Below are 72,089 nucleotides of genomic sequence, written 5' to 3' on the forward strand. Positions count from 1 at the left end.
TACTTGACACTTTTAGCCCCATGAAAACCACCATTAAACATACCTCACTAGTCTCAAAATAATTCATTAATGTTTTAAAAGAACTCATCACTCATAAACTATTAATCACAAGATTCCATAAAACTTTTCATTCCTACTATAACAAGAAAGTGATTCTCCTTATAGATCCCTATTTAAGACTTCCATGACCCTGTTAAACTCTAAGAATCATTCTTTTTCCGTAACAACTTTCCATTATTTAATACAGTTTCTACTCCTAGAAATCGTAAGCCTCCAAAAGCCACTTATGATTACCAAAATTTTATACTAGATTGCTCCACCTTACCCTATACTTCTATTTTCCGTAAAATTTCTAATTACTCTGATGATTACACGGAGTCCAAAACACTATTACTAAACAATTCATCCTTATGTTTTCTTTTCTATACCCATTTAACAAGGACTTGTCCAAAAATAATACTTATATTGAGTATGCTTTATAACATCCATAGAAACTCTTCCACACTTAAGATTATGCATCATTTCCTTCACTCGTCCTTGATGAACTTATCTGATTCTCGGTAATATTGCATTCACCCTTAACTACACTTAATGTTCAACAATCAACTCACAATTCTTGAAGACCATAAACTTCTAAAAACATATTGTAACATGACCAAACTATCCTTTCGATCATACCCTAGACTGCAATATCTATCCTTCACTTGCATTGGTCAGACATCCCTAAAATACTCATCCTCATCCTTTACATCACCATTGAGGTTTGAATACTACCACATAACTATACCTGATGAAATTTCTCCAATCACAACCTACAACTTCTTAATTATTCCAAATTCCCTAATCACATTGCAACCCTCCTTTTTATCTATTTCCAAACTCTTCTTCTTCCTTATCTTGTCATGTTCATAATAATATCAATTCAACCTACACTACCTCAACTAACTTTAATATTCCAAAATCAATAAAATTTACAACCATAGATCATGACATTTTAATCCTATCATAAAAATACCAAATATTTGCATAAGCCGAAAGCCAAAATTTTCGTACCTGGATTTTCTCCACTACTCCTCATACCAAATTCACATATTCTCAAATCTTATCTCTAATGCATTTACTGAAAAAAAATCTAACCATCTCCTTTTAATCATCCATTTAGCTTAGAATCCTTCCAATACTTCATTCTTCTCTAAAGACCTCGTGTTCTCTTAACTTATAAATTTCTCCTCCTATTAAACTTTCTCTCAATCCTCTTTATGCCTTATACAACTTCTTATTTACTCTTCTTCGTCTAATATTTGATTTATTCTTAATCTACTTCAGTATTCCTATCCCTTTTTATTTTAAACTTTATCTTCAAATCTTCCACCATTTTCTTTCTTCAGATTCCAATCATCGCTGATACATCAATCCATGTTACCAATCTCACACAATGCCACTCTGTTTCTCATCAATACTTCCTTCTCTTCTGACTTCTAACGTTACTGATATACTAAACCAAACTGATTTCTCAAACCTTGCTACATTCATGCTTATCCAAAGCTTCTCTTAATCTAGCCTTTGAACTCAACTCCTTTTTGTGAAACTTAAGATATCTCATCTATTAATTTGTTCTAGAAACTTCTAAAAAATTTACTTCTAAACACCAACATCTTCACTCATCCTTTGAAACTTAAACTCTAATATTATATCTCCTATCAAGGCTTTAACTAATTCTAATATCTTTCCTTAAACCCTCAGAATTAAGAAAGGAAAATCATCTATGGTAAAAGTCATGAGTAGTTAGACATAATACTCTACTATCTAGATTTGGAGGAAATGGTAAATTATACCATTTAGACTCAATTCTTCACAGAGAAGACACGGAAGACCCACAACACAGAGGTCATCCTAAGGACGAACTGCTCTGATACCATTAATGTAACATCCCAATAACTTACGCTGGATAATTCATAATTTATATATTGTAACCTTACATTTACGGTAATATCCCGTAATCTCACACTTATAAATTCATAGTTAATATATGTCTACACATGTTTTAAACTCAAATTTCAACTATAAACTCATAAATATAATTCGAATTCTTCCAACTTATTCTTCTGTCTCTCTCTTCATTGGCACTGGATCAGACGACATTCCTTCATCTGCTCCCGTATAACGAATTATACGATCATCGCACATACCCAAACAAAACAAACACAAACAAGTAGGGTGAGCTAACATGCAACCAATCATTTATAAAACATGTATAATTACCTTGATATAAACATCATATAATAATTATGTTCGACACCCTCATACCACAATTCCTATTAGACACTCGTCTCACAATACCCAATAGACACCACAATACCCAATAGACACTCATCCGGATGATACGTTGATGAGCGGTCACGGGAGGTTATGCACTTGTAATGACTTCTACTTCTTTTTACAAATACACTTTCAAAATACTTCATACCATTCACAAGGTTAATCCCCTCACTATGTCCAAAACCGGCACATAGACCAGGACCTCCTGCTCCTCTCACCACATAATTCATCCCTCTCTACTTGAGACTAGATGATTATTAGAGTATCAGGATAACCTCCAACTACGGGACCCTCAACATCAACATATACACAAATACCATAATATTACTGAATCTCTCCACGAGACTCATGCCATACTCATTTTCCTCAACTCACATTATACCCCTACAAAATCTCCCCATAATACTCATAACATGTTCAGATGCATAAATTCAAATGCAATATAATAAAATACAATCATCGCATAAATCACACAAACTCAATATATTGCATAATAATTTAACAGTACTCAATCTGTTCAATAGGATTTAAGTTAAAAACTTGTCGAGTAGACTTCCAGGAAAGAGAGGTGCGTCACAATGGACAACTTAAGTACCAAGTCTTTCCTTAGCCAAAGTGTTCCTCAACTAGTTTTTAACAAATTTCTTATTTACAGATTCAAAACAACAGCATATAATATTAACACTGAATTTCAATATAGATTAACATACAGTAAGCATTAACAGTATTCACACAGCAGAATTTCAATATATGAATAGTAATAAAACAATACTAAATCATAATATAAAAGCATAGAACTATTAAATCATAATATAAAAACATATAAAGGTTAGCTCCCCTACCTCTATTCCATACGTCTCTTGCTCTGAATTTATTTCTCCGAAACCTTTCAGAACCTCTACCCTTCTTGCAACTAAAAATTTCTCTCTATCTTTCTCTCACTTGATTTCTCTTCTCTTGGTGCAAAATACCCTTCCCTCCCATGGCTATTTATAGTAAAAAAATTTTACTATTCATTAATATTTTAATATTATTTATTATTTTAATATTATTTAAAAATAATATTTCAATCCTTTTCTCACCAAATCTGATCCTAATTTCTACCTACTACTTTCTTCCATGCTAAGGAATCCAAATGCTGAAAATTTATTTTTACGATTCACTTTTTACTATTTACTATTTACTTTTTACTATTCAATTAAAAAAAATTTACTAAATAAGTTTACCAAAAATTTGAACCTTTCCTTCTAAAATTACTATAATTTTATATCCAAAATTTACATTTTTCCATCCATTAAAATTATTATTACTAATAAAATACTAAAATTTACTACTATAAATATATATATATATATATATATATATATATATATATATTTTTTTTTATGGGTCTTACATTATATATATATATATATATATATATATATATATATATATATATATATATATATATATATATATGCATGAAGATATTTTTTTTCATTTATTTTCTAATTTTATCTTTTAATTTTTTTTAAATTAAAATAATTTTTTTATTAATATTACGTTTTAAGTGACCTTTGTTTTACTTTTAATCATATTTTAAATTTAATAATTTTTAATTAAAAAATTACCTACAAATAAATAAAACTACTTACAATAAAATTATAAAGTTATTTATATTTAATTTTATAATTATAATAATAACAATAATAATAATTTTATTATTATAATTTTTTTAATACTTTTTTACTAGTAATAATAATGATAATAATTGTATATATTCTTAAGATACTTAAAGATAATATTTTATGATATAATAATTTATTATTACTATAATATATTATAATACAATAATTTATTATATAATATTTTTAAAATATAATATTTAATTACCTTTACTTATTTAATATATTTATATTTATTTATGGCGTAAAATATCTATAAATATAACATTCCACTATGATACACCAACTCTCCTACATATATCTATCATTTAATATTATTGTAATAGAGATCCTTAAACTCTTACACTGCGTTCGTTTTGATGGAATTTACTGTTATCATTGATCAACGAAGACGGATTTGAATATATATACATGTTTGTTTTAAAGGATTTGCAAGCGATTTGTAATATATATACATGTTCGCTGATTTGCAGGATGAACAAGTTTTCCAATCTTCTTTCATATGCGAAGATTTGCACAGATTTACTCCCATTGTTAGTTTTACCCTTATATAAAATTGTTGGAATGTAATATTTAGAAGGGATGAATTAATAATAATAACAATAATAATAATAATATATTATTATTATTATTTTATTAAAATAATTTTTTTATAATATTAAAATTAATTTTAAAAATTAATGTTAATTTTTTACTTTTTATAAATGTTTTTATAATTAAATATATTATTAACAATTATCATTTTATATTACATTAAAAACTATGGACATTTTGAAAATCTTCAATTTCTATCAATTAAACAAAATTTTTTATCTGTCACATTAATCAAATCCTACACTAATTTTCACAAACTTTACTTTAAATCCACCCTCAATTACCTACAAATTCACTCAAAAAAAACAACAAAAAAATTACCCTCAAATCCACTCAAATCATCTCCCCCAAATCACTATAAAAGACAAACCTTAAAGGACTTGAATGTTATCCATTCTTTTATTTGACTTTTTAAGTTGTTTATATTATTTAATAAAAAAATAAGTTGTTGAATTAAAATAATTATATATATTATTTTTTAAAAATTTGGAATAAAAATATATTAAATATTAAAATTAAAATATATTAAAATTAAACGAATTTCAATTTAGAAATTCCAAATAGATTTAAAGCGAAATAAATGTAAATAAACAAGGATGATTCATTTGTTAACGGAACATCCATCATACACGATACACGTGACTAACTAGCGGACAAATATATAAAGAGAAAAGGATGAAGTTTTAACACGTGCCAAACTTTTAGGGTCCTGAAAATTATGTCGGTAACTTTGATAAGGAGTATAAGAAAAATAGTTAGAAAAAATGGTAAAATAAAAACTTAGGTGAGGGTTGAAGAAAGAGTTAATAAGTTAATAAATTAACAAAGATGTGTGAATGGTGTGATTTTTAATTAAATTTTGTTGGGAGCATTTTAGACCTTTTTACCCTTGTGTGGTGCTGGACACATATGTCTTCGTGCTAATTAATAGTCATCATGTGATATTTATTTTATATTTGTTATAGAATCGAATTCCAAAGTCTTTGCTATAAGAAAAGAGATTCAGAGAATTTCGGTTCAATTCCTTTCTTGCAATATTTTTTAACTCCATAAAAGTGCACATGTTGGTCTACTATATTCATTTTTATCTAAATCTCAAGTCTCAATAAAACTCAACTTAGAGGGAACAATATTCAGAAGCCAATTTAATTTCAAATTTTGCTATGATGATATGTGAATAGTATTTTCCAATTTTAAGATTTTTTTTTTACTTTTGTGGGTTTGAAAATCTAAATTTTTTTCTTTAACAAAAAATTATATCAGATGAAAGGAGTGAGAGATATCGTGATTTTTTTATACATATTTTATATAAGTATTTTATAGATGTCACTTTAAATATAAAATGAATTATTTTTTATAAAAAAATACCTTTTATATACGTCCTACTTCTTTCTATTAACTATTGCTTTTAATGATAATTAATTAGTATAATATCACAACTAAGATTTTCTTTTTCATTTTACCTATTTATGATAAAAAGACAAAGTTAGAGTTTTTGCAGATATGCACATCGACTAGAGATAAAACTAATTCATAATATATAAATGGAAGCAAATCTCATATTATAAGTCGATTTTATGGAGTTGATTTAGGTTTAAAATTCACTTCTAACCTAATATTAAAGTAATGATTAGAGCTTATCATAAAATGTATTTGAATTTTTAACATAATAAACTTCATCAATGTATTTGAATTTCTGTAATACCTAAAATAAACTACAAAACATCTATACACATAAGAATGCTTCCTACCTTAACTTTATTAATGATGATCAATTATACATTTGTTTTTTTGTTGATGTGTTTCAATTAGGTATTTTATAGCTATGTATAAAGTTGAGGAAAACTTACTCCAAGATCTTCGTTTCTATTAATCTATTGTTATTAAAAGTAAGGTCACCATATTAAACGAAAACAACATATGAAATAATGATTTAGAAAAACTAGGATCAACCTGTAATAAGAAACTAGCGGAATATACATGTTTAATTTATTATTAAGTTTAAAATGTAAATATCTGTCAACAAAAATAATGTATATATATATATATATATATATATATATATATATATATATATATATATATAAAAGTCAATAAAATAGTTAAAGTTGTGTATGATTACAAAGAAAATTGTATGATTACAAAGAAAATTACATAACTCTTTAAAAATTTAGTTGGCATGCCTTTTGTTTTAATTAATGGATTCACGAATTCAATGTTAATATTTTCAATAATGGTTTAATTTACTTGAAAATGTGTATTTATAATTACAAACATGTTATTTTAATAAAATTATTATAATATCTTTTTTGTAGTCAATAATGAATCGAAACAGTTGCATGTAAATCATTAAACAAATTTTTTTAACTAAATAATTTGACAATGTCTCAAGACAAACTCAACCTTTCTTTAAAATAGAAGTGATATCTAAGTGTTTTTACAATTTTTCTTTAAGACTTATATTTTTTCATAACTATCTTAAACATGTGTATAAGATTGATTCACATGAGTTACAAGTAGTAAAATTTGAATTTAAGTAATTGATAACTTAATTATTTTTTACAATAATAGATTGACGCACTTACATTTATTTAATATATTTTTTATAATAGAAAAATAAAAAATAACGTAATAACAGTAAAAATGTATTAAAGTAATTTTTTTGTATAATTTTAATTTACAAGCTTGTGATTTTTGGTTCTCTCTTAAACATCATTTTACAACTTTTTAATGCATCACTTTAATTTTTTCAAAGCATCCTAGCCACAAAGACAATATTAAGTCACGTATAAACTTTAACATACACAAGGTACAATACTAAAAAAATATACGAAATGTTTTTCATTTGTTCCTTTTCAAGCTCATTTCTAACTCAAATTTGTCAATTCGCACTCTTGAAAAACAACCTTTCATCCAAAAAATTATTGATATGAGACTTTCAAGATAAATCAAGAGCTTCTGTTGAAATTAATGTTAATGACATAACATTTTACCAATATCTTTCATGTCAAGTAATATATTCACTTAAATCTCTTTATGATGAAACTAAAGACATTATATCACACGAGTCAAACTTAAAATATAAGTTCATAAGAACTTTCCATTAAATCTTTATATTTAAACTCTTTACTGATAATAAAGTGTTGTGTTAATTTGTTTTGCTTCTTAATATATTTAGACTGTAACATCCCGATTACATAAAAAAACATATATAATGAAGACGTCATCATGTATAATATAGGAAAACAGTCGAGATCAAATAGGATTACAATTTTCTTAAAATGAGTTCGAAAATTTAAAACTTAAGCGTACTAAAGTATTTCAAAAGGATAGGATTTACCGGGAGATCCATAAATAACATAACAGTAATTCAAAATACAAGAAATGCTAAGAGAACACTAAGGAGACTAAGCGGCAACATCGTCTTCCTCCAAAGCATGCTCCAGAGGCACCTCTTCCGCCTTTGCTCACATCCAAGTGGATGATCATTGCAAAAGAAAGCATACCCAAGCAAACACAAACACACAAGCAAGGGTGAGCTAGATATACAAAAATCATGTTATACCAATCACACACAATATGCAATTAAAGGCAGATATAATAGACCACGCAACATAACTTCTTACACTTTACACTTGACTCGTCCGGACTAGAATGATTGTCGAGCTATGGCGGGTTATGCACTCGTGGATGCCTCTACTGCTTTGCAAAGCCATTGCCAATGAGTTTCACCCTACCACACTCACGAGGTTAGTCCGTTATCACTCACCTTGGGCCATACTGGAAGCACCCAAGACTAGGATCTCCTGCTACTCCTCACCACATGGATCAATCCTCTCTACTTGAGAATGAAAGACAATTGGAGCGTCAGGAAAACCCCCAAAACTGAGCTACCATGCATTCATTCCAAACAGTGAGGGCACCACCATGAATCCTCACCTTGAGGCCATGGAATTACGTCCATTACACATAGGGCACCACTATGTGACCTCCCTTGAGATCCATGGAATTACGTTCATTACACATACTCATTACATTCAACCACCAAACATGTCTCATACATTCACATACTTTCAGTATAATAACATTACCACGACCATACTATGCATTTCAATCATTCCGCACACTTAATTCAAACCAAAACAAGAGCAAATGAGCTTGAACCGAACGCTATGAGCTTTGGCCGAGCACTAAGAGCTTTGGCCGAACGCCTAGAGCCCTGGCTGAACACCTAGAGCCTTGGTCGAACACCTAGAACCTTGGTCGAACGCTTAGAGCCTTGGCTGAACACCTAGAGCCTTGGCCGAACACCTAGAGCCTTGGCCAAAGGCTATCAAGACCACCACTAAGACCGAACGTTACCAAGACCACCCACTAAGACCGAACGTTACCAAGATCGAGCGCTATCTGAGACCGAGCACCATCAAGACCGAACGCTACCTATGACCGAGCACTATCAAGACCGAACACTACCTAAGAGACCGAACGCTCAACAGCGCATGGCCGAACGATTATCAGTTCACTTTCGGCGAAACTGCATAATTCTGCAGAATTATGAATAGCACCTAACATAACCATTCCTAACCATTTTTACTAACTTCTAACACCCTTAATTCTTGTTTTATACTTAATTAAACTTATCTAAATGATTCTAAACATTCCTACTACCATTCTAAAGTGATTAAGACGCAAATTAAACTCTAAAACACCAATTTTCCCAACTTAGGAATTCAAAATCCAATCCCATGGCTTTGCACCTAGTTTGATCAATTTAGTGACTCAAACAAGTCACATTACAGTGGCTAAGACTGCCCCAACAACCCAGTTGCGCTTAAGACCCCAAATGCCCAAAATCACCACCTCACTTCCAATTGGTCAATTATAGCAATTCAAACCCATCCAAATCAATTCCAAACAGCTCAACACAGTTTCATGGATTTCACATATCAACATATACAATACAACATGCTAAAAAAAAATACAACTTGAAACAGTGCACCAATTCAGAATCCAATATACATACACTTCATGCAAGCACTTTAAAGAAATACTCTAGCTGCCCTTACCTTAGGGTTTCACAACTAAGCTCACAGCTTGATTCAAGAGTGCCCAACTCAAAGAGAACCCAATCAAACCCTACAAACCACCCAATGGGTGATGGAACAACTCTTTAGAACTAAGTTTGACAAAAATATGAAGGAAAAGGCTTCTAGGCACATGCCCTAAGTTCCCAAAAGAGGAGGAAAAAGGGGAATCGACTTACCCGTTGAAGAACGAGAATCTAATCGGATGGTTGCGAAGCTCTCAACTCTGTGAACGAAAGAACACCACCTATTTATCAATGCAACGGTTGAAATTTGTGTAAGAATAGAGAGAAGGTAGAGCAAGGTTAGGGAAAATAAGAGTTCTAGAGAGAGAATGAAAAGTTGAGAAATAAAGAACTCAGATTTTGAAAGGTCCCTTACTAAGGTCATTGTGCCCTTAGCCTTATAGGTCTGACTGTACCAACATAAGGCCCAACTGCCATAAAATTTCAGGCCCTTACACAAACGGTATAATCTACCATTTTATAAAGTTCACTTTCACATCATATAAAGTTGACTTTGAATAATCAATATAAATAACGGTTTCATTTTCATTAACGTGACTATTATTAAAAGTAAGGTACTTAAATTCATAATCAATTATATATCTTATAACAAATGAAATAATGACCGTGAAAAAAAATTAAAATAAGTTGAGATTTAAGAAATTAAAAATAAAGTCAAACAAAGGTAAAAGTTTGTTTGGGTTAAAATTGTGACAAATGAAAATGTAATCCAAAGTTGCAAAAACGGACAAAGGGAACATTTACTGATGGAGAAGAGAAGAACTGAAAGATATATGTCTAGACTTCACTTTGTCTGAGTGGATAACTTTATTATAAATACTAAAAAGACAGAATGTTTAGTAAATTGAAATTTAAGTTAAAGTAGTTAACTTTTAGAAATCCTTTTTTATCTAACTTTTAAAAAATTATAAAAATGTATGAATAGTTTTAATTTTCGACAAAAACTCAATTATTTTGTTATTGTATTCTCTTATATTATTGTCCCCCCAAAAATGATTTCAACGGGACTTTCACCGACCTATCCCACAACGGTCTACTTAAGGGTCAATTAATTTTGATAAATTTCAACACCTTTTTCAAGCTTGTCATTACACTATCTTTTTTCTACGTGGTATCTAAAAAAATCTATAAATATAATATTAAGTCAATTATTAATGCTTTAAAATAATTTACCAGAGAAACTTATATTTTGCCCTCTTAAGTTTCAAAATGACAATAGAATGTATAAAATGATTATAGATTTTGGATTATTGTTTCACCAGTACATTATTTTATATTATTATTTTGAATGCTAAATTTCTATTAGTTTTAATTATTTAATAACTTTTTAATGTTTAATAAATATTTTTCATTAAAATTATAACGATGAACGAACGTTTACATGAGTAATTTTAAAAAAGTTATATAAAAGAATATATTTTAAGCAAAAAAAAAAAGTTATATATTATGATTATAAAAAATATGTAATTATTATATTAAGACGTGATTCAATAGTTAATCACATTCTTGTTTACTGGTTTATAATTTTTATCTATTTAGTATCATGATTCGTGAGAGCTTTACTATAGTGTTTTAGTTGCTTTTTTAACTGATTTTATCGATTATAACTTATCTTTCTCACAAAATAAATCACGAATAAAACATAATAATTACATCTCCATAAGATAGTGTCAATCGCTAAACCTAACCTAAAAATGAAAAATTTACTTACAATCCGACCTGTTATGCGTGCGAATATTCTTTTAAAAAGAATTGTGAATATTTTAAAATAGTATCAATATTAAAAAGTAACATTTTATATATTTTTAAAATAAAATTTAAATGAAATAAAATATAAACTAAAATTTAATTTTAATTAAATTTTGATCTAAAAAATATAAATTAAGTTTATTTTAAATAAAATAAAATAAAATATAAATTATTTTTTTATATTTTTTTTGGTAGTAATATGTATAGGTCGAGTAATATAATATTCACATCCAATCAATATATATTAAAATATTCACTATCCACAATTCACGAGTAATATAAACATATGTGAATATCAATTATTCATAGTAAATTTTATCCATATTTTTCCATCTACCAAAAAGTTATATTTATATATTATTTGCTTTAACATGTTGAAGCGTAATATTCAAGTTTATCAACTTTTTTAGATTTTTGTAGGATACACTTTTACAATTGTAATTCTTATCATGGCTAGAGAGTTATCCAATTAAACAAGGATAATGATATGCAAGAAACACATTGTATCACTAAGATATGTAACCTTACATATTTCGACGACATAAAATCTTGTTTGACACGTTATCATTGACATCGAGACACTGTTAAAGAAAATTAAAATAGTAAAATCTTATATTATACGAAGCAAAAAGATGTTTTTTACTCAGAACCAAAACAATAAAACAAGCCTACTGAAAGAACCACAATCATATTAAAACCAATATTATTTTATCATGTTGCTTAACATGATAATATTATGTTAAAAATATTTGCATAGTATAATTTAATCAGTATAGAATTTTAGTTTTAAAAAGAAAAGAAAACATATATAATATTCCCGGTCGATTGGTTTTGTCTCCGTCTGAGAGAATCCGAGGAGTGAGAGAACGATAATCCCAACCCAATTTACTTCTCTTTTTCTCTTTCTTTCTTTTCCTAAAATCTCGCCCTTTTTTTTTTTTGCTTCCGGCGGCAAACACCCTCGCGGTTGACCAAATTGCCCTCCATTTCCTCTTCAAATCACACCAAACCCTTCCCTACCTTTTCCACTCAGATTCTCCTCACACCACAGTCAACTCAACCGTCCTCTCTCTCATTCTCTTCACGCCATGCGCCCTTGAGTAACCATCTTCCGCGGTGAATGGATTTCGTAGAAGGCGTTGGAGAGAGCTCCTCGCCGCCGCGTGCCTTCAGCGGTTTCGGAAACTACGACGTCCGCAACGACGTTTTCAACCGCCTTCTTGAAACAGGCCACGACCAAGCGGTTTCCAATCCCGAGTTTCGAGAACAGTTGGAGGCTCACTTCAATCGTTTGCCTCCGAGGTTCCTCGATTTCACTCTTTACTCACTAGTTTTCGATTAGCGTATTTTGGGTCACTTTCTATTTCTGACTAAGTCAAGTTTGATTAATCCGTTGGTGTGGTTTCAGTTATGGACTTGATGTGAATATCGATAAAGCAGAAGATGTTTTGTTGCATCAAACGCTTCTTGCTCTGGCAAGGGATCCTGATAAGCGTCCTGTTTACCACATACGCTTCCTCGAGGTATTGTTTTGCTTAATCTTGAAGAATTACTCACTTGCCGGTGGCTAACTCCGTTTATCTCTCTATATTTGGAATTTTGAATTTGAGCTGGCTTTGGATCATCGCTGATCGATTTAATTGTTCAACCAGTTTCCATCATTTATATTTAATATTTAGATTCTAACTTAGAGTTTAATTTTCGTGCACGGTTGGTGTAAAGATTTTTACACTGGTAAAATAAATTTAGCTTCTACAAGAAATTAAAATTAGCTTAGGTATAAGTTAAAATAAACTTTTCAAAAAGTTAAATGAAAATAATTTTAGTAAATTATTATACGGGCTAGTTAATTTTAACTTTTGAGAGAAATTTAATTCATTCCAACTTCTTTAGTGCCTTTTGCAATTCATTTCCAAAATGTCTTTTAAGGTAGTTATTATAAAAACAATAGACTTACCATATATGGTGTGATCTGCGGTTGGATGATTGTAAACATCATTTACCTTGGCAGGTGTATTTCAATTTTTTTAAGATAATATTTATCTGATTCTTTTATTGGTAACTGTGTCAGCACGTGTATTTCAGTTCATTCTTCATCTTTTCCAAGCATGGATTTAACTAGAAGCCATATTGGTTATGTTAATAAAGACAAAAAAAAAGAGGATTAGGAAATATTATATGCCATAGATATGTACTGGGGGCCATGACTTGGTTTTACTAGTAAAAGCCTAAATCTATGTTGGTGTTTGTGTTACATCAGTGAATATGATATACTCTGAAAACGTAACCACGAATGAAATCCGGAAAAATAGGAGTGTATATCCTGGATATATGTACACCTTGACCTGAGCATGAACTAACAGTATAGTTAAAGTACAGAAATATATAACTAACATAATCTGAAAGGACAACACTGAGATGTTGTTCTTTAGGTGCTCCAGTATGGTCTGAATTCCTATTTTACCTAGGTAACCGAGTACTAAAGGTAGGTGCCGTTACCAAGCTGAAAGTCAATTTAATTGGAGAACACACCAACACCCACAAATTAACTCCTAAGTTTTTCCATGAATTCTAAAAGTAAAGACGCTTGCAGCATCTTAATTTGCATATACAGTCAATAAACGTGATTTTTTTGGGTGGTTTAGGTGTATACTTATAGTTTGCCTGTTTGTTGCTTATAGTTGCACTGAAGAAGCAACATATATGTTGTTGATTTCGAAATTTTAGATTTTAGAATGTCAGATACCTATCCAAAAGATAAACTAAGTTAGACTACTTTGTTTCCTTGATTCTTTGCTAGAAGAATTCCTGAAAGAGTTTTACTTCGTAGTCTCTATTAACTTGTACATCTTATATTTAGTTGAGCACTCAGTACTTATGTTCGTACATGGTAGTTAGTTCTTTGTATGATCCATCTGATGAGTTTCCCTTTCTTGGTCTTCCTCTATATCTGTTTAGTAGGCTATCTCCATTTAACAAATTCTTCATCTGAGACCTCTATTGGTTTTCTCTTCAATACTTCCATTCTTCTTCTTTATCCTTAAACAAATTTTTTTCAATTCTTAAAACAATTGCCTTTTGTCTTCCCTGATTTTTTTATTCATGCAATGAGTCTTTCATATTTCTTTCACTTTTTCATCTCCAAAAAATTTACTTCTATCTCAATTTGCTTGGCAGAATATTTCAACTAGAACAAACGGTGAAGATCAACAAATTTTAAGTACTCATTATAGGACGGGGTCATCTCATGCAATAAATGGGGTAGCTGTACCATCTGAGAAAAGGTATTGTATCCTGTGAACAGTGAACTATTCAATATATTTGCACAAGCATTTTTCAGGAAGATGAGGGATATTGCATATGATTTATATTATCAATTCTGTCTTCGTAATGTATGACTTAAAATAGCAATGTATTGTTTAGATCAATTCTGTATCTTTATATGTACTGCTTGTATTATTTTCATCAGTACGGTGAGGGAGATTGCAAATGAGTTTGAACCCTGCTCAAAGCTCGAGGACTTAAATTTGGATGTTAGAAAGAACTCCAAGGAGACACAGGAAATATTTCTCGCTGACAACTTTTTTCAGAGGTACAACACTGGTCCTTACTTTTTTTAGTTTTTGAAATAGCAGTATGGAAACTTTTGTTAAAATTGGTAGACAAGGCTTCAAATTCTTTTCCTGCTTGGAGAGAGCAGGAAAACTGACTTCTACCTGCTGCAAAATTTTATGTGAAACATCGAATGTATTGGAACGGAGAAATACCAGTTGAAGTAGAAAGGATTGTTGGATATTGTTTACCACATTTGTGGCAAAAAGCTTATTTTTTAGATTATGTGGCTAGAACATTTCCTCATTTTAATGCATGTATAACTCTTAAGGAAGGATTTGTTTGGGTTTGGGATTTGTGGAGGAGATCAAATCAGAGAAGAAAGGTGTTATTTCTCTTCTAACAATCCATATAGAGATTCATATAAAGTAAAGTAGATGAGGCCCCAATATAAGCATCAAGTGAGAAGAATTTGTTTGGTACTTTAGAACATGTTTATTTTAAAAATATTGTTAACTTTTTCATTTTGAGGATATTTCATTGTATCTGTTTGTGTTATTTATATGTTATATACAAGTTTCAGGATTATATTCATTATGACTGATAGATTTTTAACCTTGTTTCACGATGATGGAGGAATTGGACCTTTATATCTCAAGTCTATCAATATATGTAACTCAACATATTTGAAATTGAGGTAGTACCTGAATATTGCAATTTAAATACAGGCATGAACATTCAAGTATCCGAGTTCATGAAATAATATTTTCTACTGTTGACAAGCCAAAGCTGTTAAGCCAGGTATGTTTGTAGAGTTTATCTTATGTGTTGTTGTTAACTTATATTTTCTAAATTAATTGGAAGTTTGAAACTCCAAACTATAGTGAGCTGAAAATTTTCAATCCACTTGGAAAAAAATATAAAGGTTTATTTTCCATAGTTCTATCAACATAATAAAACAGAAATTTCTTAAAAATTAAAAGGTAGTTGATAATTGGGGATTTTTTAAGAAGTTTTGGTCTGTGTGTTTACTCGTCATTTCAAGCACAAAAAAAATGAAGCACAAAAAAAATGAAGCACATGTTTTTAACGGGTATTATTTTCTTTTAGCTGTCAGCTTTGCTGTCTGATATTGGACTTAACATCCGTGAAGCACATGTTTTCTCCACAACTGATGGCTATTCCCTTGATGTGTTTGTGGTGGATGGGTGGCCAGTAGAGGTACACAACTACTTCTGATGAATGTGTATGTGGTTTCCCCTAAAGATCTCTGCAGAGTTATAACTTGTATCTATGAAACTTGTCATTTTTTATTAATGTTAATTGAACTGTTGCATTTGTGTTGTTGCAAACACTAAATAATTTCTAATTAACGACACAATTTTATTCTTGGTGGTTGAGCCTTACTAGAATAATATGAGCTCTGATTTGGTTGCAAATTAGGTAAGATGACAATTATTTATACCCACAAATGTTGCATCTGTGTCAGTAATTACTTTTAAAAGAAAAACCTTACTAGATTCTGTTAAGACAAAAAAATGGTCTTATATTGGGAGTCAAGTTTGTAGGATTTAAGGGGGACTGTTATTATATTTCTCTTATGACAGGGATGTGTGCTGAGTCCAAATATCGCTGACTTTGCAATGTTGTGCTCAGGAAACAGATGAATTGTATGATGCTATGGAAAAAGCTGTTGCAAGAAGTGAGGTGCATTGTGTCTCCTTGACTTTGTATTTATAATTTCATATGCTGGTTGTGTAAGATGCTAGAATTTTATCTCGGAAGAATGAATAAATGAAGAATGATTCTTGATTTTCATTGGCTTGTATTTCCTGGAATGAGGAAGTGTAATTACTCTACAATTTTCTTGAAAATGGCTAATGAATATGGGTATAGCATATAGGGGAAGACGGCTTAACAAGCTTAACATACGTCCTGGAAAACACTTAGTAATTTTGAATTTACCTTGGTCAGTAACCTTTTATTCAGGTAAAAAATTATTGAAAGTGACGGACCATCTGCACTTCTAGTAGAGGGATCCTAGTCTCCAAACTGCTCCTTGAAATAATGTCAAAGGGCTGTTATCTACAGGAACACCAAAAATTAGTACTCTATTTAAATAATGTCAAAGGGCAATTATCTGATTAAAACCCAGCTTATTGCTATAACCCCATACAACATCAGCCTGCATCATCATTTCCAGAAGATCTTTCAATTTTTCATGCCTCCAAACCCCTAAGGTGGATATTTTAAAAAATTATCAAAAGCTGGACAAACTCACCAATCATACAAAATTCTGATAGGTCAATTCCAAATCTGCCACTCAGCATCTGTGAAAATGATGACTATTTGTCCTATCTCCATAAATACTCAAGCACAAACATTAGGAGTAGCAAACCTGATCAGGAAACCAATATTTTGTAACACACTTAAATTTTTCTATATTGATTACCAGTGTCAAAAAATAGCATTATTTAAAATTCATTTAGTAGTGTCCCAACCTATGCTTTACTTGAAATTCGTTATCCATAACTCGTGATGTGATTTATTTCAAGAGTAAAATGTCATTCCCCTCTTGAACTCATTATTTCAAGAGTAAAATAGCATTATTTAAAATTTCTATTCCTTGCCTTGCCTCACAACAGAACACGATTGTTGTGAGGCAAGGAACAGAAGTTTTATGCATTAGAGTTTGATTCCAAAGAATATATGCAATAACAGCTCCAAGATTGCAGTATTCAGCCTTAGTGTTGGACCTGGCGACAACAGTCTGCTTTGGTACCCTTTTAGAGAGAAAACTGTTGCTCCTGTAGGTTGATTTCAGTGATATAAGAAAGAATGAATACAAGCCACATTGCTGAACCCTGTTACAACCTATATATAGGTGCAGGTGCTGAGTTGGATTGGTTACTGTCACTGACTGAGCTATTAGATGACTGCTGTTACACTTACTAAAAGAACTGCTGCTTTAGAGTTTTTGTGTTCTCAAGTGATCACATGAAGTTCCTTTGAATTTTTAAGTGATAAAGTGTATATTTATTGGGTTGACTGGAGTTTTATAAACATTTTTGTGCTGGATGTTTTCTGCATGCATTTTTGGGACTTTAGATTGAAACAAAATATATTTCTAGAGGACTTAGTTGATTCCTCTCACAATTTTCTATTTTTAAATAAAGAACTAATACAAGAGTACATGGAAGATTAAAGGACTGCACTAGATACCTAGGTGCAGAACTAGGTACTACTATAGATACAACTCATAAAAGCTAGCACACTACACCCTAGGTAGGCTTAATGATGATTATTCTAACAGGGTTAAATGACGTATTAGCTGAAGTTAAGGAGGTATTTGCATTTTATTCCAATTTTTTGTGATTTAGTAATTATTGAACTTCGTAGCTCCTTTTGCATAGTATACAATCATGGCATATGAGATTATAATCAATATTCTTCCTTTCTCTAGGGGTCATGGTCACGTCCTTCAAATTCTCATTCAGCCGTTGAGAAAGCCTTAGCAACAGAGGGAAAATTGGGAGATTGGGAAATAGACAGGAGGTTGCTGAAGTTAGGAGAAAAAATAGCGTCTGGATCCTCTGGAGATTTGTGAGTTGTGTTGTATATTTAACTTCTATTTCTTTCTCTTCTCCATATCATAATATTTATCTTTGTTTCTAATTTGCTTTATGAGTCATACCCAGGTATCGAGGAGTTTATCTTGGGGAGGATGTTGCTGTTAAGGTTCTGAGAACTGAGCAATTGAATGATGCCTTAGAGGATGAGTTTGCTCAAGAAGTGGCAATTCTGAGGTCAGTATTTTGCTGTTCAGAGTTTAAGGCCATATTGCATTTCATAACTTGTTTTTCTAATTAATTTTATAAATTCTCTTTCTCAAGGGTTATCAAATATTTGTTATTCTGTGTTGTGCAATAGAGTTTATTTGGAACAATTATGTTATCTTCTTCTCGAGGAATACAAATTTGAATTGGTAAAGGATAAATTGAAATATCTACTCAAGTACCAACCACCAAGTTTTAAGAAGTCGTTTTTCATGAGAAAACTATCAGTTTAGGTAACTGCTTACTTGTTGACAATCTTTTGACAATTTGACTTTTGTATTTCTGAATGCAGGCAGGTACAACATAAAAATGTTGTTCGTTTCATTGGTGCATGTACTAAGTGTCCGAATTTCTGCATAGTAACAGGTATTGACCAATCCATTTGGTTCTGCAGATATATTCTTCTATATTTCATGTTGAGATGATTGCTGTCCTTATTCATTGATATCGTATGGATGTAAAAACTATTAGAATCTCATCCCTGAAGTTTGAGATTCAAAATAAAAAATAAAAAAAAATTACTCACATCAATGCCCCTTTGACCCTTTCAATACAACAATGATTAGTGAGGAAGAACTTATGGGATGGTTCCTTATTTACGATTTAGTGTCACAACTGTGTATAGCAGAATGTTTTAGTGAATTTGAGAAGACTGAGTAAACTGACATAAAAATTCATAAGTTTTAAGAAATTCAAGAAATCACTGTGTATGAAGTTCTATGAAACAGTGGACACGATATATATGTGTGTGTGTGTGTGTGAATTGCTAAGTGCTAATCTCTCCAGTCATTTGTAGATCCTCCAAATGAAAAACACGTTTTGTTGGCCAAATTTTAAGAAGTGAATAATGATACCGTTTTATTTTTTAAATTTAATTAACATTTTCTTTTTTGTTACTACAAATTTTCTCTAACCTGTATTCTCTGAATAGTTATTATTTGTTTATATCATCTCTTCTTTTTGAGTATTGCTAAATCACTTTTACCAGAAAGATGCTAGAGTTAATCTAAATAGGAAATGTAGAGGATGTTGATATATATGTGTGTGTGTGTATATATATATATATATATTTGTTGGTGTGTATGAATGTATTGAATTTCACATACAAAAATTAATTTTGTTTTGATATAAGTTATAAGTGCATAATGTTAATTCAGATATTTTCACAAATTAAGCAATAAAAAAAGGAGTTATTTTCTCATTTCCAATTTAATGTTTTTCTTCATTGCTATTCATTTTTAATTGGTTAAATAAAAATGTGTTGTAATTGTAAGTTTTTCAAAAATAGTAGTCATTTGAACTGTTATGGATGAGTTTTACATAATAAAATTTAACTTGAACCAGAAGATAGAAGTTCTTTAAGCAATTTCATTTATTAAAAATGTTATTTTTGTTAAATCTTTCAAGTAACACTGCTATATATAATCGGATATAACCCATAAAGTAAAATCTAATATATAATCGGAAATTAATTAGTGTGAAATTTTGTAGGTAAATTAGCATCTAAGTAATTTGTAATGACTTTGATAATTTTATATTCATAATAATTATTTTTTGTAAAAAAAAATCTGTTTAGTTATTTTAAGCATTCTTTATAAAATATTGATTTCTATATCTATTTATGTTGACATTAACAATAAAACATAAGATACTTGAATCAGTCGGTAAAAGTCCTCTGCAGTTGGTTAGAAAATTCTTTGTAGTTGAGCTATTACATGGTATAGGACAAAAAACAAAGCTAAGAGAAAATTAGAGAAATGTTCGTTTTCGATTTTCCTTTTTTTGCTTGATGATTACATGTAGATTAGTATTTTGCACTTTTTTTGTTAATTTTAATTGTTACTATAAATTAATATTTAGATTTAAATATGTAAATTGCAAGCTAAAGTTATAGTGCAGTTACTCAAATATTAAGTGATTTTTTAAAGTAGTGTAGTCACTCAAATTTTAACTGATTTTTCTATCCTGAAAATAGTGTAGCTACTCAAATATTAAATAATGGCGTGAAGTATAGTTGTATATTTTATATTAATTTTGAACTTTGCTATCATTTTGTTAAACCTTATGTGTGGTTGGATGAGCTTTTCTAAGAGACTAATTCGTTTATTTGATGAATTTAAATTTCCTTGGAGTAAAATGAGTTGTTTGGATGAGAAAATTAAAAGAAAATTGAAATTTACAATTTTTTAGAAGATATTTCAAATAACTAAAATAATAGAATTTGAAATTCACTTAAAAAAAGAGGAAATTGAAATTTCCCAACTAATCACTTTCTCTTTACATGTAACATCCCAATTTAGTAATATAAAACTACTAAAATGAACATTACATGGATAATGATATAACGAGAACTACAAATTTACTATGAACAAAAGTTCTTCACCTGAAGAATAAAAGTTCAACCTGAACTGCAAGCTTCACTCCTAAACTCCCGCTACCTACACAACGGAAAGATTGCATCCCTAAGCTCACACCATTTAAGTGATCATTGCAAAAGAGAAAGCAACATACAAAAACATACCATAGAAAAACAAGGGTAAGCTAGTGTAATTTAATATTCATGTGAGAAATACAATTCAAACAAGCAACTAGGATACTCATACAACATGTGTAAAACATATAAACATATATTGACTGACCACTTGAATAGACCGTCCGGACCAATATGAATATGTAGCTTGAGACCGTTCATGCGCCTGGGTGTAGTAACTGGAACACCCTCAACTGCCACCCAGGGTTAATTCGTTATAACTCACCTAAATACCTTTAGGCTAGGACCTCCTGCTATTCTCACGACATGACTTATCCATCTCTACTTGAGAATTGATAATCATTAGAATCTCAGGATGAACGCCGTGGATTTCGCTGTCCATATTCATACTTTACCATCTTGATAACCAATCACTGAGACATTCCTCCTTGGAATTCTCTTTCATATCCACATTACAAATTTCATATCCACATTACAAATCTCATACCATACTTTAATATCAACATTATTTCTCATACATAATACATTTAAACAACTGAAATAAACACTCAAAGTAAAACATAGCAACAATCTTTTAAAGATTGAATACATCATAGTAGAGTAGAGCCGAACGGTAAAAACAACCACACCCCATGAATACGACCGAACGGAAAACACTCACAATATGTGAACATGACCGAACGGTCATTTAACGAGCAAGGCTCAAACAGGAGCCTAATGCAGTTGAAGGGCCGAACGCTAGAACAAGCGAACACTTTTAGCTTAGACTGGACACTAAGAACTTATACTAAGAACAAGATCGAACGCTTTGACTAAACCGAATACTAGTACAAGAACGAACGCTATGACTAAACCGAATACTAGTACAAGAACGAACGCTATTAAGAGACCGAGTGCTAGTACAAGACCGAGCACCACTAAGAGATCGAGTGCTAGTACAAGACCGAGCACTACAACATCACCGAACAGTCATTAATAGGAAAGGCCCATAAGAGGTCGAACGCAGTTAAGACCGAACACCAGTACAAGACCGAGCGGTCAGAGACTCCATGTACTTGGCAAAACTGCATAATTCTGCAGTACGAACTGCAGAACTGCATAATTCTGCCGGACTATCTGCAGAATTATGAAATTACACCTAACTTTATCAATTCATAACATTTTCCAAACTTCTAATCCTCCAGACTTGTATTATATATCAAATTACATTATTCTAAGGGTGTTAAAACCTTTGTATACATTTTCTAAAGGGTCTGCTACCAGATTCCCGATCCAAAACAACATCATCATCAACTTAAGGACTCAAATTCAATTCTACTAGTTTTTGGCACATTTTGCGTGACTTGGGGTCTTTAACAAGTCCTAAATATCTTACCTAAATTCTCTCCACTGACCAATTTATCGTCTAACCCCAAATTCCCATTTTCACTACCCCACTTCCTAAAAATTCACTGCAAGACAGTACCAGTAACTCAACATAAAACCAATTCAACATGATCACAAATATTAACAGTTCATACAAGCAATACCAATCACCAAAATCACTCAATTACATACACAGTAAATTCATCAATTAAATTAACTAGCTTCCCTTACCTCTAACCGAACTGAACAGTTTCAACAACCTTTAGAAATTTGCTTGTACCTCAAGAAAATTCTAAGAACACCTATGAACCACCGATTGATGAAAGAAGATCAACCGTAGAACCAAAATGAAATTAGAAGGAGAAGGAGACCACGAAACATATGCAAAGAGAAACATTTCTTACATGCATCAAAAACCAGAAATCACCAAGAACGATAGAGTGAAACTTACCAGCTCTTTTCCCCAAACTGATCGGTGAAACAGAAAGCCCTTGACACCAGGATCACCTAGGTACCTCCTGATCGTCGAGCAGATGAGTCACCGGTGAGAACTTCTAGAGAGAAGGGAGAGGAAGAGTAGAGAATAGTGTTTTTGAGAGATGGAAAGTATTTAGATAATGAACCGAGTGTTTGAAATTTCTATTTATACTGTTGGCTTATTTTGACATAAAGTGTTCGGTCTCATTATTTTAATACATCTATCTATTCTTACTGGGTTCTTACATTACGCACATATATACCGAAAAAATATTATGGTAAATATTATTTGAATATTTAATTTGACTAATAACTTTTTGTTAAGTTTAATTTAAAATTTTTATTTTAGAATAAATATTTTTAATATGAAGTTGTTTCTTAAAAGTGAAATTCAATTACTTTAACCAAACAATAAAATTGAAATGTAAGACATTTTAATTACTCTAATTGAACAAAACATTTAGAAAATGAAATGGATTCAATTACAAGCAATTCAAATATTATGCATTTCAATTTCTTGGAATTATAGAAATCCCTAACCCAAACACAGCGTATAAAGGTATTGAATACAGTGTAATTTATTCTTATAAAATTAAAATCCTTTTTGTCACCTTTTTGTGAGCTTGGGATCAAAGGATTTGTCAAATGGTCAGTGAAACTGGGCACTATTGCTATACGTTAATTTGTGAACCAAGATTCTTTGAATATGCACATTAAGAGTTTAATGCATTAGTTTTTTAACATAACAAGAAACACAGATATCGTGTACAGCTCTGATAAAGATGTGGTACCGTACAAGAGTTATAGATGCTTGTTTTTTCATATTACTTTTCTATTATAATTCTTGATTACAAATCATTTCTATGTTTGTACAATTTTTAATAATGGGTATAACACATTGTAGTCTAAGGTTTTCTTTAGTTTTAAACATTTTTCTTTCTCTTATTAATTAAATAAATTGTGCTTTTTAGAATATAGTCATATTATCAGTATCAATTCATTATTTATTAAATAAATGAAGTTTTTTGCAAGTTTAGACCTTTATATTTCACTTCATTTATACTTTCTTATGCATCCATAGCTTGTGGTCTAGGGCTTATGTAGTTTGAAGTGTAGTTGTATGCACAAGACTGTCAATGTTAGACTTCTTTCCTTTTATACACATGAATTGTTTGATCATGATATATGAGTAGTCCTATACTAGTTTGTATTGATTATATATCTTTCAGGATTTACAAATAGCATCTGTACAAGTTTAAGTTTTTATGTCTTAAATGTCAAGTGCCTTTTGGTTCTGAGTAGTGTGGTTTTTCTTCTGATCACTTGACCTTGTGCTAATATGTTCATCATTTAGTACTTTTCAGGGGATTTATTAGCTCAAAACACTGGTCATCGCAACATTTACAATGTGACTTGTTCATGATGCAAATCAATGTTACGGGACTTAGAAGGTTTCTAAATGTCATGCAAATTGATCTCCATTGTTGTAATTATGGGATTGTGGATCCCATGTCTAAGGCAATCTTCCTCTGTATGTTTTATAATATCAAGAAAAAATGATCTGAAAATCAAGTAAAAAAAGTATCTTCACAGATTCATGTCATTGGATATTAATTTGTTGTGGATAATATGTTCCCTAAAGTTTGGGTGTCAAGCTTAGGATTATTTCTTCCGTGTCACTGCAAGTGTATATTGTTTGTTGATACTGAACTAGTTGACTTCATGGATATTGTTCGTCTACTCTAGTGAACTCGACATGCTAAATGATTTTGGATTTAAGTTCCTCCTAATGATGTTAGATGCAAAACAATATTAGTTAAATTAACTTTGGGTTTCAACATCAATTTCTGTTTCCTTCCTTTTGAGAGATTGCCTAGCAGAATCTACTAGTATTATACACCACCATTGTACTGATGGTGTTATATGTTATTATTCATTTATTAAACCTGTGATGTTTCTTCTATTCTCCTTGTGCGTTCAAGTATTTAGAATAATGTTTTAAGGCATGTGCCTAATTTTGGCTTTGATTAATTAAATTCATTTAAGCTTTGGAATACTTATATTGATTAATTAAGAACTGCTCTCTTCTCTTATTTATTATTCAATGTCTTTCTTTTCAATTTAATATATCAAAATTTACTTTATCGTTTCTTTTGTTTTTGTGCAGAGTATATGCCAGGAGGAAGTCTGTATGATTACATGCACAAAAATCATAATGTCTTGGAACTGTCTCAATTACTAAAGTTTGCAATTGATGTCTGCAAGGGCATGGAGTATTTGCACGCAAACAACATAATTCACAGAGATCTGAAGACGGCTAATTTGCTGATGGATACACACAATGTAAGAACTTTTTGGAAGTTTGACACTACTAATTCTCTATCTATACAGCAGTACCCTTACTAAAATGAGTGCTACCTTGTATGCAAGTGACATTACTGAGGCAGATAATTGCTATTACCTTTCTGTGTATTTTTAATCCAAGAAATTTATTTCGGTAGTTTTGTGTAATTTTATGAAAAATAATGCACAAGTTCTCTGAATAAATTGTAAGTATGGTAAATAATAAAACTTCCTGTAATAATTGTAATACAATGGTTTAATTGACAATACAAATAGCATTAGTTGAAAATGTGATATGAAATTTATGCACACATTTAAATTTTTGGAAATATGCACCCTATTTTATATCAATTTAATCAGGGAATGTGATTTTGTTTGGCATTTTGAGGACTGCTGCTGCTGGATCTTTTAAGTATTTTTAATGTGGCTGACAACAACGTGTAATTTATTTTTGAGTTGCATATATATATACATGTGTGTGTGTGTGTGTGTGTAATTTTATTAGATTATGTTCATTAAGTTTTTAATTTTCTTTCTTTTTCAATTAGGTTGTTAAAGTTGCAGATTTTGGAGTCGCTCGGTTCCTAAATGAGGGGGGAGTGATGACAGCAGAAACTGGAACATATAGATGGATGGCACCCGAGGTTCGTGATTTGAACAGAAAAATGAAATAAAAAAGAAAAAAACTGCTGTACCTTTTAATATGATTTTGTATCAATGTTACATAAACTGTAAAGCTAAGGGTGCTGGGCCATTAATAATTAAAACTAAATGTTTCCTTTATTGACTACTTGGAAGTTTTATTAATTCTATGGAATTGTTATAGACTCTTCAAACCTAATTTGCATTTTCTTGTTCAACATAAAACCATGACAGATTCTCTTAGGAATTACAACAATTTTTCTTCATATTTCCTTCAAATTTGTACCTCTGATGAGAACACACGAGCTTTATGCCGTGATGTGTCTAAATGGTACAAATCTCAGAAAAATACAAGATTTATGATTTTATTTCTATTAGTTATTTTCTGCTTGTATCGAGTTCTTGCTTATTGATATGTTTGATCTATCAGTTGCCTTTTCATTATGACTTTTTTTTATTGTGTATAAGAAATCATTTTATTAGTGTGGAAGAGATGTCCAAAGAAAGAGGGATTTTGTTTTAAAAATATCATTTATTAACATAGAAGAGCTCTATAGTTTTTCTGAAAACACGGCAATCAAATTCTGTGAACCGGATGGTAACCTTGCCATGTTGCCAACGCAAACTCAGAACATAATAAATGCATTTCTATCTGATAATAAATGCACACACACATCTCTGTTCTGCCTCAATCTAAGCTGGAACACAAGGGAACGGGCAAAAGAAATGAACACTGATAATCTCTTTCTATATATTCTAAATATGAACTTGCTTTACTTTTTTTTTGTTCTGGTTTACTTGTAAGTTTCTTACTGTTAATAAATTTTCTCATAAGGTTATAAATCATCAGCCCTATGATCAGAAAGCAGATGTATTCAGTTTTTCCATTGTACTGTGGGAATTAGTGACCGCAAAGGTATGAACCTAAATTGAATGCATAATATTGTGTTCTTTTCATATTCCTTTCACACTTGAACTGTATGTTTGTGTGTCTTTGTATTTGTCAAGAAATTCCTTGTAATTTTTTTTTTCATCTGATATTTCAGGTACCATATGACAACATGACTCCACTACAAGCTGCTTTGGGTGTGAGACAGGTTTGCTCTTCACTTATCAATTAGACTTGAATGTTCTAGCAAAATGTTTCGTAACAACATTGTATGTATTCCTCTTTACAAATTTGTTTGTAAATTTTAAACTGAGTTCTCTGAATCAAATTTGTTTTCCTTTTTCCTATCGACTAAAACAAAATGTGAACCAATAACTATTGGTGTATTTATGCATACCTGTTGTGCCATAGTCTAGTATTTTATTTTTGAAAATAACTATACTGTGTGCGACTGTTATGGAGGATGTCGTGGAATGAGTTAGTTCTGTCATCAGAAGTTGTTACTTGACTTACTTAAGGATGTGCTTTTTCTCATTTAAATAGTTTTCGGTAATTGCTTATATCTTATCTCACATTCAATTGGAAGAGATGAATCCTGAATTAATTTGAAGTCATAAAGCTAACAGAATAGAAATCATACGTTTTGGCCAGTACAAAGATGTCAAAGATGTGTTAATGGCGAGCATGAAATTTTAAACTTGAATCGGCAAGCATTTCAACTTTTATTTATTTTCTCCCTGTCATTAGTGTCAACAAATAAAAGCTAGGCGAAAGATTTAGTCAACAGAAATAAGTATTCTGCATGAGTGAATGCATGTTTATGAGAACATATTTGCAGTAAAAGTTTTCAATTAGGATAATCCATTTTGTGTCTGACCCAGCTGTAATACTGTACATCCTTCAGGGTCTGCGGCCAGAGCTTCCGAACCATGGGCACCCTAAACTATTAGAGTTGATGCAGAGATGTTGGGAAGCCATTCCAATCGACCGTCCATCCTTTAATGAGATAACGGTTAAACTTGAAAATATTTTGCAAGAAATGGAGGTAAATTATATTAACGTTTTTTCTTAAAAATTAGGGCAAATTACATTTATACTCCCTTAACAGACGTGAGACATTGCACCCAATATCCCTCCCTCTTCCATACCCAGATATTTGGTGCAATTTCACTATAGTTATAATTTGCCCTGATAATTATTTTTATTCTTTTGGTGAACATTTATTTGGTGCAAATTGCAGAAAGATTCAGAAGCAAATGGGGCTTGACATTTTGTACACAAACTAATATTCCAGATCTTTGAGACGGTTGGATGAATCTGACCTTTTTGCTTCCACTGGCTATTCATATAGCTGTGAAGTTTTTCACGTTCCTCTGTTGCTCCGAGCGAAAAAGGCGATCACAGAAGCTGTGACCTATACAAATTGAGAAAATGTAAAGAGGCATACTAATATTATAGCTGACTATACATATATATTCCAGGCAAAATCACGTCAAACTCTCTGAAACTAAATTAATTAGAGGAATGCGTTCCACGTGGCTACAAAGAAAAATAGTTGACGTAAAATCAATGAAGTGTATAGTGAGGGTAAAGCTGTTGAGCGTTTATGGGTCGTTTCTTTTTTCCTTTTTTGAGTCAAGGACTATGCATTTACGTTTCGAGCTGTAAATTAGTTACTGGTATGAACCTGAGTCCTCGTATTTAAGCTAGTTTAATGTAAAGTGTTACCTACCTTTCCCTTCCTTGTTATGTTTATATTCATGCTATTGTTTTTATTGTTTAGAGGAGGTCAATTTAAGGAGATTAATTAAAACGTCTAGTTAATTAATGTTTCGTTGGAAATCACACTGGTTTATTAAGCTATAAATACTATGTGCTAACGTTGTCGGCTGAATGATGCAGTACAATAGTTTTGTGAAACTGTAATTTTTGATTTGCTATTCCAAACATGTCTCCTCCGGTTACCTCCCATTCCAAACTTGTCTTCTTCGATTATCTCCTATTCTAAACACAAGTGCGCCCACACAAATATAGTTTAAATATATAATTTTATAATTTTAATATTTTTCTATAATTTTAGTATTAAAACTATATAGTTTGATTTGATAAATTTATTACATAAATTATATAATTTACATTTGTACACGCCATATTAATAAAATCACTTTACTAATTAAAGCATTTCATGATTTATATAAAACATAATAATTACATAAATATAATTCATGTATTATTCTATTCATTTTTAATTTATATAACTGTTTCTCAAAACACATTAATTAACAAAACGAAAGAGGAAATTTGACCATACAAAAAGAAATATAATAGGTAATTTCCATTATTTACTCTACTCTTGAGCTAGAGTCCTTACATGTATTATCCCCTATTTCCGTGTAATTACAGGATCATATCAATTAGAAACATATTTCCGTGGAATTACACGATCATATAAATTACACCATGAATATTTGAAAAGGAATAAAATTCATAAACAAATCCAATATTAATATAAAGAACCAATCTCAAACAACTCATTCATTTTTCACATCTAGTTAGACCACCTATAAATTTCTACTAAAGACTATGCACTTGTCAGATGTGTCCTAATAGATTTTTTTAATACTCGGGCTTTACTCAACACTGTGATGAGATTTCTGTCCATTTCATTTGATAGGTTTAACTTGCTTTGACTCATCAAATAGATTATTTTTCAAATCAATGCTCGTAGTAGAAACTTCTATCGACTCTAAGTCACAATACTTAGTAAAGTCCAAAAATATTCACTTAATTGAAAATTCTTATATAATACATCCTAAATTCAACTAACTGAAATACTTTCTTCTTTGAAAGTCATTTCACTCTTGTCATAATACATTCATATACATTATATTTCTATTCACATGCTATCACATTTATATCTAAAGAATTTCCAAATCAATTTTTCTAAAAATACCAATAAACCATCTCATTTGAAAAACTCATTTCTTGTTAAGGGACATCATGTCTTGACTAACAAACAAATACAGATAAAATCCTTACAAATTTGCCAAACAAGTGTTTTGCTCACTCAATAAATAAAAGGCTTAATACCTCTTTTGGTCGTTCTTTAGGGGGGCAATGTTCAAGTCTGTCATACCTTTTTTAAAAAATTCAATGTGGTCCAAGTTGTGAAAAAAGTGTACAATTAAATTTTTTTGGTCACGACGTTAAATATTTAACGACCCAGCTGACAGCATGGAGTGATGTATGCAACGTGGCTGTTTAGGTTCATAACGTGGTTGCATAAGGGGTAAACATGTAATTTTCATTAAAGTTGACATGGCAGTTGTAAAAAAATTGTGAGTTAGGGTTTGGATTGCAGAAATCGCGATTTGGGGTTAAGCATTTTGGAGGAACTGCCTTCCAAATTGGGTGATCTTGAAGCTGAAAACGGTGATTCTGTTGGAGTAGATGGCGTTTTGAACGAAGGCGGAAACAGAGTTAGAGGCTTGGACGTGCAGTGTTCCAAACCACAACACAAAAACAATGAACGTCACCGTTACAACCGTACTCCACCTTAACCCCATCATCATTCTCATTCTCTTTAGCAAATACATTGTTCTTTTCCTTCCTCTTCTTCGATGGCCGCAGTGCCGCGGATTTCTCAAAACGGAATGCAAAACCGTCGTTTTGGCGCTGAGACTCAAGGAAAACACCCGTTTCTTCTAACATACATAAGAATTCTTCAATTAACTTAATTTAATTATTTTTTACAAACTTTAATTTTAACTGTTACCTTATTGTACAACTATGAAAAGGATTATTAAATATCCATGTCATAGAAAATATCAAATTGTCTTTTTTTCACTTATATTTTTCCCTTCTTTTTCCTTTTCCATCTCACCATTCTTGTTTAAATATTTTAATCCAAATTTAATATTCTTACTTTTATTAGTTTATTTTCTTTATTCACAATATATTTGTGGATCCAAATAAAGAATTACAGAACCTATTTATATATAAAATTTAATAGTAAAATCATTTATATTATTTAAAAAGTTGCTTTTTAATTTGAAAAATAATTAAATTAACATTTTCAATTTGAATAAAATTTAAATAATAATGTTAAATTTTTATTAAAATATTAAATAACATTTTTTATTTAAATAACTTTTCAGCAATTAATATTAATTTTTTATTAAAATATTAAATTATTAGTTTATATTCAAATAAAATTTAATCACTAATATCAATAATGATTAACTTTATTAAATTTATAAATTTATTAAAAATAAAAATGTCTAATAATTATTGAAATAATGTAATTAGTTCAGTTTAGTAATTTATATGAATACTTTATTCTAAAAAAGAGTTGAAGTTATTATAAAAGAAATTTCAGCCTATTTTCCATTTCACCAAAAGAATAAAACTTGTTTCCTAAGGAACCAATTTCTGAAAGCAAGAACTGATAAATCTATTCCGTAAATTTTTGTGCTAATAACTTTGTTTGGAAAAGGGTTTATTGTGTGGAAACAATATGTTAATAATAAGCCGCTGGAAAACTGAAATGAATAACACTTGTACTGGGTCGGTCTGTCAGACTGAAATTAACCTAAACAGTCACGTTGCACACATCACTCCACACTATCAGCTGAGTAGTTAAATATTTAACGCCGCGACCAAAAAAGATTTAATTGTATACTTTTTTCACTACTTAGGACCACATTGAACTTTTTAAAAAAAGTAGGAAGGACTTGAACATTACCCCCTAAAGAGGGACCAAAAGAGGTATTAAGCCTAAATAAAACTCATAAGGACGATTTTTCACAAATTCGTTCAACGAGTCTTATGTTGTTTAAGGAGTGAAACACTTTTACTTCTGTAACATCCTTTAAAAACATTATCGCTCAACCAAAAATTCTCACCCCATCTCTTTGACTTTCATAAATTATGATATCGGTCAACAAATAAAACATTTATTCAATGAGTTTACATAATTTAAATCTCATAAAAGATGTCTAAATTTATTCAATTTGTCTTAAAGTTAATTTTTCTTTCTTTTCACAAATCAAAACAGATTATACTGATTTGAAATAGTAAAATTTGTAGTCAATTGATCTAAATTTATACATTCTTTCTCAAACTTTTCCTAATCTCATCAAACAAATATCATTTACTTCACTTAGCAAATTAACAATTTCACCACTCACAACTATCAATCATCAGCAAAACTAAAGAATATACACAACTCAACCATTCACAGTCAGAAATTTATCATTCATTTCATTCAAGAATCACATCAAATTTAAATACATAATTTCCCTTACGTGGATTCATCTAGAGTTCTTAAACAACACATGTAACTCCAAAAACCCCCCACATGCAACTAAAATTTCTAAAAAAAATTAAAGAGAGCAAAATATAGTTTTACTCTATTCAGCAAACTAATTGAGTAGAAGTGTAGGCCTCACTGTCAAAAGTAATCAGTTCTTCAAACAAGCAGATAGATGAGTAAAAAACTTATAGAGATGTTACAGGAGAGAAAATGTTTCACTTTTATACAGATAATAGCTTTAATAAGGCAACTTGATTTAATTCATACTTAAAAAATATTTTTCATCGGAAGTATTTTATAGAGCCTTACTATAAAATATCCTTTCACATTTTTTTCATAAAATTATAAATTTTAATAGATTAAATTTTATTATTTCTTTAAATTCTTGTAATTTAATAAAATTTGTTATAATCTAAACTTATACAAAAATTTTAGTTTAAATTTGTAAATTTTCAAAATTGAAAATTTTTAAGTATACTTTTATTTGTTTACAATATTAACAACTCTCCGTAAGTTATTGTTTAATTGTAAAATTATAATTTTATATAAATTATAAATCTATATAATCATGTACCTTATGTATGGTTCATATATAATATAGATATATAACTAATATATTATTTTATAATTTCATTATTCTATAATTTATGTAAGTTAATAATTTAATTAACATACAGATTGTATATGTTTTATTAAATTATAAATATATGTCATCATATTATATAATTTATGTAATTTGAAATATAGAAGATCCTTGCATCATGTTTCCACCTCCCATGTAAATATATAAATATATTTATTGCTGTGAAAACAGTTTTTATGTCTTAGTTTAATTTTATTCCTATTTTAAATTTATAAAAACAATATTATGACATCTTGAAGAGAATGCGAGAAACAGGTTTAAATTAAAAGAAAAATATCAGACAAAATATTGTATTTAAATACTTTTTTTTCTTATAAAATAAGCTTTTAAATTTGAATTATTGAACAAGCCCTAACTAAGGAAATTAAGACAGAGCCTCTTTTATCATCGCATTTGTTCTCTCAGGTTCCTTCTTCACTTCTTCTCCACATTGCTTCACTCTCGTGAGTAGAAAATGAGTCCTACAAAAATTGAACCCGAAGAGGTTGAAGGAGAAATAATCGGTAGCACAGATTACTTCTTCGTGAAAGTCGGTGAGGCTGTTCCGTTGAAAAGCTCCGATTTCAATTTTGAAGTTGAAACCCTTCCCTCGCAGGCTATTGCCATCTCTGAGCGCTTTCGTCTCACTTTTGTGGCTCATTCTTGCGGTAATTTGAAACTCTAAAACTGCTTGTTCAATTAAACACAATTTTTTTATTGAATGTTATTTACTTTTGATTTTTGTGGTTTAGGTTTTTTCGTTGTGAGGACAAAGGACCTTATTGATTCCGCAAACGAGTTTAAGGAGAAGAGAAATGGCTCTCCCGTGGAGCAACTGAGTCTTGTGGATGTTTCTATTGGGAGGATACGTTCATTGACTCTTTCCACAGATAATTTGACACTGGCTGCTGTGACTTCTTTGTCCGGAGATATTTGGTTTTACTATGTTGAAAGCTTTCTGAACAAGGTACATTATTTTTCGAATTTGTTCAGAGATTATTTCATAGTTGGTATAATCAGTGGTTTTAATTTTCTTTAATAAAGAACTTTGCTCAGGGACTAATCAACAGCTATCAAGTATAACAATAAGTATCTGAGTTTGCCGATATTTTAAAATCTAAATGTGCTAAATCAGTTTACAATAATTTCTAATACTACTATTGGAGCAGAAGCTAATTAAACTCTTGGCTTGTAAAAAATACATGCAACAAAAGCTAAATGACAACGTGTGAAATAACTCAGGTAATCTTAACCAAATGTGCTTGAGGGTATCCTCATTCTATCCTTTGCCCCATAGTCTGTGTAAAGGCTTTGGTCTCTTGATCCTTTTAGTGTTTTGTTTGAATCTTAGACTTGAATTTAGAGATGATAAAAATCAGTAGTTGTTGTACAACCTTTTGGTTGATATCTACATCAAATATTTCCAAACTTCTATATCACACGTCCATTCATCAAACTTGCTAATTGTGTTATAAATAGTTGGTGAATATCAGCAAAAAATAGACAATACTGATAGTAACTAGTCTTTCTGAAACATAAATATTCCCTTCAGTGATGTTTAAGGAGACAATATTATTTTTTGAAAACAACAACAAATATCTGTCCTATTATGTGATATCAGTTACATGGATTAAGTGATGCCATTTAACTCAATGAGCAAAATTTCACAATGTTATAACCTGGACATTCTTCTTGAAAACTTCTTCTTATGCCATTTTTTCTCTCTGTCTCCTCTTTGTAGTACTAAAATTTTTGTAATCTACTAGTTTCATTGAGTCCTCTTGTCTTGGGACCTTTTTTTTGTGTCCAAATACCTTAGATTATTTTTTACCTTCTTTTCCTCATTTGGTGCCACACCAATCTCTCCTCAGATAAAATCATTTTCCTTAGTTTGAAATTGGGTTTAAATCAATTTTATAAAAATGGCTTGTAAAGTGAGGTTTGCATTTTACTTGTATACTTTAATTTGGTCATAATATTGAACAATGTGACATTCCAGAAAATCCTTCATGCCAATGATTGAATATCTCAAGTATAGAACTAGACCATGTGATCTAATAACCATTGATAAAGATTATAGTGCCGTATTAAAATTTGGGATTGATCGTAACTCAATACCTATAGAACTGTTTTATAAGATGAACTTTGTATTTACTTATGTACTATAATTTGTTCATATCTTTAGTTGATGTGGGATCTTCAACAATTTGTTATTATTTCTTGTGTGCATCTTAGCACTCTTATTTTTGTCACTCCCACCTTTTCTCTTGTCTTTAAAAGAAAAGGTTTAGATATAAGGATAGTGGAAATATATAAATTGTATGCTTTATATCTTTATTTAAAATACAATTTGTATGCTTGAATTATTTTATACCTATTGAACTTTATTATTTATTCCAATTGTTTAGGAAGTTAAGCAATCCTTTTCCTGTTCACTCGACGATTCAGCCTTGGTCAAGGACATGCGTTGGATAACAACACAAAAAAATTCTTACATTGTCCTTTCAAATACTGGGAAACTATATCACGGAGAGATTGGTTTTCCACTTAAACAAGTGATGGACAACGTTGATGCTGGTATGCTTCTTAGTTTTTCACTTACCACATGAATATTTTTATGTCCCATTTTGCCCATGTGTTAATGTTTTATATATCAATGTAGAATTTGGAACATGAATAGGTTACTATGTTATATATCAGTGTGTGAATGTGTTTGTTTATCTGTATTTCATAGTTTTAGTTATTATTATTTTTTTTACCTTTTTGCCTTTTTGTTTGTATATTTCATGGTTGGGAGGTAATGAGTTAAAATCTGCATTTGGCTATGTCTATGCATAGAAGTCTCTCTTCTTTCCCTTGTCTCATGCAATATCTGAATAGAGCAGGGTGTTTGGTGGGCATTGTGATATTCCAATCATATGTCTGGTCCACAACATTTTTTCGTTTATCGTGGCATTCTGAATTACTTATTGTAGTTTGTCTCTTTGTGAAGTTGATTGGGGTATGAAAGGTTCATTTGTTGCTGTTGCAAGTAAGAGTGTTCTAAGTATTTTATCAATTGAGTTTGAAGAAAGAGTTTCAATTTCACTCTCCTTTGGATCATGGATTGGTGATTCTGCAGCAAATAATAGTATAAAAGGTTTGGATTCTTTGTTTCATTGATATGTGTGTATATATGTATGCATGTATGTGTATATGGATATATCGTGTATTAATTACATTTTTTTTTATTTCTGTCTAATATTTCTTGTTATACTTGTTAAATTCATTTTCTATTCAACAAGTTTATCAAAATGATGTTTTATAAAATATATGAAAAGAAAGATCCATACTTTTGGCTCCTTAAAATAATATATGAAGGTTTAATCCACTCATCAAGAGGTCAAGAATGATTCTTAACCCTTAAGCTAGATACATCCAAAAAAGCAGCATTATAAAGTTGTTCATTAAATAGTAAACAATTACTTTATTACTCCATTCAAGCTAGAGCATATATTGTACATACCAATCATGGAGTATATAACCTTAATTATAAGCCTTCTTTAAAGATTTAGTTAGAATCCCTACAAGCTGGTCATTAGAGCTGATAAGTTCAGTATTGAGTTGGACGTCAACTTTTTCCTAACAAAATGACAATCAATCTTTATGTGTTTGGTTCTCATTGTTAAAAATTAGACTTTAAGTCTAATTCAACCCCACAAAACCAGTTTGTAAGGTGAGGTTTGCACCTGTTTATATACTTTAAACTGGTTTTATTCTAGTTGATGTAAAACTTTCAGCACACCCCTTTCATGTCGAGGCATATACATCTTGAGCATGAGACTAGACACTAATGGGTTGTCCAATAGCGGCCTGATAGCGGGTGGAACAATATTCCCAACAAACAACAAATCTCGCTAAGATAGATCTAACCTGAGTCTAATACCATGTTAAGAAGTGGATTTTAAGTCTAACTTAACCTTGCAAAATCGGCTTGTAAGGTGAGGTTTGTATCTACTTATATATTCTGAACTCATCTTATCTCTTCGATGTGGGACTTCCAACACTCACGAAACACTGGATGGGAGAAAATATGAAGGGCTACCTGATTATCATAATACAACTTTGTCTACTTTTCACAAAATTTTAACATTTGAAGGAGTTGTTTATTCCACACAAGTTCAAAAGTGGCCATAGTATCTATGTTCAACCTTTGCACTAGATTTGGCAACCATACTTTGTTTCTTTCTCTTCTAGGAGATTATTTTTCTTCCAATGAATACTTAATTATGATGAATTTACTGTCACTGGGACAACCAACTCATTCTGTTTCACAATACCCTAAGATTTGAGTGTTTCCCTAGTTATAATTCATTAATCCCTATATTGGAGTTTTTGACATATTTGAGAATGCGAATCATAACATCCTAGTGGTCAATGTAAGAATATTTCCTTAATTGACTAACAACTCCAACTGTATAAGAAATATCAGGTCTTCTAATAGTGAGATCAATGTGTTTTCTTACTAGCCTCCTATATATTTATGGATCTGTAAAAGTTTCACCTTGGTCTACCGTTAGGTTTTGATTTAGATCCATGGGACTGACTGTCAATGGACTTGCAGTTTTCCAACCCTGTCTCCTCTAAGATATCAAGAGTATATTTTCTATGTGCAATTACAACTCCTTCCTCTAACTGAGTCACTTTAATGCCAGGAAAGTATTTTATATAGTTAATGTCTTTGGTATAAAAATGTATGAATAAGTGCTCTTATAGTTTAGTGTTCCAGTGACATTATTTCTTGTAAAAACTATATTATCAACATGGACCATTGGATAAACATACTTTCTAGGGGAAGTATGACAATGAAAAACTAAATGATCTTCCTTGTTTTGTTTCAATCCAAACCTTTGCATCGTCTGATTAAATTTTCCAAACCAAATCTGGGTTGATTGCTTCAACCCATGGGACTTTCATGACATGAGAAGAAGGCTTGTGTCAATGGGTTAATGTGTGTAGATGTTGTGGTGAACGGTTAAAACTTGAGAAAGACAAAGATAGGGAAATAAGGAAACAATATACTAAAAAAGGGAAATAAGGAAACAATGTACTAAAACATGAACTAGAAGATTCTACAAATATTTTCTAATTAGGAAGATTCTACAAATATTTTTTTCTAATTAGGAAGATTCTACAGATATTTTCTTTAATTAGAAAGATTTTCCTCTAATTACAACAAATAGTAGCCACAACAAGAAAGTAGTGATACCCTAAATGGCTCAATGTTCACGTCTCTCTCATTTTTCAAGTTAAGCATCTCTATAAGAACTTCTCTCTCCTATCCAACTCTTTATGGGTTCCTTAATAGGTTCCACAAAAAATCCCACGTTTTATATTTTCATAAATACTTTATTTATTAAGTTATAATTATTTTATTCGTTAAATTTAAAAATTAAGAAATTCAATTATGCTATTACTTTTTTGAAATACTTTCTTAAAAATACTTAGAATAAAAACATAACCAGATTGAATTTTATTTAAAATTATGAAAAACATCTGTAAGTAAGCAATCACGATAACATTAAAATTACATATTTAAAATAAGGATTCCTACTGAATTGGTAACAAATCAAACAAATAATTGAGTGTAAATAAAACTGGCTTACAAGGGGAATATCTTTTTGTGGTCATAGTATTAATATGGTTATTTATTGTTGGAAACAATGAATAATACAGTCAGAGACTGAGAGACAAGGAACAAAGAAGGAGAAAATTAGAAAGATCGTGAGTAAAAAAATTGAAAAGAATATTATTTAAATAGGGATTGGAATATAAAAATTTGTTAGATATTGAAATTTAATTAAATTTTAAGATTATCATTTTCACCATGAAATTTAATTGTCTTCTTGTTGCTTGAATTTTGTTGTTTTATAGTGTTGTTTTTATGATGTGCATTGTATAATCTAGTCTTTCTTGAACAATTGTACCAGTTGATTATGTTAAGTGCATTCGACCTGATTCTATTGTAATTGGATGCGTTCAAGTTACTGAAGATGGCAAGGAGGAAAATTATCTTGTCCAAGTTATTAGAAGCCGACATGGTGAAATTAATGATGTAAGAGCAAAATCCTTACAATATATTTTTTGTTTTTATCATTAATGCGATTTTGACTAATTACTGTAATAGAGATCGAACATTGATTAAAGATTTGACTAATTAATAACTATAGTATATAAGTAGAGATAATCCTCGTCTTACATGCTGGTTTTGTAGGATTGAGTTGCCTGTAAACCATTTTGTAAGATGGTATTTGAGCCTATCATAGCAAGGTTTGCTAGACTATCCTAATGTTCCACACCTTGTATGGGTTTTCTGAATGATACCTTTCATATTTTCTTACTAGATAAATGTTGAAGTTTAGAATGCACGTAAAACAAATATCTAGTTATTTTTGGATCTATTTTGTTTCTCTTCAAAAGATTATGAATAAAGTATGCACTTTAATTCCTCTCATAGCATGAGGAATAATATGGCTGCTAAAAAAGCATTAAGGCAAGCTTTTGCGATACCTATCTGTAAGCATTTCAAAAGTAGCCAAGATATTTGAGAAAGTATCTCAAAAAGGTTAAATTAAATAAAGAAGTTGGCAATTTTTGGATATGTATCTTTAGAAGCATTGGTATCTAAGACAGTTATGATGCTAATATTATTCCATTTTTTGAGTATCTGGGCTTCATAAGCGAATTCTGGGGTACCCTATTAAAGTCACAGCTATTTGTTTTCATGAGCATTAAATTCTAAATTTGTATTTTCTCATGCAGAAATGTTCTGAATTAGTTGTTCAATCCTTCTATGATATATACCAAGGGTTAATTGATGATATTGTACCAGTGGGAAGTGGGCCTTACCTTTTATCGGTGTACATAAACCAATGGTAAATCTTCTGTATTTCTTTACTGATGTTTCCTGATATCCTTATCCATTTTTAGTTTGTTTTCTGCCTTTTCTTGTTTCTGTTTCTTATATGGTTTCTATCTGTTTGGTGTCATAATTTTACTTTTAAGTCTGGTTATAAACTTTGATACATATATCCTGAGATAGATAGTTCTCTGCTGCATGCTTTAGGCTGAAAGTTCAAAGCCAAATCTAAATCGGTTTTTGAACCCAGTACCAATCATTCATTATTTGCTATATGACTTATTAGTTATTTGTCTGTATTTTCTTCATATTTCATTGCAAGCTATAAAACTTTGGGTCTTCTTAGATTGTAACCTAATCATTCTTTAAGACTCTAGGCATGCCTCATGGTAAAAATATTTTGGTTGTCTTTTTTGTGTTTTTGTTTGCTGCATCTCTAAAACTTGTTACTGATAATCAATGTCATTCTTTACATTCCTTGAATTTTGTTAAATTTCTCTCTTGAGCAACCTGGGAATGTGAGCTAACTGATAGCCTTTTTTTTTCCTTAATAACAACAGCCAACTTGCAATCAATGCCAACTTGAAGAATACAGATCAGCACATTATATTACTTGGTTGGTCAGCAGATGATGACAAGAGTGAAGCTGCAATTGTTGATATTGAACGAGATAAATGGGTTCCAAGAATTGAACTTCAAGGTACTTCAAGATTGCAAACAATATTTGTAATATAACATTATGGTGTCATTTGTAATATAACAGAGGAAGTTTGGAGGAAAAAGGGTACTGCATTAAAAGAAACACCAAAACAGAATTGAGAATGCCAATCACTAGGAAAGTACAACATTAAATGATAACAATTCATTCAATGGTTACTTCCAATAAAAACCTTTTATCTGTGGATTTCTTGATAAAAAATTTTAGGAAAGGAGAGAACATCACTGGATGAAAATTATATTCACTCCATCACTTGGGGAACACACCCTTAAAAGCTAGATGTTTTAGGGGGAGAACCAAATACATAAATACTCCAAAGGGGTAGAAACAAACAATCAAACACTCCACTAAGCGTGTCATACAACTTGACGTGAGACTTAAGCACTCCACCACACCCAAGTTCCTATCACAACTTTCAACTCCCTCAGCTAGTCTTCTGGTGGGATCTACTTTAAAAATCATCTGCTTTGCTCCAGTTCGTCTTACCTAAATTAGGTGTATGGCCAAAGAGTTCTTCATTGAACATTGCTTTGAGTTCTGATGCAACAATTGTAAGAAAGAGGTTTAGATGTCTATAGTTAGAAGTTTTAGAGACACAAGGTGCACTGGTGGTTCATCAGGCAGTTAAATGCATCTGTCAGTGATATCGCTTTGGACTCTTCAAATGTTTATGTTAGAATTAAGTTGCAACTTCCAAATTTTCTTTAATGTGTCTTTGGGTAGAGAATTTCGGGGAAGGGAATAACGGTGAATAAGTACTTGGGGCATGTGGCATTCAACAACATCACGAGGTTGACATTTGGGAAAAGATTTGTACCCAGAAGGTGTGCTGCACGAGCAAGGTGGAATTCAACAACACACATCTCTTGGCTCCACAGGATGTTCCCTCTAGAAGAAGGGGCTTTTGCCAACCATCGACCTAGGCCTGATAGTTTCACCAGATTGCACCAACTCTCTCTCTTGCCCATGGTCTTAGGTTCCTCCAACCGACAGGAAGCTTGTTATGTATTACCTCGAGCAAGTTTTTACAAAAGCTTCTGTTCTAATGCTATATATGAAGAGACTGTTCCAGCTTACCTAATTTGAAAACAAAAATGTTTTCTGGATGAATTGTTTTGGAGGGGTTCACTTTTTCTGGATAATGTAATCCAGAGTTATCACCCTTATTTACTACGATCGTTTTATCCAGAACACAATTTTGGATTTTGGGATCTGAAAACTAATTTAGAAAATAACACAAAAAAGGGGCACTACAGTCATTTTAAAAGGATTGGGTGCTACTAGAAAGTATGGTGGTACATGAAGAAACAACCTTAATATTTTGGATCTCAGGTTTTGTGGCTCAACCTGAAGCTAATCTTTGGTTTCTATAGAATTGTATATGTTCTGAATGTATTGTGTCTAATGAGACCACACAATATGTATTTATACTATTTTACAGAATCAATTCTAATAAAAACACCTAATAATTAGGAATCAATCATCCTAATTTCCTAGGTCATGTAACAGTTAATTTCCTACAAATTTGTAACAATTGATTACATTCTAGCACTCTCCCTTAAGCTGAAGCATATATGTCATATGCACCAAGCTTGTTATAAATGTATTCATTTTGAGGGCCTCTAAGGGACTTAGTGAATATGTCAGCTAGGTGATTGCCAGAGTTGACAAAATCAGTAGTAATTTCTTCAGAGAGCACCTTTTCTCTAACAAAGTGATAATCAATTTCAACGTGTTTTGTTTTTTCATGGAAGACTGGGTTTGATGTAATGTGAAGTGTAGCTTGATTGTCACAAATAAGCTTTGTTTCATTTGCACTTACCTAAGTTTGTATATTCACTTTTTTCCAGAAAATGGTGATGATAATTTACTAGTGGGGCTATGCGTTGATAATGTTTCAATCTATCAAAAAGTTGGAGTTCAACTGGGTGTGGAAGAAATGACAGAGCTTTCACCAATTTGTGTTCTTGTATGTCTTACATTAGAAGGAAAACTTGTCATGTTTCATGTTGCCAGGTAAATTTTGTGAAATTCTCTTTTATTTCCATTCACAAGTATTGGAGTATAGTTTTACTCCTGTAGCCAGTGTTCAGTATATTTCTGTTACGTGGTGTTTGACTGTTGTATCCTGTGACTAACTTTCTGTTCAGGTAGTTAGGAGTTAGTTCAAGTAGTTATATTCTTATTGTAATTCATGACCAGGTTATCATCCTACTGTCAAGTGGCATCATCCTTTTTACACACTAACTTCTGGATGATTTCTTTCAAACTTTAGTTGTTTTTGGAAATACAGTGTCTTATTTTTAATTTTCTTCTTGTGCTTCAAAATTTTCTATCTTCAAAAGTTGAATAGATTTTATCATTAGTCTTGCAGGAAATAAAGATTCACCGGAGATTGTTTCTGTTCTGCACAATTATGAAAATACTTCTCTAGAAAGCCATCCAGGATATAAAGGTTGCACTTTTTCTGAGGGATTGCAGAAGCAGGAAGATAAGGTGTTTTTGGTTCTTAATTTTAGAATTTAAAATGGAAGAGTTATTCTATTGAATACTTATTGATAGAGTTTTGTGCAGACTTTTGAGGTTAATGGGAATCTGATGGCCAAGCCCTCTGGCAGTCTTCAACAAATAACATGTTCTGATACTAAGGACTCAGAAGTGAAATTAGTGGCAAATTCACAGAGTCTATCGTCTAATGAACAACAAGTTGTTTCTGTTGTAGATGCGAATCGAGATACTGGTAATCAAAATCCATTTGGTTCAGGAGAACCACAAAAGATCTTAGGTCAAAAGACTGCAGCCCTTGGAACTAACATTGGTTCTTTAACAGTGAACAATCATTCTGCTTCTTCTGGTTTACCAGAAACTACTGAGAAGACCAGGGAGCTGTGGACAGGAAATAGCTCACGGGACTCGCAGAGAGCTTTTAATCTATTTCCTGGTGAAAAATTTTCATTCCCAAAAGAGTCAGATGTGTCTTCAGTTTCAGCTTCTAGCTACGCTGATGGTGTGGGTTTTCAAGATAGAAAGTATACCATGGGTGCCACAAATGTTTCTGGGATTATAGGTGGAAAACCCTTTGTTGTACAGGATATGAATAAATCTCCAGCCATCAATTCCACCAGTAAGCTAGCTCAGAATAGGGGACAACTATCTCCTTTAGTAGCTGGAAATATGCTACCAGCGTTGAATAGCAGTTCACATTTGTCATCTGACAGTAATACTGCAGCTATGAAGTCTTCTGCTACGAAATTCCTTCCTTCAAATGAGCAGCATGGAACTTCAACTAAGCTTGGGATATCCAGTTCTGATTTATCCAAACAGTTTGGCAATGTACTATTTCTGGAAATCTTTCATGCTTTCAACATATAAATGGTAGATCTTGTGCCTCTAAGAAGGCATTAATGATGGAGATATATTACTTTCTTGTTTTATCTAGTCTTTTATGCTGTAAGGAGGAAGTCCTGATTGTCCTGTAATGTATTTTTCCTCTCTGGTATTAAATTCTGCAAGGAGTCCTGATTGTCTTGCCCTTTTCTTTCCCTTTCTTTCTGCCAGATTAATGAGATGACTAAAGAATTGGATCTACTTTTGAGATCAATAGAAGTGGCTGGTGGGTTCAAAGATGCTTGCACAAGGTCACTACAATGTTCAATTGAAGAAGTGGAGCTAGGCATGGATGCTTTGTCTAAAAAATGCAAATTATTAATGGTGATGTTTCCAGTGATATATTAATCATGTTTAGTTTCTATTAAAGTTTTAGGCGTCTTAAACAGAGTTCCATGATGTCTTGCAGCTCCTGTGACTAATTTTACCTTGTGGGATGAGACTTTTGTCGGTGTTTATCTCCTAGAACTTTTTCTATTGGAATCTCAATAATTGAAGTAACAAAGTCAGGCAATTTGTTTTCTCCTAGAAAATGATAATTCTTAGAAATTGGTCTTTAGGGTCTATTTCAATCCCACTAAGTAGCTTGTAAAATCAAAACTTTCCTAGTTTTATGAACTATTTAAGTGACATCTCTAGTTGGTGTGTGACTAAACCACCACTTTGGAGGTTTGCTATTAAGAGATGCTGCAACTAAGGCAGGCTAGTGGCCAAAATTAATGATAGGTTTCCAATCAAGAAACCTAATCAATTCTCACTCTGACACACAAAGAAATGATTCAAGAACTCTGTATAACCTCTCTGGTATTATTAGACAATAGAAGAATACAAGAATAGACGCAATGATGGAAGCCTAACCTCCCCCAATAGGAATAACAGTCCTGTTCAAAATACACCAAACGTCCCCCCAAAGATCCCTTCTACAACTAACGCTCTCCTATTTATACACATATTCCCGCCTTTGTCTAACTGTCAAAACAGTTAGTTCAGAACTAACGTTTCCTTCTCCTCTCATATACTAATAATCTTCTATCAATTAAGCTGACTTATCAACACTCCCCCTTATGTCTCGGACTACCAACCTGGAGCGTGGCCAATGCAAATCAACAATAGATCAAGGGTTACCACAATTCAGGCAGTTTTCCAACAACGATCTTTATTCTATTTTGTATAGGAGAATTTGGATTCTTGACCTTCCTAATAGTTTACAAGTGTCCTTTTTCATTTCTTTACTCATTCTCCCAATAAAGCAAAAGATTCCCTTGATAAATTTATTAGGATATCCAAAACTCCTAAAGTGAATTCTTGTATGGACTGCATTACCAATTAGGATCATACAAATGGTTTCCTGCAGTATGAAAACCTAAAATTGACATTTACCCCAATATTTGTGTTATGTGTATGATCAACTTAATTAATTTTAACCATGTATTCTAGTTATCATATGGTGCCAAAATACATTGTGGAGACAATACTCTGATGTCTTCATAAATGTGGAGGAATTGAATAAGATTCTTGTGTCACTGTGCTGTTCAACTCGGTATTTTTCAGGAGTTTCCGTTTTGGTTTGTAGAGGCAATGGACCACCAATGTCCATTGCTATTGTTTGAATGTTTTCTAATTTCTTTTTAAGTAGTTTCTGGTAGAGGAAACTCATCTACACAAAACTGGTTTTTGAAGTCAATGCATGATAATAGTTTTTCCAATAGTCTTAGAAAACTACTAATGGTTATCTATTTTTGTAACCTATTTGGTGACCTACAAACTTGTCCTTTTTGTTTTTTTTTTTGTTTTTTTTGAAACTTTGATTTAGTTATTCCTTAACATTTTTCCATATTTCTTTTTTCTTTTCTGGAGATGTTGGTTTGGTATATTTGCAAAGACTACAGTTTACAAAACAAGCTGAATTTGTATTTGCCTATGCTATGCAGCTGTGATGTCTCAATGTATTCTAGATATACTTAAGCCCCTCAAGTGTTCCAAGAATTTTATTGTGTTTTCTTGCTTACTATTTTTATCTTTCTTTTTGTCCTACGATTCATTAGCTTTAGGCGTAAATAGTGTTTCATTATCTCTCTTTCCATTCAATTATTTTAATGGTTTCTTCTTTTACATGCGTAGTGTATTTTTTTATCTGAGTGTACTGAACTTTCACAACTTATTATTGGATTATAATGGACAACTGATTAGTGTTTATGCCTTTTATGTATGTATTATAATTCAGATTTTTTTTTTCTAATGTCATTACTACTCATGCGTGTCTGTTTTGTTTCCGTTATCCTAGTTATTCTAATATTCAAATTATATCCCCTTAACTTTTCAGTCCCAAGTGGATGAACATCACGAGGAAGTTCATTATCTTCTTAACAAGACAATACGAGGTAATCTTTATCAGTATTTTTTCGCGGAATTGTTAACGAATTTAACTGTTTGGTGACATCAATTCAGTAATATTAGTATACTATTAGTGTACCTATCTATATTTAATAAAAAATAAAAATATTTTATTGCAAAATGGTGAGTAATTTGTCTAGAATTTTTTTTTACTGGTGTATCTGCTAAAATATCAAATATCCAAAAGATTCCATATATGCTAAATTATACTTTTGGTCAATGTAAAATACAGTCGTTTTTAACAGGCTTCTGGAAATCATTACTTTCACCATTGGGCCTTTAAAAGTTTTCCATCAAGTCTTCAAAGGAGGCTGAATCATCTAAAGATCTGTGCCTTGTCAAAATAGTTGAGGATTCAGTCTGATCTGTATTCAAATGTAAATTGATACCATAAAAATTTGTCAACATGTTTTAAATTATATATTTTGCAGGGGCTCAAACTCAGTCTCTTGCTTTATCTTGTGAACAAAGTAAAACAACATTTTTTGTTAGAAAAATTATATTCTGTCCCGAGTGACATCCCACTTTTATTGTTACATGTATTCTTTTTGTTGTCAAAATGGCGTAAGACATTTTCTCCATTCGACCTAAGTGGTTATCTGTTTGGATTACAGTTATGGCAAGAAAAATATATTTGGAGGGCGTATATAAGCAAGCTTCTGATAGCCGATATTGGGATCTATGGAATAGGCAAAAGTTGAATTCAGAACTTGAGCTAAAACGACAGCATATATTGAGTCTGAATCAGGTATTATGGGTTATAATTTGCCAATTCAGCTAAAACGACAGCATATATTGTGATCTATGTTATAACAAGTTTATCTCAATCCTTATTCCAGGATTTGACCAATCAGTTAATTGAATTGGAGAGGCATTTCAATGCCCTTGAACTGAATAAATTCAGTCAAAATGGTGGCCGGGGCATGGGTCATGGACCTTCCCAAAATAGATATGGACCTTCGAGGTATAATAACTTGTAATAAATTTTGCACTGTAACTCTTAACATGTTCATGCAATTTGAATGTATAGATGTGGTCCGATCATTTGTCTTGTTGCCATTAAGTAATCTGTAGTAGTACTGATCACTTACTAATTGGAAGAGATACTACTCTTGATACCAGAACTGATAGGCTTGTTAATAGACATAATTTGCAAGTATTGAATATAGTGAAAAATTAGGTATAGGGTTAATCTCTCTTGTGTAGAAAATACACATATAGTAATGTATTTATAATACAGTGAATGTGGGCTAAGCCCAAATACAAATGAATATCTAAAAAATAACATAATTAACATAGGGACATTTTCCCTAATTAACATAAAATGCAATATATCTAACACTCTGCCTAAAACTGGTGCATATAAATCATATGTACCAAGCTTGTTACAAATATAATCAATTCTTGGTCTCTGTAAAGACTTGGTGAAAATGTTTGTTGATCATTTGATTTTATGAACTCAGTTTTAATATCTTCAAATACAATCTTCTTTCGAATGAAATGACAATCGATTTGAATGTATTTGGTCCTCTTGTGAAAAACAAGATTAGAATTGATATGAATAGCAGTTTAATTGTCACATATAAGTAACCATATTTGAGTGACATTTCCAAATTGTAATTCTCATAGCAATGCAATATATCTAACAAGTACATACAAGAAAGGAAAATTGGAGTATAGCAAAACTATTCTTTTAGTTAAGCGATTTTAGCAGCATCATTTCAAAAAATTACTCTCATCCACATGGACAATTAGGTAAACACACTTCCAAGGGGAAGTATGAATATAAAACATTGAATGATTTGCTTCGCTGCGATGCAACAACATAAAAGTGAACATTGGTTTGTGCTTTTTACAATCTGAAATGCCTGCACTATTAATTTACTTCGCCTTTGTATTTTTCTTGTCCAGCACACACTCATGTTGCTTGATGTCTCCTTATTTGTGCTCTTTGTTGCATTTGCTTATTTTTCTGCTACTTAACTACTCAGCACAAGTTGAGCACCATCACCAGGAAGATCAAAAATCCATCCCCGAACCATGTGACACACATAATCCATGTTGAGATTCCATTCATTAGCTCTTATTTATCTGGGAGTTAGATTTGCATTTAGCTTCTCTGGGAATTTTACATATGGCTTGTCTAGCAGTCTTCTTTTTGTGGATTTGGAGAGATTGAAGGCTTTGCATTGCATTAATAGTAGATTTTCATTTCTGGTTGGTTTCTCTTTGTTATGAAATCTCCTGTGTGTCTAGGTAGGCATTTAACTTCAAGCTTTTTAAAATCTTCTGTTTGACTGGACTTTAGTTTCCTCCCCTTTGCAGATATGTTCAGTCATTGCATAGTTTACATAGCGCAATCAATTCACAGCTTGTAGCTGCAGAAAATCTCTCTGATTGCCTTTCAAAACAAATGTCAGCTTTGAGTTTAAGGTCTCAAACTGAGGAAAGAAAGAATTTGAAGGAGCTACTTGAAACAATAGGAATTCCATATGAGGAAGCTTTTGGCTCACCAGACACGAAATGTTTTATGAAGACTCCACCTAGTAAGAAGATTCTGTTTTCTGATTTGACAGTTAATAAAGATCAATCTAGGAGAAATCAAACCAGTGCAGTGAAGAGTTGTGAACCGGAAACGGCCAGGAGGAGAAGAGACTCACTTGACCGGGTATATTGATGTGTTAGTTGCTTATGGATTACTTCAGTTTTGGTCATATCAATATGCCACAATTAAGCAAACTGATTTGTTTGTGCTGTTCAGTTGGTTGTTTGAATAAAGACTGACAATATATTTCTATTTTTTGTCTGCTTCTGTCGATTATAATAACCATGTTCTAAATATTTCTGCTAGTACATTTGTATTTTCGTGCGTACATTTTTATCTGAAACGTCCATCTGTCTAGTAATTTGAAGGAGAGCACTATTCATTTGTATAAGTAAAATGGAGGTGAGTTAACTGGAGTGTTTGAGTGGTGAAATAAAAATACTGCTTCGGGAAAATAGTGGTGGGAAATGTAACATGTCCCTAGAAATTATCTTAAGTATGATTAGGATCTTTATTGTCCTTATGTAGTTGTTCTGGTATATTGCTTCGATTAATGATTGTGACTTGTGACTTCTACCGATTTTGGTGCAGAGTTGGACCTGTTTTGAACCTCCTAAGACCACCGTCAAGAGGATGCTACTGCAAGAACTTCAGAAACTTAATAAAAAAGAATCATTATATTCAATGAATAAAGAAAAAAAAGCTACCACGTTAGAGGGATCTGCTCCTCGTCAGACAGATGCTAGAATTCCTTCAGTTGTATTCCCTTCTAAAATGAAAGGTGAGCTGCAATCAATTGTTTACCTGGTTGTTAACTTATGGTTTAAGTTTCTGACACTTAAGTTTTTTATGAATATACTTGCAGCAAACATTCTAAATTCTCATCTTCAACTTGAAGAGGTGTCGGAAAAATCAAAGGCATTTATACCTGCTGACAGCCTCCGAGCACCCACTCAATTTTCAGAGTGTACATCTAGTGTTTTGCCAAAAGGTAATGCTTTATTCATACCCCCACAGTCTGCATTCCATTTGTCACCAACAATGGTGCATGGTTATTCCACAGAGACTAAAGATTTGGCTGCTGAAAAATCAACTGTTCAAAAGTTTGATTTTGCTTCAAATAATGAAAACAAGCCTACCCTGCATTGGAAAATCGCTCAAAAATCATCAATACCTACCTATTCAACCACAGAAACACCTTCAATGCAGACTATATCCAGTGAAATGCCCATTACAAAGAGTAAAATGACTATTGTTACGAGTTCCACAACCGTAGACAAACCTTCTAGTGCGTTTACTCCCGAGACTTTGAGAAAAGTCTTCCCGTCATCTGAGACACAGTCATCTACTACTTCTACATCGTCACACTTCCTGGGAAAAGTTACTGAATTCCACGTTGATAAAAGCCTGCCCAAGGAAAATGTTCCTGCAGTCCCCACATTTAGCTTTGTGCCATCTTCGACTGCTAAGACATCATCCTCCCCACCATCATCATCTGTCCCATCTGCAGCAGTGCCAGTAGCAGCGTCAGTGACATCAAATAGCTTGACTAGTTTGAACACCACTACGGATTCAAATCTTGCCATGTCATCATCTTCATCACCTTTTCTTCACTTTTCTAATCAGAAACCTAAAGACACAGTGACATCGCTACCTAACCCACCTGGCTTTAAGTCTTCCTTAGGGCCACTTAAGTCAGAGACTCAACCAGCTTCCGTATCTAAATCAGATATTCAACCGGCTTCTCTACTGAAAGCAGATATTCAACCAGCTGCTGTGTCTAATTCAAAGACTGATCCAGACGCTGCTGCAGAAGTAGTCACTAGACCGAATGAACCCGTAAGTAATGCATCTGAATTGAAGCTTGAACCTACAAGGAAATTCAGTCCTACTATCGATCAATCTTCCTCCAACAATATAACAAGTTTTGATCTCAATGCAATCCCAGTTTCTCAAGCTGCACGACCTTCTGATACTCCCTTGCAGTTTTCAACTTCTTTCCTTTCTTCTGCTAGTGCTTCAAGTGGGAAAAATGAGGGTTTGGAAGTTGGAATTTCACATGAGGATGAGATGGAGGAAGAAGCTCCTGAGACAAGTAACAACACGGCTGAACTTAGTTTGGGAAGTTTTGGCGGGTTTGGGATTAGCTCAAGCCCTAACCCATCAATGCCTAAGTCAAATCCTTTTGGGGCTTCATTTAATAATGTAGCGACTAGTTTATCAAGCTCTACAGTTTCATTCTCTGTTCCTAATGGAGCGATGTTTAAACCAGCATCTTTTACTTTCTCAAACCCTCAGTCATCTGCGCAAACTCAGACAACAAATCCTGGTGCATTCTCTGGTGGCTTCAATACTGGCGCAGCTGGTCCTGATCAAGCTCCTCCTAGTGGGTTTGGGAAGCCAGCTCAAATTGGATCAGGGCAACAGGTTCTTGGATCAGTACTCGGTGGTTTTGGACAATCAAGACAGCTTGGTAGTGGTTTACCTGGAAGTGGTTTTTCCCCTCCCAGTGGTTTTGGTCGTGGATTTGCTGGAAGTGGTTCTACTAACACTGCCATTGGTGGAGGGTTTGCTGGCATAGCATCAACAGGCAGAGGCTTTGCTGGTGTTGCCGGTGCTGCTCCTCCTGGTGCTGGTTTTGGTGCTGTTTCTTCAAATGGAGGATTTGCTGGAGCTGGTTCAGGTGGTGGTTTTGGAGCATTTAGCAGCCAAGGGAATAGTGGATTTGGTGCAGCTGGCGGCAGTAAGCCACCTGAGCTATTCACACAGATGAGAAGGTAGTCCAAGGTTATACTTATTGAAATGCTCAAGTAGAGTTTATACTGTGAAGCTCCATAAAGTAATTACGGCCTAACTCAATATTAAGAAACGGGATGATTTTAATGATGAACAATTGTGTTCTAACTTTTCCCTGAGAAATGTATGAAATTTGTAGTCAAGGTTATTGTGCGTTCTATTTTGAAATGACAACCGAAGGAAAACTTGTTTTTAAATGTTTAGAATTGAAAATAGTAACAACCTCGATTTAGCTAGTTAAAGCATATTATATTTGGGATTGATTTGTAATAAACAAATCAAACAGTTAAAATTCATTTTGGAGCAATATTTTATTGGGCAGAAGCAAAAATAGATAAATGGTATGAAAAGTTATGTATGTTCTCTTATTTTATTTAAAACAAGTTCAAAGAAAACAGAGAAAGTTACGTTTACAAATCCTAACTCTTAATAGTACCTTTTTATTCAAATTTTTGTATACTCTTTAAATCCAAATCTCAAATATTTTAAAATTCTTTATTTTTGGTTAAATTATATATCTAGTCCTTTATTTTAACCACGTTATATTTTTTTTATTGTCCGTCAAGTTCCTGTAAATTTATTTTAATTCGTTAAAAGTTAGAAACAATATTAAACTATAAAAACATGTCAACATTAAATTTTTTAAAGTTAAAAATAATTAAAAGAAGCAAAAAATTCACTTTAGAACTAGAAAAATAAAATTAAGCACTTTAAAAGGAAACTAACTAAAATTAATATAGTATATAACTTAAAAAATGAAAAGCTAAATTTAGCTTAGTTTTTACCATACCGAATAGATCCAAGCTTAATGTAGCCAATATCCTTCTTTTTAAATGACAAGCCTTTTTTTCATTTTAGATTTCAACATCATTAAACACTTCAGGCTTCTTCTTTTTCATGCACTCCCTACACTAAAAGAAAAAAAGACTTCAAATACTTATTGCACCGTCATTATTGTTGTCAGCATCTCCATCTACACCTTTGTTCTTCATTGTCATTGCACTATTTGAGGGAAAGAAAAAGAGAAAGTGAGTAAAACTATGGGAAGTTTGTTTCCGAAAACTTGTTCTGGAATGTATCATATTTATTATGAAAACTCATTTTAGAAATTATTTCAGAATACATCTCGTATATTCCAGAAAGTTTGCTTTAGAAATCTTGTTCTGAAACTCATTTTAAAAAGCATCTCATGTAACCTAAAAAACTTGTTTATGAAATCCTATTCTGGACATTGTTTTAAAATATTTATAAAACTTGTTTCAGTTGAAACCAGTAATCCAAAAGTCACCTTTATGAAAAGTAAAATGGCCATTATCATAAAAATTGAGAGAGTGTAATAAAACAATATGGGACTGCAGGAAGAAAAGGGCATTCTTTATGGGTCTTTCTTAAACAGATATTTCATGAAAGATAAATTCTTCTTGCAACCCCATAATTTCATGTGCACTTCCATAAGTTTAAAAATTTTAAATTTATCTTTTGGAAGTTCTGAATTGTGTTACATTTCAGAATATATAATCTAGTTAAACATCAATACTTACATATTGTAAAATACATAACTCGAAATATAAAATTTGTATTTTAGAATGTATAGTTTAGAATATAAAACAAAATATATTTTGAAACGTAACCGAAATATAAAATTTCTATTCTGGAATATAAAAAATTGCATTCTTTGAGAGTGTTAGGGCTTGAGGCAAGAGAATCAAACTATTTAATAGGTTTAAACCCTCTTTTGGTCCTCATTTTTGTATGAAAATCTCAGTTTGGTCATCATTTTTTCGTCTGTCTCAATTGGGTCATGTTTTTTGTAAAAATGAACACATTTTACCCTAACCGTTAAATTGTAACAAACGACGTTAGTTGGTGCTGACGTGTTACATAATTAATACGCTGATGTCAAAATATTTTATTACGTGGAATTTTTATTTAATTTGAGAGATCATGGCAACCTTTGGTCGTTCTCTTCTTCTTCGTTTTGATCTTTTATCTGGGGGAAAGGAAAGTGCTCGCGATGGCGCAACCAAATGGCATTTACGGTGGCTCGTGGCGGCGTGAGAAATAATTTACTAGGGCTTAGATTTTGTATCTCCTTTCTTGAGCGTCAGAGATTTTTCCCCTTTCTGGAAGACCAGAGACTGCATCTTGTGAGTGAAAAACCTGTTTGCATCGGTGGAAAGCAATGGCTGGTATCTACGCCTTATCAGAATCAAGCTCCTCCTCCAAAATGAATCAGGTGAGCATCCGAGAAAGCCCCATCTCCCAATTAAGGGACAGCCCCAAAATGGGGATTTCAACGTAGGATTATTGTTAAGGTAGCCATGGATACGCTATCTTTTTAATTGATCTGGGAAAGGAAATTGATCTGGGATAAGGTTTCTTTTAGGTATTAACTTTATTAATTAAATTTGAAATCCTAATTGAATAATTAGGATGAAAACCCCCCCTCTGCCTTCTCTAATGGAGTTCTGCACACTTTCAATTAGGGTTCTTTCTCTCGCTGACTGTCAATTTGAATTGGTTTCGAACCACGAGTTCACTGCCTTGCGGATTTTGATTGGTTGCGAGTTTCCAATTCTCGTTTTTGGTGTGCTAAACTGTGAGCATTGTTTTTGAATTGGGGGATTTACGTGTTTCGGTTGGGTTGGGTGTGCGGATGCATTATGCTACGTGTTTTGCAGATGGATTGTGTGGAATTTCGAAATGGTTGAGAGTTTCAGTTGTTCTATTGTAAATGGTGGAGTTTTTTTTTTCTGTTTGGGTGATTTTTCTTATGTGTATGCTTTCTTTATTAACTGCTGCAGGGGTTTCGGGATGTGTATCTGCAACTGAATCGAGAAGAATGTCATTTTTTTGGTCTGTGATTGTGTTGTAGATGGTGGGTGGCGCCGATGGAGCAACAATGGGGGAGGAAGCAGAAGGGGAGGGAGGAGAAGATCTGGTTCTAGTCAAAACATCACCACGTGGCCTTTCAAATCACCATTGTTTATTTAATTAAAACACTCCACGTAAACTAGGAACAAACGTCAACACATTCTCTCTGCACCACGTGTCTTTAATTTAACGCCGTTTGTTACAATTTAACGGTTAGGATAAAATGTGTTCATTTTTACAAAAAATATGACCTAATTGAGACAGATGAAAAAATGATGACCAAAATGATGACCCAATTTAGAATGTATAGTTTAGAATATAAAACAAAATATATTTTGAAACGTAACTGAAATATAAAATTTCTATTCTGGAATATAAAAAATTGCATTCTTTGAGAGTGTCAGGGCTTGAGGCAAGAGAATCAAACTATTTAATAAATGTCATTTTCTCTTACAATTTGCATTCTTTTATTCCAAAAATAGAATGTGCGGAACTCTGTTTGGGAGCTAAAAAGAAAGATGTTTTGTTTGTAGTTATTTTGATGCATTTCTCCTTCAAGCAAAAAGAATGCATAACTCATTCTTCTATAACTTTCATTCAACACTTTCCCTTTCTTCCTCTTGTTTTGATCTATGAAGCCACTTTTATCTTTATGTGTCACACCACATCACTATGCACTTATTTCTTCTTTTCTCTCATATTTTTCTCTTATCCTTTTCCTTTGTTAAAATTTTATTACAAGGTGTCATAAATTAAGGTTTCTGAAAATAAACTACTTTTTAAACCGTTGTGATATATATACCCAACTCATTTTTTTAGAAAATAACATTTCTCACAAATATTTGAACACATTAATATAGTTTTTGGAACATTTTCGATAAAAGTTAGATGTTGGTCTATATGATGTTTTTCTAAAAATAAAAGTAAAAATTAGAATTTAAAGAAAAATTTGGAATTTTTTTTTCTGAGTGTTAGGCCCTCCTCTATTGCGTTAATCACAATCATCCATCAATATCAAATTACTTGAAAGGATATTTTTTATATTTCTACATTACATATTTTGTTATCTCTTTGATAAATATTGTCAACATGCACTGTTAATATTGGATCGCATCACATCAATATACTTTTCACAACTATATTTTCTAAACAATATAATTTATACTATAAAAATCAAACAATTCAATTTAAAACATGTAATTCACTTTTATGTAAAAATATAAATATAACAATTATATGAACTTAAATAAAGAAACATTTTTTTTAAAATCTCTAAATTAGATTTTTAAGGATTTTAACATAAGTGAAACTTTGTTGTTTGAGAAAAATTAGATTGATAATAAATCTGATTTGTTGTAAGGTGAGATTTGTGTAGATTTACTAGGAAATGCTCTGATATCATATTAGAAAGTGGTTTTAAGTCTAACACAATCCCACAAAACCAGCTTTTATGATGAAGTTTGCACCTCACTTATATATTATAATTTGATCATATTTCTAGTCAATGTAAGACTTTCATTACCGTATACTTCAACCTAATTTGATAAACTATTTAAAACAAACTTCAACCTAATTTGATAAACTATTCAAAACAAAAGGAAAATCTCAATGAAAGAAAACAAAAATAAAAACAGTTTCTTAATCATCAAAACTTCATTAAATCGCTTACATGAAATGCCAAGAAAACATATTGTAAAGATGGTATAAAATAATAAAATGAAATTTGAATAACTAATTTTTTCTATTAATAAATTTTGTTAAGTTAACTGATAAAGTATCACTACTCTTAACTTTGTTAATTTTTATTCTTAAGGAATTGAGCTCAATCGGTAGAAGAAGTGGCGTGGCTTCATGGACCATCGATCCCTATAAATATCTCTAAATAAGTATTAAAATATAGTTCCGAAATATTATATTTATATCCTTTATAAATAAACTAGAAAGTCATGTGGTAAAGTTAGAATTTTTTTTCACGTAGGGACAGAGCTGATTATATAAATACTAAATTGGAAAAAATATCACAGAAGCTTCAGAGAGATGAATAATTGGATGAGGTGTGAATAAAGTTGAAATTGTGGTTACCCGTTTGCTCGTACACTAAAATGTTTATATATCTGATGCTTCTACTTTTATTTCATTCTTGCAGTTTCTTGAGTTTTATGCTAAAGAAAAATAAAACTGAATAAATTATATTTAGATTCTCATAATATGAAAACTATCTCTCTCTTTTTTCTTTTCCTTGTTTGTTTGCTTAGGGCAACAATTTTAACTTTTTTTTCTTTGCCATAGAATTCTCAGGGGAGAATGAAAATCTATCAGCACAGAAGGAGTAATTCAAATAAATCTTTGCTTGTTGAGTTGTAGAGGAACTTCACGTCTACTATATATCACCATCTTGTTATGTCATGCAAACGCAAGCAACTGAAATTTAGGAATTATTTGCAACATAGGAATTATTTCTTAAGTCACTTCTACTACTTTTTGATAAATAAGTGTTGGATTCTATTAACTAATATAGAAGTTATGGTATGAGAGCAAGAAGGTAAATTTATTTTTATATTGTTTCATTATTCTAAATTGAGTTATGTTTAATTCTTTTTTAAATACTCTTATAAGGGATTGAACTAATTTTTTAAAAGATTACAAATGAATTTGACTACTCTTAATATAATATTAGTCTAATTTGTTAGAACTTTTAATTCTTACAAGTATTTTGATTTATCTCTGAATCTAAATATAAAAAAGGTGTTTTTGAAATATAAGTATAAATATTTTACTCTTTTTGTTAAGGAGTGAACTTTAAGCCTAACTCGATCCCATAAAATCAACTTGTAAGACGAGGTTTTGCACCCACTTACATATTATAAATTAACCTTATCTCTAGTTGATGTGCAACTTCCAACACACCTCCCTCATGCGAGACATATACATCATCTTGAGCGTGAGACTAGACATTAATGGGTGGTCCGACAATAGTCCGATAACGGGTGAAACAACATGTCCAACAAACAACAAATATCAGTAGGATAGGCTCTAACTTGACTCTAATACCAATTTAAAAAGTGGACTTTAAGTCTGACTCAACCCCATAAAACCGACTTGTAAGATGTAGTTGCACCCACTTACATATTATAAATTGGTCTTATCTCTAATCGATGTGGGACTTCCAACACACCTTCCTCACACGAGACATAAACATCATCTTGAGCATGAGAGTAGACATTAATGGGTGGTCTGATAATAGTCCGATAGCGGGTGAAATAACATGCCCAACAAACAACAAATATCAGTAGGATAGACTCTAACCTGACTGTAATACAAGTTAAGAAGTTGATTTTAAATTTAACTCAACCCCACAAAACCGGCTTATCCACTTACATATTATAAATTAGTCTTATCTCTTGTCAATGTGAAACTTCCAACACTCTTTAAAATGATATAAAATCAATACAATAAATATCTAAAAACCTATAAAAAAAACTTTTCTTTTTCTAATATGAAGTCTAGACCACATGAGCTTAAGGGAATCTTAACGGCTTAAAAACAATAATAAATATCGATTGTTGTTATTTTTTTTTCGTACAATTTTTTTTATATAAATTTTTTCGAAAAAATTCTTTATTCAGAACATTTACTTTCGTGTTATTTCTTTATTTAACGTTTAACAAATTTATCCTAAATTATTTACTTAATTAAACGATATTTTGTTACACGTTTTTATTAAACCTCAAAATAAAATTTACTTTTTAACATGATTTTACTATTGCAATTTTTATTAGCATTACATTGCTTTAATGGTTCAATGTATAATCTAAATGCAGCAAAAAGGAAAACAAAATATCATCGCCTCATGTTTATCTAAGTGATTTTTTCTATATATCACTGTAATAATTAATAACATTATAACCACAACAACAATATAAATAAAAATTATATATTATACGGAAAAAATTATGTTACTTAGAATAAGATTGAAATCTATTGTTGTCAATAAAATACCAAAATAACAACATACCAAATATATAATTGAAAACTTAATAAGTGAACTTTTATAAATTTCAATATTATTTGATTTTTATAGAGTAATATATATATTGGCATGAAAAAATATATTAAAATTTTTATATTGAAAATAATATATATATAAATATATATATATATATATTATTTCCAATATAAAAGTTTTAATATATTTTTTCACGAAAAAAACAAAACTCTCAAATAAATTAGATATTTATAAGTGATATAAAAAAGTGTAATGATAATAATATAATAGTATTAAGAAATTTGAGTGAAGATAAACTTTCAATAAGTTTAATATCATCCTAATAAATAAATTTATATCTAATTAAGTCCAACAAAACTTTTGAATAACTAACATGAATATGCTCCTTAGTTTAAGGAGTTATGTCTGGATTATAATTTAATTATATCTCTAAAACGAATGAAAAAGTTAGAAAATTATGATAGATTTGTTGGAGAAAATGGAAACCATGTACGAAAATCACGTCAAAAAATGATTTAATAGGGGGCCCAAATAAATGATAAAAAAGGGAAGAAAATTGTAGGAGATGAACACTTGCTCTCATCGTGGCCAGATACACTTTCATTTCAATCACTTCATCTATTTCTTTTTTCTATTTCTTTCAATTGCGTGACTTCCTTCTCTTCTTATTTCTAGTTTCCAAACGAATCTCATTGCTTTTACCACTTAGACAACTTTCATTATTGTTATAAGTCTCATAGACTGAATTATATTTTCTTAAATTACGCCCTATTTTCTACTTTTTATTCTTACAATAATTCAGAAAAGTATAATGTTTTTTAAACGTAAAAGGTGTCCGTATAATATTTTTAATAAATTTAATTAAGTTTTAAGTTTTTAGTATTTTCAATTTACTTTTTACATAAATTTTTAATAATACTAAGCATTTTAAAAGTTTTATATTAATCACGAAACTCGTATCTTTAAATTTTTAATACATTGAGAAAATAAATAAATAACACAATAAATTAAACGTCACATACTATATATATATTATCGAGTGTTGAAAATTTTTATATTAATCATATCATGTTTTTAACAAATAAAAATAAGTAAACATAATATCAAAGCAAAATAAGAGTCATCTTATTCAATTAACGAAAAAATTAAACTACAATAATTTAATTAAAAAATAAGAAAAATGAATATATCGAAAAAATAATGTAATAGAAACTTCCAAAAAGTTAAATTTATGAAGATTCAAATTTTAATTAAATCTTTTAAATACATAAAAAAAATAGATAGATTCACAAAATTTGAGATGTTTGTGTAATGTTTTGAAAAAACAATAAGCAAGAATTTACTCTAAATTATATAAATTATATGTCTAACACATTCCTAGAGTGTAATTTAATAAACCATGCTTTTAACTTCAAGATACTTGGAAGTGCAGTGTCACTTGACTCTTTTAAAACGAAAAAGTTAAAATAAATAAGAAAATCTGGTTTAAAATTAATTAAAACCTCTCAAACGAGTTTTGTAATTTTTGAAGTTTAAAAGTTTTAGTTAAGTTAAAATTTCCTGAATAATTTGAGATTGAATCTTTGAATTTAAAATAACTGTAAAAAATTAAAAGTGTTTAAACTTCAAATATTGCGTAATCTCTTTTTTTTATGAGAAAAGATTGAAGCTTTGACTCTTTTTTAGTTCTTATTTGATATTTTCTTTTTTAATAATTATAAAATATATGTTTTTTAATAACTATTAAAGTTTTATTAACAACTAAAACACATAAAACTAATAATACAATAAAACTTATTATTTTTATAAATTATAAGATTATTACGAACAGTAAAATATTATTAAATATTTAATGGTCCTATATATCAAGGTTAGATATTGAAAAAATAAAAGTCAAGTCAGAACGACTTGCAATATGATTTACATCTTTAAAATAATTACATATTTCTTTTAAAAATAAATATCTAATATAATGTTGACATTTTTCTGTCACGATCTCACAATAATACATTTATTTTTTGCAAGGTTAAATATTTTTATAATTTGCTTTGGCACGTGGAATATTGTGGGAGCACATGCGTGGCCTAGACAGGCCCATGTTACAATTAACTTTATTGGAGAAGAAAATATGTTATATATATATATATATATATATATATATATATATATATATATATATATATATATATATATATATATATATATATATATATATTAATAGATCTGATTGGTGATGATCTCCAACAAGACACATGATGTTTCCACATAGCATGTGATAAAGAGTTGTTTGCATTCGTTATGCATAAAAGGAATTTCTTATACATATTATCCTTTTATTATTGTTGTTATTATTATTAAATAGCTTACAATTTGATATTCCCATTTTTCCATTCTTCACCATATATTAGAGAAGGAAGAAATTTGTCATTTGGATGAACTATTTGATTTGACATAAATATGTATCAAAAAATAAAATTAATGTGTCTTGTAAAAAGACTAAGTTTAAATGTTTGGTTCCTCTTTAAGAAATGAGTCGTGTTTAGAGTATAATTAATTTTAATATTTTTCACTATGAGTTGGAGCTAGAAATTGCCTATTATTTTTGTAATGTGGTAAATAATGGTAACTATCCACCATAAAAAAAGTAACAAGTTGCACTTTTGCCAAGAAATATCTAGTATAAATCTTATCAAATGAAAAATGAAGCAATTTTACAATAATTATAACCACCAATAAGTAACATTGTTCTTTTTCATGTTTTTTTTTTCATTTTTGGGTTTTGTATGGCAAATGGCTTAATTATGTTGTTATTAGTTTTGTGGTTTTGTATATGGGTCCTTCACTATTATTAAAATTTTTTTAAAAAAATTTGGTAAGTGTGTAAAGAAAAAATATATGCGTTTGTGCGTATTTATGGATTAAATTTGTAATAAATAGTTAATATTTACGTATAATAAATAATGAATATTTTAATATAGATTTATAAATGGGTTAAGTATGAATATTATATTATTCATATTTACTGTTATAAAAAATTAAAAAAAATATTTGTATTTTATTAGGTTAAATTTAATTAAAATTAAATTTTAATTTAATTTATATTATATATATATATATATATATTGTATTTTTATTTATATTTTATTATAAAAATTTATAAAATATATATTTTTAAATATTTGTTAGTATTTACCAATATATATGTGGGTTTTAAAATACATACACATATTTTTAAACCAATATTTAATTGGTATTAGGTGAATTTTTTTATTATAAATAAGTAGGAAGTAGTTACTATCTATACTCATACTGTTATCATCCCTATACACATAATACAGTTCTAAAATTATTTCTTCCCTTATAAATATATCTATCTTTATTTGATTGATAAAGAAAAACAATAATTGTAACCAAATATCAGTCTTTACCACTGATGTATTTTCTTAAAAATAAGCATGTTTAAGAAAATCATGAGTTTTTATTAAACATGTTATAAGAACCTATTTTATCAGTTTTAATATAATAAATATTAACACTTTAAGTTATATTTATAAACATACAAACTAAAAGTTTAATTTTTGTTGTTACTCATATTTTAAATATTTTTTCTAGAATATTTTAATTTCTTTGTATTTTTTTAGTATTCTTCTCAATCAGGTTTCAACAATTAGGAAATAATTTGATTTAGAGTAAACTTTTTTTTATCTATTTTTCTTTTCTTATGTGATTTTAGAGTTTCACAGGTGTAAATTAGTTATGTCAAAATGGATCATTTGGCCGGACTCCGTCCAGCCCATCATAGGTTGGTCACTTAGTGAATCAACCCAACTCGACTCATTTATTAGCGAGTCAGAAAAATTAGAACTCAACTCGACCTATCACGGATTGGTGGGTTAAATGGTTGACTCACTGACTCACTTAATTACAATTTTTTTAAAATAAAAAAATTATAAATTTTTTGTAATTTAAATCTAAATAAATTTCACTTCCAAAATGATGTTAAACTCAAGACAATTGAAAATAATAAAAAAAAATACAATACAATCCACATATAATGAGCCGAATGGTATTATCTAGAGTTTCATAAGATAATAAATTAATAAAATAAAATTAGGTGGATTTATGAGTCAATACGATTTACCACGGGTTCAACTCGAATGAATCAGATTTAAATGAGTCGGGTTAAAAATTAACCTGCATAAAAAATACATTTTTTTTTTCAATTTTAATCCGACTTGAACTCGTGGTGAGCCAAGTTAACCCATATATTATAATCCATTTTGACAATTCTAAGTGTAATCATCTAAGGAAGCTATTATCTCAACTAATTAAACTTATTTACATGTTGGATGAATAATGAAATGATAATGAAATACGTAGTCATATTATAGTGAATAAACTTTATAAAATTTAAATAGTTTTTTTAGGAAGAAGAGGAGTAAAGTCTATAATAAATCCAAAGCATTTTTTTAATATTTTAAAAATAAATAATAATATTACACTTAACTAATTTATGATGAATTTTATTCATATATTTAAATTCAACAATCTAACTAATAGAAATAATAGCAAATAAAATAGTATTTTATAGCAAAATCACTCACCTAATAATTTAATTGATATTAAACAATTTATTAAAGAGCATAAAATAACAAAATATACATGGTTTTGCAATTCAAGACAGTTAGTTGAAGTTGTCTGTAATTAAAAGTTGTGTATTTGCTCTGATGTTATTTCTCCCACTATAGTTTGTGTCTTTTTTTCCTATCACTGTTATTCTTTTCATGCATCTTGGTAAGTAACTATATTCTCACATAGCTACTGCATGTGTTTTCTCACAAGTTATGACAAGGAGAAGAGTTATGAGACAATGGATAGGACAAATTCCACACATCACATGCCACAAAATATAAATCCCATAAAGTAATTTGGGTATGCTACCCAATTTAATTATTGAGTGTGGAAAAACTAATCTACATCTATTTTGTCTACTCAATTAATAAAGCTACCTATCAATTATTTCCTCTTTCTTTTATTTCTTATCCTTCCTTAAATTATTGACATATTTTTATCATTTCTTATAATTTGTTTTAGTCCTCAATCATTTTTTTAACTAGTTTTAGTCTATCAATTTTATTCATTCTCATTATTACATTTCATCAAATAGACTTGTCTTATGCTAGCTGAAGTCAAAACCGAATTCATCTATATCAACTTTATTCGTTGTCATTCTTAACTCTCTTTTTTTTTCCATTACATTTAATCAAATAGAGTTGTCCGAGACTAGCTTAAATCAAAACCGAATTGATCTATCAACTATTATGTATTTTAATTTTTTTTCACTAAATTTTGGTGTTAAATAATAATATGTCAAGTAGAACTATCAAACAGATTAGCCTCGGTCAAAATTGTTCTAACTTGGTGTATAACTCTAACAAATTATGTATTTGATGGTGTGGACTAAAATTAACAAATTGTTGTAATTTATATTTAAATGTTTTTAAAACAAAAAATTAATAAGAATTCCGTGTAAGTTAAGCATATGATTTTTTTTATAAACATTCAAATAAAGTTTATCTATAACATCCGAATAAAGCAAAGACACCACAATTAAGTGGTTGATAATATATATAACATTCAAATAAAAGCCCAACTATCACAACACATCAATAACCAAATTAGAACAAGATCAGAAACAAATTCAAAAATCAAATTAATACAACCATAAAACCCAAAGGTTTACATAATCCATGTATATTCAGCAAAATATCCACATGTGTAAATCAAATTTATTATTATATAATTCCTGCGAAGAAAACTTTTAAAAATATTTTTTTTCATAAATCAATCAACATACCCTATGTCGTTAACACATCTAATCTAAGGTTCAATTCAACATAAGTTTTCAAACTTTTTATCTTCATCACATCCTTTAACTTAAAATAAACTTAACGAATTAAATCAGCATTTTTGTCTGTTTTAGAATCTCCATTTTTTATAACTTTATAAACTTATTAAATATAAATATTTTTTGATTTATTTTAATTTTGTTGGTTTTACTCATTATTGATTTTATGTTTTAGATCATGGTTAAATGAGCTGTTTTTTAGTTACATATGTGATTAGGCAAAATAAATTTATCGGTAACTAATCTATAAAACTAATAAGAAAATTGTTTTTATCCTGATAATAGATTATAATTAAACTCTAAAATGGAAAAGACCCAATGCAAGATAGACAAAATCTTAAATTTTAAAGAATTTACATTTGAGGAAATATCTATAGGTGCTTTATCCTCTTCTATAAATAGCTGAAATTGAGCATTATATGGTTGATCTCTTCTCTGTTTTCTTTCTCCGTTATACTAAAGAACTGATATAGATGAATGTTACATGTGTATATTTCGATTGCGTTTTTGTTTCTTTATTTCTAACTTCAAAGTCAAATAATAAATAGTTATGTTTAAAATATTTTGAATATAATTGTAAGTAGTAAAGCAAACATGTACTAAATCAAAATTTCCATCTTCCTATTGTACACGTGATCATGTCGGCCACAGAGTTGGAGCATTGAAGCTTGGAATGGAAGGATGCAGCAGAATAAGATAAATAAACGACTTTAAAATGTGTCTACCACACATACATATAAAATAAACATAGGTCAGAATTTTAGTTTAATGAAGGGTCCCATAGATAAATTGTAGCAGGTTCATATTTCAACATTGTGATGGAATCGCTGGACCCTACTATATCAGATCATCTTTTTGCTTATCTTTCTCCTATCTTTTTTTTATCATTTCTCTTTTATTAATGGTTTATCGTGTTATTCAGTAGAAATAAAGAGAAGTTGTTTGTACTGTAGCCATTTTCCTGTTTTGTATATAGATAATGAAAATAATAATGATGAACTGGTGTTTTCCCTTTTTTCTGGATAAATAATAATTTATTTATTTTCACTTCACTCCAAAGAGATGAGTGAAGATTCTGTTATATGTAAGACTTCGTGGTGTTTCTTTCACTCCATTAAATTCACTGTGATTGAATTTATGTACCGACACATATCACCCAATTTAAATTTGAATTGGGCATGTCGAAACTAAATTTCCGAAAAAATTCCTATCACTTAAATAAACAAACATTCAACGAAAATAATAATAATAATAATAATAATAATAATAATTAGGTAAGCGGAATGTGTTTCCATTTATTGATCACTAATTAATTATTAATAATGATGTGAAGAAAGTAAAAGCAAAACATTAAAGAAAAAGGTGGCAATAACTACTACATTATTCAATGCACCTTTTGTAAAGCATATCATAGAATTTATAGATCATTGAATGATGGAAAGTTACTCCATTCAATCTCTGCACCATCTCAATATCTCTATGTTTACCTACTTTCGGAATAAGATTAAACAAAATTGAGATTTAGATTTAAGTTAATTTTATATGTGCAATTTTACACCAGAATATATTAGACATAATTTTAATTGCAAATTATCTTCATTGGATTCACTATTGTTTTGATAAAATTAGAACAAAATTCTACCTAATAAACAAATCTAAAGTATGTCGTTAATTTATTTTTCTTTTTGTGTGTAAAATTAGTTATGCTCCAATTAACAAAAAATCTGCAGGGTTGGTGGAAAATCTATTTTATTTTGGTGTTTATAAAGTTGTTTCAACTTTTAATATTCAGATTTGGGATAAAGATTCCATCAATCCAACTAGACAACTTGTAAGTCGGAGATCCGACTGATGTTTAAGGAGAAAAATCAAAGCTAGCAGCCCCTCCATGCACACATTTTAACAAAAGTAATGTTGTCTAATGATTTTAAGAATATTTTATAATAAGTTTTATGCTTAATTAACTTTCATTGAACATTTAAAGTATTTTTTTTTAGAATTTTGCATTTTCATTTTATTGTGAATCGATTATATAATTATTATTTTTATCTTTTTATTTCTAACCTGTAATTTAATTGTCATATTTCAATTTTAGCTCATAATTGAAAAAAAAATATAAGAAGTTATAAAATGAGATAAAACAAAACACATTGTTTCAAGTTATAAACATATGATATTAATATAATTATTTAAAATAAATATTTATACGAATAAAATATATCTGAATTAATTAAAAAAAAATCTCAATCACTATAAATAATATATTGTAGCGTCACCTTTCTTCATTAAAGATTTTTTTGACACTTATTATTCATTTGCTTATATCAATAAGTAATCATCGCAACATAAATAAATAACGCACAATAAATAATAGGGTAAGTTAATGTGTAAAAAAGTTTTCATAAATAATTGAGTCATATTAGATATAATTTAAACATGAATTACATACAATAAACCATATAGATACAATAATTGATACTAGACTCAATTATCCGAATACATACTTTGACATAGAACTTAATTATAAGTGTGCACTTGTAATAATATTTATGTTATGCAGAATCATAAATATAAGGATTATCACCCTATTACTCATGGTGTTAATCTTTTTACACTCAAGACCAAAAGTTTAGGGAAAAGATCTCCTATCATTCTTTCTCTTGTCCATTCATGGTTATATAAGTTGAATGACTTACTTATAATTAAAAAAATAAATTTGAGAATATAAATTTCAACAAGATAAAATATATAACTTACTTATAATTTTTTTACTAATTAAATTTATCTCTACAAAGTATGAATTCTTACACTCTTACGGCATACCTAAATTGAACAGAAGGAGAAAGATTACATTGATTTTAAAAACTAAAGATCAAATAAGAAAGAGATAAAATTAAGTATAAATAAATAGAAACAGAGAAAACTGCAATTTATTCTTAAATAATTCGATCTGACGTGACGATAAATCACGCATATTCATTAATTGTCTAAAAAAGCATTAAAGTCCTTTTATATTACTAGGCAGAGACAATGACCAAGAATGTCTGCGAGCTTAGACAAGTTCATAATTAACGTAAAATCTAGGGTGTCTCAATGCCTATAGCATCATTTAGACAGATTTTATAAATGTAACACATGGTGCTGGTTGATACCCCTCATTCTTTTAAACATTTTAAATTTTAGCATATAATTGATTAATATCCAATTTTTTTAGATTTTCATGTGAAATACTTATAATTAAGTTGTGTTTAATTTCTCTTTATAAAACATCTTATCCCTTTTCCTCTTATTATTGTTAAAATAATTAAATACTTTTATTTTAAATATTGTACTTATTTTATAAATTTATTATAATATATGATATTTTTTATGTGAAAATATGATATTTATATATTTTTTTAAAATTTTTTTATCGAAGATAGTTGAGATAATTTCTCCATCGACTTTAAAGATAACTTTTTCAGCTAATATTTACGAAAATAACTTTCAGTTTATGCCAACCGAGCTTTTTTCTCAATTTAGTGGAAATATCTTTTGTTAATGCAAGTTTATCATATTCCTATTGACAATATTGAAATTATATTTTTGTTGATCTACTTAGTTTTATTTCTCAATTACTGATCATTAGTGTTTTCTCATTTACTATCTGATAATATTTATCTATCTATGTCAACATACATTTTTTTTTACATTTATCGAGTTTATTTTTTAGTTTGATCATTTGTAAGAAATTCTTTTGATCCAAAACACTAATGCGTACAATTAATTATAACTTTTTTGTCCGTCACATGGCAAATTATTTTTCTAACCTTTACTAAGACTACTTTTTGTCAATATTGATAAAAGAAATTAGAAAAAAAAGGACTGATTAATGGCATCAATAAAAAAATTTCATTTGATATGAATAAAAATTAATTAGAAAGTATTTGTTAAAGTTCAGTACAGTTTTATCAATCAATATTGATAAAAGAAATTAGAAAAAAAAGACTGATTAATGGCATCAATAAAATAATTTTATTTGATATGAATAAAAATAATCAGAAAGTATTTGTTAAAGTTCAATATATTTAAATTTGTTAAAAAAAGAGTTTAAATAGAAAACCATTTAAAATGAAAGTATCCCAAGTTGTTTAAAACAGCAAAAGAAATTATTATCCAATGAGAATTAAAGTTTTCTCCCTGTCTAGTATTAATTATAGGTATTTATTGATGAGTTGGAAAATGTTGAGCTGTATGTCACATCTAGTTTTCCCGCGGGTCATAGAGAGGAAACCTAATTCGCAATCAGATACATAAAAAAGGGGAAAAGAACAAAAGACGAGAACACTGGTCTCAGCATCCCATCCACCTAAAAATCCATACCTTAATTGGTAGGGCCTCCTCCTCATACTAATTTTCTCATAACATGTGTCCAAACATGTTAGCAAGACTAACACCAACTCACAAACTTCCCATACTCATCACAATCTTTCTTTAATTCACACTTATCATCAACGCTATTTATTGCAATTCAATACAAGTTACAAAGAAAATGTTTTTTTCAGACTATGTAAGAGGACAATCGAATAACACTTCTTCTGGTAACATAACAGCATGCTTCCTTCACATTTCTTATTCGCCATGCTTGCATTTTACAAACTTATTATTTTCAAAACCTACAAAGACTAAGTCTACGTTTGTTTCTATCAAGCTTCACATGTCATCGATGTTAGGTAAAGCGATGTAACCACGTGTCAAATCACTCACTTTCATAATAAATAACAATTTTTAATCACATCAAATACTACAGTTAATATAATATTTAAAAAGTAACAACAGAAAGACATGTTTCCATTCATTTAACAAGATTAATAACATAAAATACTTATAAAAGAATAAGCTTTTACGAATTTTCGAGAAAAAAAAAATAATAAAAAAAAGATTATATCAAATAAATATAAAGAAATTATTTATAAAAGTATTATTTTTTATATTTAAAATATTGTAGAGTTGAATTACGAGTTAGAAACTGTACATTCGTAAAAAATATCGTGGTTATGGGTTGAGTCTACGAAGGAAGAGGGTGTCTGGGTTTGTGACTTTCCCTGTCGGAAAATTTTGTCGCACCCGACAATTGAATGAAAAGTTACTTGCGGTAATGCACGTAGACAACATCAACGACAACAGAACACACTGTATTTATTTAACGAAGAACTTTAGTTAAATCGGGTAAGAGATTGTGCGGAAAAGAGATTATAATTTATTTAATTATATTTGAATAGTTTTACGACCCCTGCAAACGCAGCTGGTTGAAAACTACAGAGCATGGTAGGTTGTACTATTATGACCGATGATCCGCAGAGCGCAGTGCTTTACAACTGTTAAAATACACCAAATTCATAAATAAAAGAAGTAAAATAGCAGAAACAACCCTATCATAGAAAATAATTTAAACATCTTTTTATGAAAGACAAAACGCGGAAACTTTGCTTCCATTTTTCTCTTTCGTGCATCGCCAAGCCAGACGCCCTTCTTTCCATCGCTTTCTTTATTTGTCGCACATATTCTTCACATCCTACAAAACATCACAACACATGCACATATTATATACACTGTGTCTGTCAATGTCATGAAGGGGTTCGTGGCCCCTATAAGACCGAACCAGAAAAATCATTTTCCTTATCAACTTAAAAACCTTGACGGGGGCCATGAGGGGTTCGTATTCAATTTGTTTTGGAACAAGTATACGTGTAAAAGAATGGAACTATTTATTAAAAAAATATAATAACATAGAATGTACGTAGGAATGAAGAAGGTTACCATAGAACTATCCTAGTTGACCACCGTCTAAGAGTGGTAAGGAGGGGGAGGTGATGCGTAGATATAGTGCGGGGGTGGTGGAGGAGGGGACTTGTACTTGTACGGCTTCTTGTAGGGTGGTGGTGGTGGAGAGTGATAGATTGGGTGGGGAATGTAAGGAGGATGAGGGTGAGGCAAAGGATGAGGGTGTGGGTGGGGCAAAGGATGGGGGTGAGGAAGAGGGTGCGGGTGGGGCAAAGGATGGGGGTGAGGAAGAGGGTGTGGGTGTGGAAGAGGGTGTGGGTGTGGGTGGGGATATGGGTGGACAGGAGGTGGAGGCGACAGGTATTTGTAAGGCTTCTTAGGGGGTGGAGGAGGAGAGGGGTACACGTAGGGAGGGTGTGGGTGTGGGTGTGGATGGGGGTGAGGTTGAGGGTGTGGGTGTGGATGCGGGTGAGGGTAAGGGTGGACCGGTGGGGGAGGAGAGTGGTAAACATAGGGAGGGTGTGGGTGGGGGTGTGGGTGGGGATGGGGGTGAGGATGGGGATAAGGGTGCACTGGAGGTGGGGGAGACGAGTATTTGTAGGGCTTCTTGGGAGGAGGAGGTGGTGAGTGGTAGTAGTAAGGCTTCTTCGGAGGAGGTGGCGGTGGAGAGTGGTAGTAGTATGGTTTCTTTTTGGGTGGAGGTGGGGGTGGCGAGTGGTAGTAATATGGTTTCGGTGGAGGTGGTGAAGGTGGCGGGGGAGAATGGTAGTAGTATGGCTTAGGTGGAGGTGGTGAGGGTGGGGGAGGAGAATGGTAGTAGTACGGCTTAGGTGGAGGAGGTGAAGGTGGTGGGGGAGAGTGATAGTAGTAAGGCTTCTTCTTGGGTGGTGGTGGGGGAGAGTGATAGTAGTATGGCTTCTTCTTGGGTGGTGGTGGTGGTGAGTGATAGTAGTATGGTTTAGGTGGAGGTGGTGAAGGAGGTGGTGGTGAGTGATAGTAGTATGGCTTAGGTGGAGGTGGTGAAGGTGGTGGGGGAGAGTGATAGTAGTATGGCTTCTTCTTGGGTGGTGGTGGTGGTGAGTGATAGTAGTATGGCTTTGGTGGAGGTGGTGAAGGAGGTGGTGGTGAGTGATAGTAGTATGGCTTCGGTGGAGGTGGTGAAGGTGGAGGTGGAGAGTGGTAGTAGTACGGCTTCTTTTTGGGTGGTGGTGGTGGTGGTGAGTGGTAGTAGTATGGCTTAGGTGGAGGTGGGGAAGGTGGTGGAGGAGAATGGTAGTAATATGGCTTGGGTGGAGGAGGTGAAGGTGGTGGGGGAGAGTGGTAGTAGTATGGCTTTTTTGGTGGTGGAGGTGATGAGTACAAGTAGTTATCAGCTGAGATTTGAGACGGGAAGGTTAAAGACAGTAATGCCAATAGCAGAGTGAGTGTGGCGGAGGAGGCCATCAGAGACCCCATTGTTTTTCCCCTCAACCTCACTACAACGTGGGGTTTTCTTATGCTCTTTCTCAACCAAGTGCCACCCTTTATATAGAATCTTTCTTTACCCCATTTCACACCAACTAATCTTTTTGGTAAATTTCTTCTCATGCATGCGCATTCCAATCATCTTTTCTCCTTCTTCTTCTTCTTCTACCCTTAATTCCTTTCTAATTAAACGCTAATAATTTATCTCCTAAAACATAACAATTCAAGTAGAAAACTACATTCCCCAGTATTGACGTTCGCAAACAGAAAAAAGGCCTTAAATTATGAAAATGATATTTGTCCTTTTTCGGCAGTAAATATAAATAGATTGTTATTATAATTATTATACCCACCAATTAGATCCAC

General features: G+C 30.8%; 3 protein-coding genes across 6 annotated transcripts; 2 read left to right on the forward strand and 1 right to left on the reverse strand.

Moving 5' to 3' along the window:
• The first annotated feature begins 12,278 nt into the window (after nt 1-12,278).
• LOC124827522 (serine/threonine-protein kinase STY46-like) lies at nt 12,279-28,776 on the forward strand. Its single transcript, XM_047300594.2, has 16 exons — nt 12,279-12,741; nt 12,848-12,962; nt 14,617-14,723; nt 14,909-15,031; nt 15,720-15,792; nt 16,102-16,212; nt 16,648-16,698; nt 18,455-18,594; nt 18,690-18,797; nt 19,120-19,193; nt 25,328-25,503; nt 26,052-26,147; nt 26,981-27,061; nt 27,192-27,242; nt 27,939-28,079; nt 28,275-28,776. The coding sequence occupies exons 1-16, from the start codon at nt 12,560-12,562 to the stop codon at nt 28,299-28,301; spliced, it is 1,656 nt and encodes a 551-aa protein (XP_047156550.2). The 5' UTR covers nt 12,279-12,559; the 3' UTR covers nt 28,302-28,776.
• A 4,575-nt stretch (nt 28,777-33,351) lies between these two features.
• LNO1 (Nuclear pore complex protein) lies at nt 33,352-51,905 on the forward strand. Of its 4 annotated transcripts, none has more exons than XM_047300596.2 (18): nt 33,352-33,638; nt 33,723-33,937; nt 35,379-35,547; nt 35,963-36,109; nt 38,940-39,064; nt 39,772-39,884; nt 40,429-40,568; nt 42,437-42,602; nt 42,953-43,082; nt 43,161-43,919; nt 44,145-44,297; nt 46,297-46,354; nt 46,982-47,115; nt 47,207-47,331; nt 48,693-49,035; nt 49,504-49,693; nt 49,778-49,903; nt 49,976-51,905. In XM_047300596.2, the coding sequence occupies exons 1-18, from the start codon at nt 33,446-33,448 to the stop codon at nt 51,691-51,693; spliced, it is 5,004 nt and encodes a 1,667-aa protein (XP_047156552.2). In that variant the 5' UTR covers nt 33,352-33,445; the 3' UTR covers nt 51,694-51,905. The 4 variants fall into 4 exon arrangements, with proteins under 4 accessions (XP_047156552.2, XP_087952333.1, XP_047156551.2 ...); XM_088096207.1 differs by having other exon boundaries at nt 43,161-43,326; nt 43,417-43,919; nt 49,778-51,905; XM_047300595.2 differs by having other exon boundaries at nt 49,778-51,905.
• A 17,807-nt stretch (nt 51,906-69,712) lies between these two features.
• On the reverse strand, nt 69,713-71,769 carry LOC124827527 (uncharacterized). The gene is made up of 2 exons (XM_047300601.2): nt 70,296-71,769; nt 69,713-70,050 (listed from the first exon to the last, which is right to left on the reverse strand). The coding sequence occupies exon 1, from the start codon at nt 71,712-71,714 to the stop codon at nt 70,323-70,325; it is 1,392 nt and encodes a 463-aa protein (XP_047156557.2). The 5' UTR covers nt 71,715-71,769; the 3' UTR covers nt 69,713-70,050; nt 70,296-70,322.
• Nucleotides 71,770-72,089: the final 320 nt, after the last annotated feature.

The sequence above is a fragment of the Vigna umbellata genome, chromosome 8, assembly GCF_029865625.1.
Source record: "Vigna umbellata cultivar VRB3 chromosome 8, Vumbellata_1.0, whole genome shotgun sequence".
Taxonomy (NCBI): domain Eukaryota; kingdom Viridiplantae; phylum Streptophyta; class Magnoliopsida; order Fabales; family Fabaceae; genus Vigna; species Vigna umbellata.

Excerpts from the sequence above, each read along its gene's own strand:
- LOC124827522 (XM_047300594.2), top strand. The coding sequence starts at position 12,560 with ATGGATTTCGTAGAAGGCGTTGGAGAGAGCTCCTCGCCGCCGCGTGCC. Across the intron at positions 16,213-16,647 it reads TGGATGGGTGGCCAGTAGAG|GAAACAGATGAATTGTATGA; the intron begins GTACACAACTAC and ends TGTTGTGCTCAG. Across the intron at positions 18,798-19,119 it reads CAAGAAGTGGCAATTCTGAG|GCAGGTACAACATAAAAATG; the intron begins GTCAGTATTTTG and ends TTCTGAATGCAG.
- LNO1 (XM_047300595.2), top strand. The coding sequence starts at position 33,446 with ATGAGTCCTACAAAAATTGAACCCGAAGAGGTTGAAGGAGAAATAATC. Across the intron at positions 39,065-39,771 it reads GACATGGTGAAATTAATGAT|AAATGTTCTGAATTAGTTGT; the intron begins GTAAGAGCAAAA and ends TTTCTCATGCAG. Across the intron at positions 40,569-42,436 it reads TCCAAGAATTGAACTTCAAG|AAAATGGTGATGATAATTTA; the intron begins GTACTTCAAGAT and ends ACTTTTTTCCAG.
- LOC124827527 (XM_047300601.2), bottom strand. The coding sequence starts at position 71,714 with ATGGGGTCTCTGATGGCCTCCTCCGCCACACTCACTCTGCTATTGGCA.